General features: G+C 41.1%; 3 protein-coding genes and 1 non-coding gene across 4 annotated transcripts; 3 read left to right on the forward strand and 1 right to left on the reverse strand.

Moving 5' to 3' along the window:
• The first annotated feature begins 15,461 nt into the window (after positions 1-15,461).
• On the forward strand, positions 15,462-16,235 carry LOC134391311 (proline-rich protein 23B-like). The gene has a single exon (XM_063115326.1). The coding sequence runs from the start codon at positions 15,462-15,464 to the stop codon at positions 16,233-16,235; it is 774 nt and encodes a 257-aa protein (XP_062971396.1).
• Positions 16,236-32,165: 15,930 nt separating this feature from the next.
• LOC134391458 (U2 spliceosomal RNA) lies at positions 32,166-32,353 on the reverse strand. The gene has a single exon (XR_010024990.1). It is a non-coding gene; the product is annotated as a U2 spliceosomal RNA (small nuclear RNA).
• A 3,386-nt stretch (positions 32,354-35,739) lies between these two features.
• On the forward strand, positions 35,740-36,513 carry LOC134391340 (proline-rich protein 23B-like). The gene has a single exon (XM_063115367.1). It carries the CDS (start codon positions 35,740-35,742, stop codon positions 36,511-36,513), a length of 774 nt encoding a protein of 257 aa, XP_062971437.1.
• A 15,676-nt stretch (positions 36,514-52,189) lies between these two features.
• Positions 52,190-52,963, forward strand: LOC134391293 (proline-rich protein 23B-like). Its single transcript, XM_063115310.1, has one exon. The coding sequence runs from the start codon at positions 52,190-52,192 to the stop codon at positions 52,961-52,963; it is 774 nt and encodes a 257-aa protein (XP_062971380.1).
• The last annotated feature ends 19,126 nt before the right edge of the window (positions 52,964-72,089 follow it).

The raw sequence follows: 72,089 nt of genomic DNA on the forward strand, positions 1-72,089 counted from the left end.
TAAAAGGTGCTCTATTTCATTAGTCATCAGGGTTATGTAAATTAAAGCACAATGCAATACTACTATTTACCCACCCATCCACCACAAAATATTTTACAATTTAAAAAATAAGCACTACCAAGTATTAGTGAAGATGTGGAACAACTGGAACACCCTGTTGATGAGAATAAAAATTGTTACAACTACTTGGAAAACTGCTTGGCAGTGTCTACAAAAGCTAAACATTGCACACTCTATGACCCAATAATTCCACTCCTAGGTATACACCTAACAGAAATGCTTACAAATGTGCCTCAAGGGATATGTACAAAGAAATCTGTGGAAGTACTATTTATAATAACCCAATACTTAAAATGCAAATGTCTACCAGCAAAAGAATAAAAAACTGAATTGTGGTCTAGAGTTACAATGCAATACTATCCTACGATGAAAATAAATTAACTACTACGTCACCTAACAACATGGATGATACTCACAACATAATTTTGAGCAACATAAGCAAGACATTAAAAGAAACTATATACTTAATGATTCTATTTATATAAAATTCAAAAAAAGACAAAACCAATTACAGTGATAGAAGTTAGAATAGCAGTTATCTTTGAGGACAAGTCAGTGACTGTGAAAGGGATTTGGGGGATACTAGCAACGTTCTGGTTCTTGACATGCAGTCTGATCACACGAGTGTGTTTACAGTGCGTTTACAAATTCATCATGGAATTTTGGTTTTAGCTTTGATGCTTAAAGTGCTTGGAAGTCATCACTCCCAGCTAGCTGAACAAACTCAAAATCAATAACCCTTCATAGATCTATCAGAGAATTTGGGTCATAGGGCAAACTGCCACCTGAAAAACTGGAGAAACAGGTAAAAATAGAGAACCACAACTTACCCAGAGAAGCTCTCGGGGCCAGGAACTGTTAAGAATACTAAATGAGAATTTGGTAAGTTGCTGGAGGCCAAATGTGGACTAGCTTGACAGTTAAAAAAAAAACTCCTGGGGTGCGAGGGCGAGCAGGGTGCTCAGTCTTTGAGGAGAAAGCAGAACACTTTCCTGCTTTCTACCTACAGAAGACCCACATGAATAAAAACCTCAGAAAAATCCCTGTGCTTTCATATTGGGGAGGGGGGAGGGAGGGGATGTCAGACTAACCATTTTGAAATATGTCCAGGAGAAAAGAAGTCTTTTAGAAATACTCTGAATGTTCTGTTTTTTTCTGCATTGCAAAGGCCTGCTCTCAGGAGAAACTACACTACCAGAACCTAACCAGAATGAGGAAAGAATACCCAACTCCAGCCTGACCTAGCCTTCGTACATCACCTAAGGGGGAGATAAAAAAAACAAACTGAGAAGCACTTGTGAACATCACAGTCCAGAAGCAAAAGCCCATTAAAAGACTGAGACCTAACCATAATTATTAGTGACTACTATAAACAACTATATGCCAACAAATTTGAAAATCTGGAGGAAATGGATACATTTCTGGACAAATACAAACTACCAAAACTAAACCAAGATGATGTAGAAAATCTAAACAAACCAATAACAATAAAACAGATTGAAGCTGTTATAAGAAGGCTCCAACAAAGAGAATCCCAGGACCTGATGGGTTCACAGCAGAATTCTACCAAACATTCAAAGAGGAATTGATATCAATTTTCTACAAACTATTCCAAAAGATTGAAACAGAGGCAATTCTCCCAAACTCATTCTATGAAGCAAACATCACCCTGATACCAAAACCAGGTAAGGATACAACAACAAAAAAAAGAACACTACAGGCCAATATCCTTGATGAATATACATGCAAAAATCCTCAATAAAATACTAGCTAACAGAATACAGCAACACATACGAAAAATTATACAACATGATCAAGTGGGATTCATCCCAGGGATGCAAGGTTGGTTCAACATACGCAAATCAATAAATGTGATACACCATATTAATAAAATCAAACACAAGGACCATATGATCATCTCTATAAATGCTGAAAAAACATTTGACAAAATTCAACACTCGTTCATGATAAAGACTCTCTACAAGTTAGGTATAGACAGATAGCATCTCAACATAATTAAAGCCATATATGATAAACCCACTGCCAATAGCATCCTGAATGGGGAAAAGCTGAAAGCTCTTCCCTGAAGAACGGGAACTAGACAAGGATGCCCACTCTCACCACTCTTATTCAAAATAGTATTGGAAATACTGGCCAGAGCAATCAGAGTAGAGAAGGAAATAAAGGGCATCCAGATTGGAAAAGATGAAGTCAAACTGTCCCTGTTTGCAGATGACATAATCCTATATATTGATCGGCCTAAAGCCTCTACAAAAAAACTCTTGGAGTTGATAAATGATTTCAGCAAAGTTGCAGGATACAAAATCAACACACAAAAGTCAGTAGCATTTCTATTCTCCAATAGTGAACATGCAGAAAGAGAAATCAAGAAAGCTTGCCCATTTACAATAGACACCAAAAAAATAAAATACTTAGGAATAGAGTTAAGCAAGGATGTAAAAATCTCTGTAATGAGAACTACAAAACACAGTTGAGAGAAATTAAAGAGGACACAAGAAGATGGAAAGATATCCCATGCTCTTGGAATGGAAGAATCAACATTGTGAAAATGTCCATACTATCCAATGTGATATACAAATTCAATGCAATCCCCATCAAAATTCCAATGACATTTTTCTCAGAAATGGAAAAAATTATCCAGACATTAACATGGAATAACAAAAGACCATGCATGGCCAAAGGAATTCTGAGCAAAAATAATAAAGCTGGAGGCATAACACTACCTGACTTTAAACTATACTACAAAGCTATAATAACCAAAACAGTATGGTACAGGCATAAAAACAGACACACTGATCAATGGAATAGAATAGAGAATCCAGAAATCAACCCACACACCTACAGCCATCTGATCTTTGACAAAGGCACAAAGCCTATACACTGGGGAAGAGAGTGCCTCTTCAGCAAATGGTGCTGGCATATCTGGATATCCATATGCAGAAGAACGAAACTAGATCCATACCTCTCACTACCAAAACCAACTCAAAATGGATTAAAGAATTAACTATACACCCTGAAACAATAAAACTTCTTGGAGAAAACATAGGAGAAACACTCCAGGAAGTGGGACTGGGCACAGACTTCATGAATATGACACCAAAAGCACGGGCAACCAAAGGAAAAATAAACAAATGGGATTACATCAAACTAAAAGGTTTCTGCAAAGCAAAAGAAACAATCAACAGAGTTTAAAGACAACCAACAAAGTGGGAGAAAATATTTGCAAAATATACATCTGACAAAGGATTAATATCCAGAATATACAAGGAACTGAAACAACTTTACCACAAAAAAACAAGTAGCCCAATTAAAATGGGCAAAGGAGCTAAATAGGCATTTCTCAAAGGAAGATATACAAATAGCCAACAGACACATGAAAAAATGCTCAACATCACTCAGCATTCGGGAAATGCGAATCAAAACCAAACTGAGATACCATCTCACCCCAGTTAGGATGGCTAATATCCAAAAGACTGTGAATGATAAATGCTGGTGAGGTTGCAGAGAAAAAGGAACTCTCATACATTGTTGGTGGGACTGCAAAATGGTGCAGCCTCTATGGAAAATGGTATAGAGGTTCCTCAAACAACTGCAGATAGATCTACCATATGACCCAGCTATCCCACTGCTGGGAATATACCCAGAGGAATGGAAATCATCAAGTCGAAGATATACCTGTTCTCCAATGTTCATTGCAGCACTATTTACAATAGCTAAGAGTTGGAACCAGACCAAATGTCCATCATCAGATGACTGGATATGGGAAATGCAGTACATCTACACAATGGAATACTACTCCTCTATAAAAAAGAATGAAATACTGCCATTTGCAACAACATGGATGGACCTAGAGAAAACTATATTAAGTGAAACAAGTCAGGCACAGAAAGAGAAATATCACATGTTCTCACTTATTTGTGGGAGCTAAAAATAAATAAATAAATAAATACAAAAATAAACTGGGGGGGGTAAGAAGACACAACAATCACAATTCCTTGAAGTTGTTATGTCAAGCGAACAGATATGAAGTTGTTGAGAGGGAGTGGGGAGAGGAATTGGGGAGGTAGGTTTCATAATGGGCCACAATAATCAACCACATTGTATACTGATAAAATAAAACTAAATTTTTTTAAAAGACTATAGAATGGTTCCCTTCCTCATACTCCTTATAAGCACATCAATGGAGCTCCTTTATAATAAGAGGGAATTACAACTGAAAGAACTGCAAGGCTCAGATTCTACTTAAGAGTTTCTCAGGAAACTCAGAACAGTAGAGACAAAATTAGGACACTAGAGGAATCTGAAATGACAATAGCAAAGTTGTAGAATACAAGGTTAATATTTTTAAAAGTCAATAGCTTTCTTATATACCAGCAATAAATAAGTGGATTTTGAAACTAAAAATGGAATACCCTTTATATTAGAACCAAAAAAATAAAATTGAATTAAACAGGTATAAATCTCTTGGAAAAAATATACGAAATATACATGAAGAAAACTATAAACATCTGATGAAAGAAATCATAGATGATCTTTTAAAATGTTGAGGTAGTCCACATTCATGGATAGAAAGACTCAGTATTGTCAAAAATGTCAGTTCTTCACAACTTGATTTATTGATTCAACACAATCCAAATCAAAATCACCATAGGTTATTTAGTGGATATCAACAAACTGATTTTGAGGTTTAGATAGAAAGGCAAAAGACCATGAAAAGCCAACACAATGTGGAAGAACAGCAAAGTTAACACCATTCAACGTGACTTACTATACAACTACAGTAATCAAAGGAGTGTGGTATTAGTGAAAGGACAGGCAAATGGATCGGTGGAATAGAAAGGAGAGCCCAGCAATGGACCCACATAACGTACATTCTACTGATCTTTAACAAAGGAGCAAAAGAAATTCAGTGGCAGAAGAAGTGTCTTTTCAATAAATGGTGCTGAAATAACCAGACATCTACACACAAAAAGAGAGAAAAGAAAAGAAAAGAATCTTGACATAGACCTTACACTTTTCACAAAAAAATAAATCAAAATGGATCATATACCTAAAGGTAAAACACAAAACTATCAAGCTTCTAAAAAACAGAGCGAGAGAGAAGAAAATCTAGGAGCTTGGATTTGGTGGTAAGTTTTTAGATACAACACCAGAGGCGTGATTCATGAAAGAAAAAATAATTTAAGACTTTGCTCTGCAAAAGACACTGCTACAAAATGAAAAACAACCATAAACTGGGAGAATCCGTCAGGAAACATCAATGAATACTAAATACAGGAGGAGGAATTTGATGAAGAACAGGACACATATATTCTCAAAGTATCTATACACGAATCACTTAATTACGAAAAAAAAAAAAGGGTAGTTATACAGTGGAGAAACCAGATGACACCCTAACCAAGTGACCAAGACTAAAATCTCCAGCAGGACTTCTGGCTATGTCTGAGTAAGACTGGCAAATCTTTTCCTCTCCCCAAAAAGCAACTACAAAGTTGAACAAAATTAACATAAAAATTATTTCACTCTGGAAATCTACAGAAGGGATACAACAATCTGAGAAGTGTTCATGATTTTTAAATTGCTGAAATTTGGACAAGAACAGGGAAAATCTGTGGCATTCTGGCCAAGGGTTTCTCGCATCTCCGATTTCTAGCTCAGTTGGCACGGAGGTTCAGCCAGAGTAGCACAGGCTGGGAGGGCCAGAATCTCCTCTGCTGCAATCAAAGGGGCTCACTAGATTTGAAATGGTAGGTGATAACCTGTACCATAGCACTGGCAGCGGAAGTGATCATCTCAGAGGTGGGAAAGCAGAGAGGGCTAAAGACTCTACTTGCCTGAGGCCTCACTCTCAGTTGAAACAAGTATGTGCCAGGCTGAGGCTCCGCACATGCACAGTAGAGACTGGAGAGGGGCCAGGCTTGCCACATACTCCTGGCCGACACTGAGACCATGCACATGCTCAGGAGATGCATGAAATAGTTCAGTGGAAAGTAAACACTAGGCACTTGAAAAGAGACTGAACTTTGAATGTGCTACCCTACCCACACACAGATCCATAGGTGGAGTATGGAAGCCTTTTGGCTTGAGGTGTTTGAATACAACCTCTGTCTAAGAAGACAACTAAGCTACACAGACAGAAGGGCAACTCCTAGAAACCAAGGCTTAAAAATAAACACAAGAATATTAATTTTTTAAAAAAGAGTAGACACATCAGTAGCCACACTGCAGAGGAGAGAGATCTCGCAGTGTCTTAGTCTGTCTTTTGCTGTTATAACAGAACACCACAGACTAGGTAATTTATAATGAACAGCAATTTATTTGGCTCATGGTTCTGGAGGCTGGAAAGTCCAAAGGCATGGTGTCAGCATCTGCTCTGCATCTGTCGAGGACCTTCTTGCTGCATCATCCCATGTAAGAAGTGTAAGCAAGCACACAGGACAGAGAGAGAATGGGGGCTGATCTTTACCCTTTTGTCAGAAACCCACTCCTGTGATAACTAATCCACTCCTGCAATAACAGCATTAATCCACTCATGAGGGCACAGCCCTCATGACCTAATTATCTTTCAAAGGTTCCACCTCTTAATACCATTAAAATGGCAATTAAATTTCCACATGAGTTTTGAAGGGGATATTCAAACCACAGCACAGAGACTAATCCCAGATAAGTTACTAGATAGAAAAAAAAACAAGCATACAAAACAGCAACAATAACATCCTAGAGAAAAAAAGTCTGAATCCAAAGTTGCAACAACATATAATATAAAATATTCAGTTTTCAAAAAAAAATTGTGAGACATTCAAATAAACAGGAAAGTGTGACATGCTTACCTGTTTCTTTGAATGTCTCATAATTTTCTTCTGATAAGTAGTCCATAGAAACTGCCTTTCTGTGACCCTAGACATTGGGTGTAGAAGAAAATATTTCAAAGCAGCTATTATACATGTGTTCAAATAACAAAAAGGAAACTATGCTTAAAGAATAAAGGAAAGTGTGACAACAGTAAATTAATAAACAGTAGTTGTGAAGTTCACACCTTAGGGGCACAGGCTTGCTTGAGGACTCAGACCCAATCATAGGACTATGGAATGTTTCCCCTGCCTGCACACCTTATCACCTCATTACTAAGGTCTGTTTATGACAATTCCTTTTACCCAGTACATCATGTCCAACTTTCAATTAAAAATGGCAAAAAGGAAATAAACACAATTTGAAGAGACAGCGCAGGCATGAGAACCAGGCTCACATATGGCAGAGATGTAGAAATTGTCAGATTGGGAGTAGTTTAAAAAAATAATAATAACTATGGTTAATATGCTAAGGGCTCTAATGGAAAAAATAGACAACATGCAAAACTGATGTGTAATGCAAGCAGAGAGATGGATATTCTAAGAAATGATCAAAAAGTAATGCTAGAAACCAAAAATATTGTATCAGAAACTAAGAATGCCTTTGATAGGCTCATTAGTAGACTGGACATGGCTGAGGAAAGAATCTCTGAGCTTGAGGATATAGTTGAATTCAACAGCATAATCAATCAACTGAATATAATTGACATCTATAGACTACTTTATCCAACAACAGTAGAATACACATTCTTCTCAAGCTCACATGTAACATTCACCAAGAGAAACCACATTCTGGGCCATAAAATACACATTAACAAATTTAAATAGAAAACATACAATGTCTGCTCTCAGACCACAATGGAATTAAACTAAAAATAACATAAAGATAACTGTAAAATCCCCCAAACACTTCTAAATAACATATGGGTCAGAGACAAAAATCTCAAGATAAATTTTTAAATGTTTTGAACTAAATGAAAATGAAAATACAATTTATCAAAATTTGTATGATGCAATGAAGTGCTTAGAGGGAAATTTATAGCACCGAAGGCATATGTTAGAAAAGAAGAAAGATCTAAAATCAATAATGTAAGCTTCCACCTTAGAAAACTAGAAAAAGAACAAATTAAATCCAAAGCGAGAAGAGAAATAATAAAAACTAGGGCAGAAAATAATGAAATTAAAAACAGAAAATCAACAGTGAAAATCAACAAAACCAAAAGCACACTTTTTAAAAAGTGTAATAAAGTTGATAAGACTCTTAGCCAGGCTAAGAAATAAAGATAGAAGATAAAAATTACTAATAACAGAAATGAAAGACAGGACAACACTACAGATCCCATGAATGTTAAAAGGATAATAAAGAAATACTTTGAATAACTCTATGCCCACAAAGTTGATAACCTAGAGGAAATGGACCAATTCCTCAAAACCCACATCTGCCATAATTCAGACAAGAAACAGACAATCTGAATAGGCCTGTGCCTATTCAAGAAATCAAATAATTAATATCCTTCTAAAACAGAAAGCACTAGACCCAGATGGGTTCACCGGTAAGTTCTACTAAATATTTAAGGAAGAAATTATACCAAATCTCTACAATGTCTTCCAGAAAATAGAAGCAGAGGGAATACTTCCAAACATATTGTATAAGGACAGCATTGCCCTACTACCAAAATCAAACAAAGACATTACAGAAAAAGAATACTACAGACCAATATCTCTCATGAATACAGATGCAAAAATCTTCAACAAAAAAATAACAAATAGAATCCAATAATGTATAAAAAGAATTATATGCCATGATCAAGTGGGATTTATTCCAGGTATCCAAGGCTGGTTCAGTATTCAAGAATCAATTAATTTAATCCATCACATCAACAGGCTAAAGAAAAATCACATGACCATATCAATAGATGCAGAAAAAGCACTTGACAAAATCCAGTACCATTCATGATTTTTAAAAACTCACAGAAAACTACAAATAGAGGGAAACTTCCTCAATTGATAAAGAACACCCAGAAAAAACCTACAGCTAACATCACACATCATGATGAGAAACTAGAAGCTTTCCTGCTAAGATCAAGAACAAGGCTAGATTGTCCCCTCACCACTCCTGTTCAGCATTGTACTAGAAGTTCTAGCTAAAATGATAAGACAAGAAAAGGGAATAAAAGGTATACAGACTGAGAAAGCATAAATAAAACTGTCTTTATTCAAAGATGACATGATTGTCTATGTAGGAAAATCCCAAAGAATCAACAACAACAAAAAAATCTTGGCACTTACAAGTGATTACAGTAAGGCTTCCACATATAAGATTAATATTCAAAAGTCAATTGCTTTCCTATATTTCAGCTATAAACAACTGGAATTTGAAATTTAAAAACAATATCATTTACATTAGCACAAAAAAATGAAATACACAGTTATAAATCTAAAAAAAATGTATAAGATCTACACAAGAAAAATTTAAAAACTTTGAAAAATGAAATCAAAGAACTAAATAAATGGAGAGATATTCCATGTTTGTGGATAGAAAGACTCAATATTCTTCCCAGCTTGATCTATGGATTCAACACAATCCCAGTGAAAATCCCAGGAAGTTATTTAATGGATACCAACAAACTGATTCTAAAGCGTAAATGGAAACACAAAAAAAACAATAGCCAACATGATATTGAAAGAGAAGAACAAAGTCAGAGGACTGACACTACCTGACTTCAAGACTATAAAGCTACAGTAATCAAGACAACGTGGTATTGGAAAAACAATAGACAAATAGATAAATATAACAGAATAGAGAACTCAGAAATAGACCCACATAAATACAAGTGTAGTCAACTGATCTTTGACAAGGACACAAAGGCATACAATAGAGAAAACATAGTATTTAAACAAATGGAGCCGGAACAACTGAACATCCACAAGCAAAATTGTTCATCTAGACATGAACCTTACTCCCTTCACAAAAGTTAACTCAAAATGGATCACAGACCTAAATGTAAAACACAAAACTATAAAACTCTTTGGTGATAACATAGGAGAAAATCTAGATAACCTTGGATTTGGGAATAACTTTTTAGATATATTCTGATTGCTATTTAAATAAAATATCTACTGAAAGGCAAATTCATAGAGACAGAGGCCATCAGCAATTGCCTAGGTCTAGAGGTTTGAGCAAGGATTAAGTACAAACTGGCATGAAGGAACTTTTTGGATGATGGAAGTGTTCTAAAACCAGATTGTGGTGATGGTTGAAAAAATAAAATTAACATCACCTGTAAGGGACAAATGGCTAAGATGTGCCTCCAAAGAAGGACACAAGATCACTTATTAGTATTCCAAAAAATGCATAACTTTAATCTTATCATGAGGAAACATCAGAAAATTTAAATTAAGGAACATTCTATAAAATAACTACCTGTATTTTTCAAAAATATTAATAACCATGAAAGACAACAAAAGGCTAAGAAACCATTCCAGATAAAAGGTACCTAGAAACGTGACACCTGAAAACAATACACAATGCTGAGCTGCATCTTGTCAGCAAAAAAAAAAAAAAAAAAAAGTAGATACAGAAATAGAGATATTTAAAGGACATTATTGGTGCAGATGACAAAACTGAAATATGGCCTGGATTAAAGTACAACATCAATGTCAAATTTTTCTAAATTTGGTAATACTACAGATACATATCTGTAAATACTACAGATATGTAAGAAAATATTCTTGTTCTTAAGAAATATAAACTAAAATATTAAGCAGTTAAGGAGCCTGATGTACACAACTTACTCTCAGATGGTTCAGGGAATGGATAGATAGACGAGATCATGTGGTCTCTCTGAGAGACAAAGACAGAGAATGATAAAGCAAATGTGACAAAATGTTAAAAGTTGATAAAGGATAAATGGCAGTTCTTTGTACTATTCTTGCACCGTTTCTGTAAGTTTGGAATTATTTCAAATTAAAGCACTAAAAATTTAATAAAACAGAAAAAGACTGATGTTTCTTTAACATGACATTTCTGAGCAACAGCCAGTATCATGCTTAATGGGCAAACATGAGCAGCATTCTCACCAAAGCCTAGAACAAGAAAAAGATGCCATTTCCCCACTATTATTTCACACTGTGATGGAGGCACTAGCCAACAGAATTAGACAATAGAAAGAAACTGGAGGTATAAAACTTCAAACGGAGGGGAAAATATCACCATTGCAGACCACATGATTGTAAAACCTAGAAAAGAACTTTCAAAAATAAGAGAATTCCATAAGACATCTGAATACAAAATTAATATACAGAAATCATTGACTTTCAGATATAACAGGAAAGCTCTAAGGTTTGACTTCAGTGGAAGTATTTGGTAAAAATCTGCAATTAACCTCAGCTTCAGCCTCAGTCTTTAAAGGCCAAATAGCTAAACAACTACTTTAACATCAGTGTTGGCATCCTTAAAATAGTGAAGGATTAATGATTTTGTGATCATATAGGCCATTATTTAATCTTTGTAACAGTATTAATAATACAATGCCATTTGTCCATCTCAGTTATGTGTTCAGGAAGTAAAAATAGCATAACATAATATACAAAAATCACCAGAATTACTATGTGTTAAGCAGAAAGAAAATGGGCCACTTTTACCATTCTTTTTCAGGCAAGACAAAGGAGTTGCTGTAGAAGAGATGTTTGAAGTTGCCTTTTCCTGTACTTACACGAAATTTTCAGACAAGATATATGACAGTATTGCATGTCAGAAAAGTTCTCCTTAATAAAAGAGATAATGTACTTTGCAGATAACAATACCAAATAGCAGTAAGCTCTAACATATTGCAGAAAAATACCCACAATATGTTGCCATTCCAGGAAGAAAACAAAAACCCTACGCTATTTGTAAATACACAGTAGAGCATCTTAACACACCAACTCTGGATTGAGGATTGGGATAGCAAGTTGACAGGAGACTACAAATTTAGATACATTGTTTGAATTTTTTATTTTTTATTAATGTGTTCAGGTATTACTACCTTGCGAATAAAAATAAATATGGGTTTTATTAAGCCACTTACTCGCGCATTATGGGGAATAACAAAATGGCCCTCGCTATAGCCAATGCCAAGAGCACTGTTGGTGTCCCAAGCCTTCCCCCGGGTGTTGGAGTCTCAGACAAAGCAACAAGCATTCACGGTTCCCAAAGGTCCCACGCTGAGGAAACTCTCGAGTCCCATGCAGCCACGTCCAGCTTGCACCCAGCTTCCTGTACCCGTGTACCCGTGTTCTCTCAGCATTCTCCTAGCAGTGGGATCCTCCTGTGGCCACCTTGTAGCCTGCCCAGACCCTAAAGACATGTTCGCTAATCTAGCACTTCGTGTTTATTGGTTGAGTACACTGATTGACAACCAGGAAACCCAATGAGTGGGCCTGAAAATGCACTGGAAGGTCTTCGTGCGTTCTTAAGAGGAAGATAAAAGCAGACAGGATGAAAGATACCTGATCAGGTGTCCGGCACAGCCATTCCTGAACCGTATAGACATTGTGCCATGAAAATAACTAGAAGTTTTTTTCTGACAGGTCAAGCTCCTTTTTAAGATGATGATGATAATATTTTTTTTTACTATTCACTGAGCGCCTGCTACATGACGCTGGGGAACAGGGCTGGCACTGTCAAGTGAGAGACAAATTATAAACATAATAAACGGTAAATGGCTACTATTTACTAAGCACTTACTATGTTCCAGAAATATTGTACATACACTATCTCATGGCCACCTTGCGGAGTAGATGACACTGTCCCCATCTTACATGTAAGGAAACTGAGGCTTAGGGGACGTAAAGTGACTTGCTCACGATCACCCAATTAGAAAGTGGCAGATCGGGAGAGGAAACCGGCTGCATCTACTTCCAGAATCCCTGCTAATCGCTTCTGTTTCGGATCAGGACCGCAATCCCTCGGAAGGAGAGCTCACAATGAGAATTCTGAGCGAATAGAGAATTGGGTCAAATCGCAGGGCTCAACTCTGATGAGCTCACAGGAGAGCCCGCTGAGGTAAGGCGAGCAGCAGATACGAGCAGTCGCCCGCCGAGGACAGACGCCACCTCGCTCAGAGCTAGAGGCCTCCGGGAGCCCCGAGCCCCTTCCTGTGTGATGGCCAGCTTTGTGCTATCACATGTGCCCCTTACCCCGTGACACGTCCACCCTCTCTCCTGAATGGCATCCTCATTGTTCAAGGGTCGCAGACAGAATTCTCAAGGGCTAGAATAGGTCGCATCCTGTAAGCCCCACCCCCACCCGCGCCTTCTGTCTGGATGCCGGGCACTCATTACCTGGGAGCCCGGGCGCAGGTTCCAACGGCATCCACACGTACTCGGCAGAAGGTGCCGGTGGGTACCGCAGCTTCCCAGCAGGGCCTTCCAACGCCGCCCAGGAGCCCACGCTGGTTCCCCAGGCCGCCCCCCCACCCCCACCCCAGGGGAATTTCCTGCAGCGCGGCCAGGAACACTGGAAATCCATCCTGAAGAGCGGATCAGAAGACTAGGGGCTGCTTGTGCAGAGAAAAGCGCTGAACGCAGCCCGGGAAGTTTGAGTTCCCTCCATAACATTGACACCAATAAGCAGGACCCTGATAGAAAGCATAAATCGTCTCCTACCTGAACCCCTCAACTGTGAAATGAAAACAAGTTCAGTGATCTTGAACTTCAGCATAAAACAAAATTTTTTGGAGGTGCTTACAGAGAATTCCTAGGCCCCACACTGCAGGAATTCTAACTCAGTGTCTCTGGGATGGGACAAATACAGTAATTTGCATTTTCTAGGAACCTGCAAGGGGATGCCAATGCCGCCAAGTGACAGACCACTAACTTAAATGTCCATCAAGAGAAGCCTGATTTCAAAGTTTATACAAAGGAATGCTATACAGCCCTTAAAAAGAGTAAATTTTGTCAGGAGAGAAGGGAGATCAGTAATATGCTCGTGATTTGCTTTTAAATGTGCAAAATATTCTCGAATAATAAACTAGAAATGATAATAATGGTTACCTCCAAGGTGAGCAATAACATGGTTAGAGACAAAGATGGAAGGAAACATTTTGTTGGGCTCTGTAACCACTTGAAAATATTACGTACAGTCAGCCCTTATTATCTGCAGGTTCCGCATATGCTGATTCAACAAACGGCAGATTGAAAACATTCAGAAAAAAATTTTAAACAATATAAATTAAAAAACAATACAGTATAACTACTGTTCACCATCATTTGTATTGTATTAGGTATGATAAGTAATCTAGAGATGATTTAAAGTATATGGAGGCACTCAAGGTCAAAGGTTTGGATCCCCATACCGGCCAGTGGCCAAAAAACAAATAAAAATTTAAAAATAAAGCATATAAAAGGATGTGTTTAGGTTATATGCAAATACTACAGTATTTAATAAGAGGAACATGAACATTTCTGGAACCAATCCCCCACTATAAGGAGGGACATTTCTATTCCAAAATCAGTTTTGTGTGTTTCTTCCTATTAACACTAAATAGACGAGTTGAGCCACACCTCCCATTCTGCAGCCTTCATATACCATGCAGATGGGCCTTTAAGCTGACGATCAGATCAAAAGCGCTGAAGCTGTAACGCTGTATCATCTGAAGTGGAGTATGACGTGCCTTACCGAGCTCTACTAGTTCCGGGCTCCTGGACAAGTTGGTTAACCCTTCTCCATGACATTTTCCCCATCTATAAATTGGGCTAAAAATAGATATACTTTGGGGTTGTAGTTTAGGTCAAATTAGGTAAACTCGTACTGGCAATTACTATAGTACTGATCATGGGAATAAACAGATATTGCAGGGACTGCTATCATCGCACACGATGCTAGCTTTACTTTCTCTTCCAACGCCCCTTAGAGGATAGAGCAGTCATTTACAAGTTAGGCAAACAGAGGCGTAAGAATGTCACCCCAAATCCCCCACCACTATTTGGCCAAGAGTAGACCGCAAGGTGCTTCCGGGGTGAGGCCTGGCCTGGTCGGGATGCTGGGCTCACATCTTGGCATCGCGGTTTGGCATTCCACTTGCATGACTTGAAGCCTAATCTGTCTTCAGGTCATCGGGAGGAAGCCGAGGCCTTACCACGGAAGCCAGGCCTAGCGCTGCACAGCTGCTCTGCCCACTACAGGCCTGTGAAACCACTTCCGCACACGGACCTACCAACCACAGCCACTGCTATTGGGCAGCCCGCGCCCATCTGCCTCAGGGGCGGAGCCTCAGAAGGGGCGGGGCTTAGCCTGACATTTTGCGCCTTTGGTTCCGCCGGCGTCACTTACCACCTAATTAGCCATCCAGTGCGCATCCGGGTCAGGCGTGGATGGCAGAAGATTCCAAGCCGCGAGGTCCAGCCCAGCAGCGAGCACAGCTCCCCCAGAAGCGCCCCATCCCGCCCAGCCCGCCTCGCCTGTCCTCCACGCCTGTCGGCGCCTACAGAACCGCGCCGCCGCGTCCTCTGCCAGGCCCCGGGAGCGCCGCCCCCAGCGCCATCGAGGTCATGGGCAGCCGGCCCCGCAGCCCCAGCGCCTGCCCTGCGCCCCGGTGGGGACCGCAGCCGGGAGGACCCCGCCCTGGCAAGCGTCGCCGACTGGAGGAGCCCGCGGACCCCGAGCCCCGGGTGGCGCCCACCCCGGCAGCGCTCACCTCAGTGGTGGTCCTGGCCGCAGGCTGCGCCCTGCAACTGCCCCTGGACAACGTCGACCTGGTGCTGGAGCCCGCGCCCACGTCGGTCCTGCAAGTGTCTGTCCGAGGACACACCCTCCTCCTGGTCCCCGAGGTCCTCCTGGGCTCGGTCGACGACCGCTCACGAGGGCAGAGAGACTCGCCTGTGGACCTGGAACTGGGCGCTCTTCTGGACGCTCCCAGGGAGGATGTCGTCTGCGAGCAGGGATTCTTCTGCACATCTGTCCCAGAGATCGCCGCCCAAGAAGAGGCCTACGAGAAGGACCCTGACCCCGTGTTCCTGGCGCCCTGGATGGACCCTCCTGCCGGCTCAGCCGCTGGGTTCCAACCCTCCGCTAGAAGGGTGTCCAGCCCCAACCTGCAGGGCCCCATCCCAGAGCCCTGTCCTCTGGCCCCCACCCCTAGTCCAGAGAGACGTTCTCCTCACCCCATCTTCGACCTGGACTTCCACCTTCTGGAGCCCTTCCCGGGCTCACCACTCCAACCTCTGCCTCCCTCTCCGAGTCCAAGTCCCCGTGTGCGTCCTGAGCGTCCTGAGCGTTCTCCCCGCCCTCCGTGTAAGGCCCGGAGACGCCTGTTTCTGGAGTGAACTGCCGGTCACAATCCCTTGCCATCCTGCTGGAGTCCAGATGAGGGACTTTTTTTTTTTTTTTTTTTTTTTTTTTTTTGGTGGCTGCAAGTACAGGGATCTGAACCCTTGAGCTTGGCGCTCTAACCAAGTGAGCCAATCGGCCAGACTTCAGGTGAGGGACTTCTGACATCGTTGTGTACACTGCACAACCTACAAGGATCTCCTAAATTGGATAATGGAGAGATGCTTTTTTGATGCAGGCTGCACTGCAGAATTTTGGATCAATGATGGACTAGAACGTCTGGAAGAAAGAGCACCTCGGCAAAAAAAAAAAAAAAAAAAAAAAAAAAAAGTGCTACTTTAAATGTAGTCTACTTTCAGACCTCGAGATTGCTGGTCAGATCCTTTTCCTTATAGAAGTCACCCTTAGGCAGCTTTCATCCACTAATTTTGCTTCAAACCTCAGCTTCAGCATTTTTCTACCCCAGCACCATACCACTGCACCCTTTTTATCCCAAATTAGAGTACTTACTAAATTTCAATTATTTAATGGGCTTTGGCTCTAGTTTCTGTGCTAGTTTATGAGGACTTTCTCACCATAGACTTTTTCCTAGCCCCCTTGGGGGGGGGGGGATCTAACAAATAATTGGACGTGGACAAATGATTGCTGTTTACCAAACTAAACATCGAACTAGGAACCATGACCATGAGCCCTCCCTTTTTTTAATGGTTAAGTCAGCAAATGGTTTGACTATGTTTTGGGTTCGTGTGGTCCTCCACCCCCTCAAGAACAAGCTCTTTTCCATTCATTTCTTCTAGTTGTTTTAATATAATTCTCCTGTTCTGGAAAGTTTACTATTCTAAGATTTTATGTTTTTATAGTTCTAGGATCTCAAATACATCTTGTACATTGTTACTGCTGTATAGTAATAATTCATTTCTTATGTTGATAAGATTTCCAACAAAATTACTCAATCTCTTTAATGGTTTATTTGTAGATTCTCTTGGTTAGTTGATAAAGAAAATATCTCTAAATAATGAGAATATTATCTCTTTTCATAGGCCTCTTATATCTTGTTTTTCCTTAATTTTTTGTATTGGATATTACTTCAAGTCCAGGTTGAATAGTATGGTTGACAGGGGCATCCCTGTCTTATACCTGTGTTAATGCTTCTAATTTTTACCATAAAATATGATATTTACTGTACATGGCTGGTAGATAACCCTTATCCTATTGAAGAAGTTAGTTTTTAGTCTTTCTGATCATAAAAGGTGTTGGATTTCTGTTTTGTTTGTTTTTGGCTGAGTAACTACAAAGACTTTATCAAATTATTTTAAATGTTGGAATTTGATTGTGTGTATATATAAAATAGCTACATGGAACCTTTGGGCCACAGGAGTACATACAGAAACCTGGCAAGACAGCGAATGAGACCAGGCTTGGAGCTTCAGTGATTTTAAAAATTCACTATTTTCTGAAGACTTGAGAAGAGAAAGGTAGAAGGAAAAAGGCAGTAACTGCCGGGTCACTTTAAAGTTTTAGATATTAAATTTTAAGAAATTTTTTCTGTATGCGTTAAACGACTCTGCAGTTTCCTCTTTAATCAGTTCACGTGGTGTGCACTGATAGAACTTTTCACAACTAAGTATCTTTGCATTTCTGCTATTCCACATTATTTTATATGATTCTAATTCCACCCTAGGTTGTTTTTATTATGTTTTTGGTTTTTGTTTTCTGTTTGTGTGTTTTTTGGGTTTTTAAAACGATAGACACACCACTCCTAATTTTAAAATGTCTATTATTTTTCCAGGTTTGCCTTACATTTTTATATCAAAATAAATTATTACAATAAAGCTGAAGTTAAAAAGATACTAGTTTTTTTCTGTTGAACATTAATAATTATTATTTAGATTTACCAACACGCTTTACCAGTTCCCTTGCTCACTTTCTATTCTTGCATTCTACTCCCTCCTTCTGTCCTCATTTGTCTTCTACCAAGGTATGCTTTTTAAGAATTCTTTCAGCTATAGCCTGTGTGCTAAATCGTAGTTTTGTATGTCAGCAAATATTTTAATTACAACGTCAAACTTGTGTGATATTTTAGCTGAGTTTAAAATTCTAAAATCAAGCCTATATATACTCTCTCACTACTTTATCACTCTGTTACTTTCCCCTGTCATTCATTATGACAAGAGAAGTCTTCTGTTATTTGTATTGCCACTACTTTGAATGGGATTAGACTGTTGAGTATTTTTCTTGACTGATGTTCTAAAGTTTCAACCTGATGTCTTTAGTGGTAGAAATTTTGCCTCCTGCAACTCAGTGAGCATTCTAAATCTGGAGAACTAATTTTTTCCTAAAATCTCAAAAAAAAAAATGAGTCAATATCTCTTGGACCTTTGAACCCCTCTCCAATATCTAGAACTCCTAATAGAGACATGGTGGTACTGTTTAACCAATACTCTCCCCTATGTCTCTTAATATCCATGTTACATTTTCATACCCTTTATCATAGCACACTTTCTATCATCAAATGAACCGATTCTATCATTGTCTGTTTTCAAAATTGTGTTCATTTCAAATACTGCATTTTTCATTTTCAAGACTTCTAATTACTTGGTTTTTTATACCTACTTGCTCTTATTTCACAACTTTTGTTCAATGTCACATGAACTTTTCTTGTTTCATGGATACTATCTCCTTTATCTCTAGAAGAATTTAAACATTCTTGTTTTAGATTCTGTATTAATTAGCTTGATCATTATATTTCCTCAGGCACAAAATCTCCATTTGGTACCATTTAATGACATTGATTTCTTCTTGAGCAAATAAATTTTGGTTTGTGGACACATTTTGAATGGGAATTCATTTTCTGCTTCATATTTGAATTTTGCATTTGCCTCTTCCTGGTTACCTAAGATCCAAAACTCAGAACAAAGCATTATGGAGCTCATATAATTTGCCACTCAAAAATTACACTTCTCATCCTCAAGTAATCACACATGGCCCAATTTCCAGTTTCAATGCAATAGTGATGCTGTGGTGGACTGTCCATACTCCCACTCCATCAGGACTGCTTAGAGTATTAGCAGATAACTCGGCTTAGCTGCTGTCCAGGAACTACCTTCAGCCTCCATGGATACTACACTTTAATGACTGCTCAATTAGGGTCCAGCCCTCTCACTTCAATTCAAGACAACTCTGAAGGACCATCCCAGTTCTAGAGTTCTCAGTGAGGTGGCTGAAGCCTGTGTTGCAACTGCATCCCAGTTCAGCTCTTCTATCTGCCTGGTCATATTTTCTTTGTTCCCCTAAATTCCTGCATGCAAATCTCCATCTCAGAGTCTTCCCAAACTGATTTAAGACAGCTGATGCCAAGAGTTGTCATAAGAAGCAGCCACTAAAATTGATCTCAGAGCTGAACCATGGAGCATGAATAGCCCATGGCATGCTACAGCAAAGCGGATAAGATCTTAGTCAGTGCTGATCTTATTGGGACGCTGGTAGAAGGAAACACATTGACATTCCAGGCATTTAGAAATTTGGGGCACAGAGTAATTATAAGAAGTAATATTTATAAGTAGTGTGAAATTGAATGTTTGTTTCTAGGACAATCAAGGCATTTTAGAAAGAGAATGAAAGACTGAGGGTGATTAATTACCAATAAAACCTAAATATGAGATCTAGACAGTCTCCTTGGCAGCATATAAATAGCCTTTCATCTTCTGGAGCTAAAGGTGGGGAAACTGAGGATTTGGTCCAGGATTTATTGTAGGGATAATGGAGCACCATAAAAGGTTGAATTCTCAAAGTAGTCAAGACTATAATAGTGAAGTCATGGTCCTAATTGGGTCCTGAGACTTATGATGAAGACAACCAGGTAGATACATTTGAATATCAAATTTTTTTCTTTTTTTTTTTAATTTTATTTTGGTATGGAGGTCCCTCAAACAATTGCAGATAGACCTGCCATATGACCCAGCTATCCCACTGTTGGGAATATACCCAGAGGAATGGAAATCATCAAGTCGAAGGTATACCTGTTCCCCAATGTTCATCGCAGCACTCTTTACAATAGCCAAGAGTTGGAACCAGCCCAAATGTCCATCATTGGATGAGTGGATATGAATATCAATTTACAAGCATTCTCCCATGATGCAGGATTTAACACCCTGGCAAGGACCCCGTAAGACAGTGCTAACATTCTAACAGGTGGCTTTCGGAAGCTTGGAGGAAAGGACATCCCACACTAAGCTAGTTAAAAAAGATGTCCCACACTAAGCTTGCCATAACTGCCAAGGCAGTCTGCAGAAAAAAAGAATCAAAAGATTCAGAGAAGTGGGTATGATACACTGAATTTACTACCTAATGCTATAAAGTACAGCAGCTACTGTGATGTGTGGGAGGGCCTCGAGGAATGATGCATAACAAAGCAATAAGGAACTCACTGGAGAGGCACCAGTATCACTGAGAAGCTCAGTAAGCCAGGATGATGGGAGGAAATGACAATAGAGAGCAGGACTCCTTGCTAACCATGGGGATAAAAGGATCTGAGGGACTGAAAATATAAATGAACTATGTCCAAATCATACATGACAGTAAAACTCTGACCCACAACCTCTGCAGCAACCATCTCAGAAGCCGAGACATAACCTGTGCAATAACTGGCCCCAAAATGTTCAGAACTTGGTCAATAACTGCCAGCCTCCCTAATTTTTGTCCCCACTTCTAACTCAGGACCAACCAGAGAAAGCCAAATATGCTGTGCCTAAGACACGAGGCACACAAACCAAACCAATCACATACGGTGTCCTGCTTCTAATTAGCCCACCCCCAGCTTCCCTGTGCCACAGTTTCCTATCAGACATACTAGAGGACTTCCCACTTTTCACTGTAAACCTTTCCCACCCCTCTGTCTGCCTATAAATCTCTGTGATGGGGCTGACTCTCTTGCTATACTAAGCACTGAATACATAGCCTCTGCTTGTTTTCACATGGGCGGTCTTTGTTTATTTTCAGTTTTCCTAGAGGCCTCAGTGAAATATCGTCCACACAGCCCAGTGTGGTAAGTCAGCACCGGGTCTGAACTCTGCCTTTGCATTAAGTTCCTCATGTATTTATTGTTCTCAGTTTGGTACCTAGGTTTTGTTATCAGTTCCATTTGTTTGGCATGCTTGGTGGAATTAAGCCATTCCTCTCCGTCCCTTTTTGCTCTGTTTCGTGTTTCCATTTTCTGTTGAACCACCTAAAAGTGTTTGCCACAAGAAAGAAAACCATAGGGTAGAACACAGTCATGGGCCCTATGAGCCTGTTGTCTGAGGCAGGCTTTCAGTCTGGTTGAGTTTGCAGTTCTCACCAGACCTGCATACATTTGGACAGACTTGCTGGGGATCATCAATAAAATCAGACGAGGTTCTCCTGTTTTGATTTTTTGTCCTGAGAGTTTGGCTTTGATCCAGAAAGAGTATTCTCTCTAGTTTTCCACCTACCACAGGGTGCAGACAGGTCTGCATTCAGAGGTCGCCAGCCATCAGGTGGGGGCCTTTGACACAAGGTGCACAAGCATCACATTTTACTTACCATTGACAGCTCATATTGAGTCATCTAAGTCTCAATCCTCTCCTCTTCCAGGAACAAGCTGGCTCTCTGTACGTATTCTCATTACAATCCTAATTCTTGCACCTGTCTTTCTAAAGGGCATGATTTCACCAAGGATAATTTGGGCCTTCAGTGGTCGCTATGGGGAATATTTGACTTTGAGAGGCAGCTTAGAAAAGAAAGGTAATAAGATTTCTCAGGTTAAATGGGCAGCATTTTGTGATTGGGTACACAGAGACCACCAAACAAACTCTGAATCAAAATTTGCTTCATTAAAAGATTCTTTTGCCAAAGCTAATGAGAAATTTGGCAAACAACTAACTAGACTCACTCTTCTAGTAAACCTCTGCCCTTGTCATCCAGTTCCCTCCCTATATCCAGATCTCCCTCTGCCCCTTATCCTTTCAATTTCTCTCCTTCCATACCTCCATCTCGCTGTAATTCTCCTCCTCTAGGTCCCCTCCCTTTTCCCAACAACTCTCCCAAGAACCTAAAATGTCATTAACCCATCTCCCCATGAACCAGGTAGTCGGGCAACTGTAGAATTTGAACCTTGAACTCGAGCTGAATTACAAGCTATAAGCTTCCCTAAACCCAGACTGGACCAGCAAATATTCACAGAAAAACTTATTTTGGGTACATGGTACCCTAAATTACCTGACATATCAACTTATACACATATTGGTCAGAACCACAGATGCTAAATCCTAGATGGCAAAAGCTGATTGGACAAACCCAGAATGAGACCTGCAGAGTCACTCTTTTCATAATAAACCTGAGGGTCAAAAAAAGCCTGAAGATTAAGAAAAGTCTCCTAAAAGCCATACCCAAAACATTTTCAATAAAAATGAATACTAGAGCTACTATTTCTATATTAAATGCTGCTACCGTTGCTCATCCTCTTCCTTGAAATAACTGTACTGCACAGATTGTAGGTATTTCAAATAATACACAGATTTCCCCTATTTCCCAGCCTTTAACCCTTGGACCCTTGACTGAAAATATTCCGTCCTGCTCTGTGATAACTTACCTGCAAATCTAATAGGGAGAGACTGACTTGGCACATGGAGTTGCAATATTAAATGCATACCAAAGGGACTATTTCTTGGGTTTCTAGAGGATTCCTCTAGTCATAATCAAGTTGTGTCTATTCAAGATATACCTTTGCATTCGCTATTATATTTGATGTATTTGATGTATGCCCCAGAAAAAGATCTTGACACTATACCTGACCTTCTATGGGCTAGAAATTCCACTAACATAGGAAAAATAATGGGAGCAGAACCTATTAAAGTTCAAATAGATCCTACAAACTGTACCCAAACTTCCCCAATATTCCTTGAAGCTAAAAGAGGGGCTCAAACCTATAGTTGAAGGCCTCATATACAAAGGTCTTCTCATAGCCTGCACAACCCCTTGTAACACTCCCACTCTGCTAGTAAAGAAACAAAACAGGCAAGGATCTCGATTTGTTCAAGACCTCAAAGCCATCAACAAAATTGTTATACCTCTCTTCCTGATAGAACTTGACCCAAATACCATCCTGTCATCAATTCTGCCTGAAGCCACTTGCTTCACTGTAGTAGATCTTTGGTGGGCCTTTTTCAGTGTATTTCTAGAGCAGGATAATTAATATCTTTTGCCTTCACCTAGAAAGGACTACAATATACCTGGACAGTCAAACCCCAGGAGTTCACTGGAGCCTCCTCCAATTTTCCCAGGTCCTCAACCAAGACTTTAAAAATCTAAAATTCCCCTTGTGATTCAGTCCTGACACAATATGTAAATAGTCTTCTACCTTGTTCAGAGAACAAGGAAGCCTATAAAAAGGATTTAATTTACTTGCCCCCAACCTTAGCAGAAAAGAGACATAAACTTTCAAAAGATAAGTTACAATTTTTCCAGATCACAATCCATTATTTAAAGCATTACCTATCTGAGGAAGGAAAAACATTCTCTCTTAATATACTAAAGACTATTCAGAAATATCCTAAACCCCTCTCAAAAGACAATTGAGAGTTTTTCTGGGTTTCACTTGTTATTGCAGACAATGGGTGCCAAGTTTTTCTAAGATTAAAATCTATGAATTGACTAAATCCTCAGTAAGAGAATCTCTCCCTAGAAAACCGAGTGTGAACAGGCCTTCTATAACCTGAGGAATACTGTTTAATGGCTTTGTTCTCTAAGCTTTCCTAGCTGTCAAAAGCTCTTTTGTCTATTTCTGCATAAGCAATCTGGACAAGCCCTCAGGTTTTAACTCAACTTGATGGGAACCACCAAAAACCTATTGCTCCAAAAACTGGAACCAACCAAGATAGGTGAATAGATGAACAACTGTGGTACATCCATACAATATTATTATTCACCAATAAATAGAAATGGGCTATCAAGCCATGAAAAGATATGGAGAAGCCTTGAATTCATGTTGCTAAGTGAAAGAAGCCAGTTTGAAAATCACTGTATGATTCCAACTATATGTCGTTCTGGAAAAGGCAAAACTATAGAGAGAGTAAAACTATTCGTGGTTGCCATGGGTTTGGAGGGAGTGGGAGAGCGGAATAGGTAGAACACAGAGGATTTTTTTTAGGGTGGTGAAACCCTAAAATTCTGTATGATACTATACAAGGTATCTTCAAAAAGTTCATGGAAGGATTTGCATTCAGTACAACACTATGATGGTAGAAACAGGACATTATGCATTTGTCACAATGCATAGAACTGTACAACACAAAGAGTGAACCTTAATGTAAACTATAGACTTTAGTAACAAGTATATCATGGTAATGCAAGATGTTGATAGTAGAAGAAACTGAGCAGGGGAGGGGTGATATACAGGAAACTCTGTGCTATTTGTTCAACAGTCTATAAACCTAAAACTGTCCTAAAAAAATAAATCTATTAATTCTTTAAAGGTAAGGAAGGAAAAAAAGATCCTTTAGAGAAGTTAACATCAAGGGTAAGATATTTTAATGAGCTTACATTTAAAATCACATTGATAAAGGAAAGAGGGACCTGCTTGATGTGCAATAAATGAGGACGTTGTTAGACGTGTGTTGGAGGCAATTTCTACACATTGCTAAAATGGCCAGTTCAGTCTTTAGTGTGCCTTGTTAATGAAACCAGGAACCAGTTATCCTAGCCTGTGTCCTCTACTACCCCAACCTCTAAAAAACAAAACAAAACAAACAAAAAACATGAACATTCCTTACTATAGCCTCACCCTTGACCTAATTGAAAAGGTCTATTCTCCTTGTCTTAGGGCGATAGCTGTCCTCATAGCTGCAAAACTCACAGAAGCTTCTGCTGAACTAATTCAGCCTTGTCACATAGCTTCATGGTTCCTCGTGCAGTGCAGACATTACTACTGAGAGAACACACAACACTTTTCAACCAGCTGATTAATGTCTTATGATATTACTCACTCCCTCTCATATTACCATTCACCACTGCAGCCCTCTGAATCCTGCCTCTACCCTCAGGTAGAGATGAGAAATGGCCAGAAACCAACTCCTCCAGGGCACTTTGAACACAGTCAGGTAGATTTTATTCAGATTCTAACCTGCATGGAATTTGACTATGTTTTAGTTTTGTATGTCTATTTTCAGAACAGGTTGAATAATTTCCAAGCCAAATAATTCCAAATAATTTCCAAAGCTACATCCCTTACAGTTACTAAAGAGTTGCTTGATTCTGTGTTTCCAACCTGGAGCATACCAATTTTTACATCAAATGACCAAGGCACATGCTTTATGGAGACCATTATAAAAGAATGCTATAAGACATTATGCCTTACTCAGAAAATACACTGCCCTTAACACCCACAATCTCCTAGAAAGATTAACAGCACCATTAGCATCTTTAAATGAAATTAGCAAAACTTTCAGAAACCACTGAGCTCCCTTAGCCAAAGATACTCCTACTAGCCCCTTATGAAGTCATACATTCCACTCCCTTAGAAACACATTGGTTATCCTCCTATGAACTGGTAAATGAAAGGCCCATACATTAACAGATTTCAACTCCAATATGAGACTCTGCCCTATCGCACATAGACATGGCAAAATATTGTGAGGGACTCACGTACTAGACCTAGTCCTATCAGCAACAGGTTAAGGCCACCTTCCAACCACAGCTTCCTAGAAAGCCTCTTCATGATCTTTAGTCAGGAAATTTCATCTGTTGGAAGGAATATCAGGAACTTAAAAAATGCTCTTAAACCTCATTGGAAGGAACCTTATCAGGTACCGTTTACAATAAACTCAGCAGTGAAAACTCTAGGGAGTTGATGCACGTGTTCATGTTTCACAACTAGGACCAAATTCAGAATTCCATAAAGTTGAAAGTCAGTTCCAACAGGGGACATCAAATTGAGGATTCTCGAGATCCACTAGAAGAAGCCAATCTTTAGAAGCAGACAGTTAACCTAAGACTTTCAAAACAAGCAGATAACCTGACAGCTTCTGCCTAAGGCAGGTCAAGAGTCCTGTCTATTTCCCGTTTTGTTTTGTATCTGCTACTGATCATCACTCTCCTCTTTTTCTGTAGACCCCTGGTGTTGTCCAGCCACAATGGCTTTTTCTGTTTGCTTTCCTCTTTATTATAATTGTTAGGATCAAAACATACCCATTCTAACACCATTCTTGGCTTATCTCAAACAATAACCACTGCTCTTCATCCTACTGCTGCATGTGTCACCCATCCCAGACCCCCAGGATGCAAACCTCTGGGTGATTCCAGTCTCACCAAATGAGACCGCAGGGAATTATAGCTAGTAGCATTTCCACATGCACCAACATTGACATAACACCTTAAGCAAATAAACCCGAGACTTTGTGAGTGCTTAAAAAAAGAAACTATAAAAAAAGAAAGAAAGATACAAGATTTACAATAATTTGTTGAACTTTCAAAAAGAGAGAACAGAACTGAGACCACTAGAGGTGGGAAGGTGGGGGGGGTTAGTGAGAAACTGATAAAGGGCCACAAAAAATGATTACATTGTGTAATGTTGAATATACTAATGATCCTGACTTGAGCATCACATATTACACACAAGTATGGATATTCAACGCTATACCCCACAGATATGTATAATCCATTATGTTTTAATTTTTTTTAAAAGCTGAGACTTTGCTAATGTTCCTCTCTTCAGAAAAAGAACTTATTGTTATAATCTATTGATCAGACCTTAAGTAATTTTAAATTTGAATTCAACAACCTCTGTAGGGTGATGAGCAAATACTGTTGACTGGAAGAGACTTAAATACGTAACCCAGGCTAACGTAAGGTCTTGGTTCTGACCTCGTGTTGTAAACAACTCCTTTTTTCTTAGATCTTCATGAGACCCTGCTAGATACTACTTCCTTTTTGACCAGGATTCCTGGTCCTGTTTGTATCAGACTAACACCTCACACACTTTAGGAATATTATTCCAAGACTTGTCTATACACAGAGACCCTAATTCTATAAATCATCAAGGCCAGAAATTCTGACTCAGATGCAAGCTCCAAAATGAGGTCAACCTTGATTATTCAGGCACCCAACTTGGGAGAGTTAACTGACCAGTTTATGCAAGCAATTTCGGCAGTGTCCCCTTTGTTGGGAATCATACAAACAGAAAATCCTGTGAGAAATTTATCATTAATTCTGGCAGAAGCTATTAACCATACTGCTCCTGTTCTAAATGGAATAAAGATCAGTCTCAACTTATTGGCATGAGTAGAGACAATCACATTTCTCTAGGTTTCTTGTTTTCTAGTCATGGCATTTGTATCACTGCAAATATTTCTTGCTGTACTCAGATCAAAGAAACAGATAAGATGGAACAGGCTATACATCATTTTAAGAAAAAAGCCACTTGGCTCTCTAAGGTTGATCCTTATGTCCTATGGGGTTTGTTTTCTGGTCCTGAGTTGGGATTGGGATTCTGAAACACCTTACAGGAACTATTAATTGTCTGTTTTTGTCATAGTGGTCATGATGCTGGTCTTCTGTATTCTATCTGCAGTCTTAAATGCTTTTGCACAGCCACTCTCTCATGAGATAATAGCTATGATAATACACCAATAAAAAGATCAAAAAGATCTTTCAATACAATTAACTATGGAAATGAATGAACAATCCATAAGTGGTGAAGACCTGAGTCTATACCCTTCCCTGAATTGATCCACCTCTTGCAAGCAAAAGAATGATCGAAGGGACTGGGGGAGACTAAGAGATTTATACAAATTGACAATGACCAGATCACATATGACAAGAGAACTCTGACCCTCAACCTCTGTAGAAACCAGCCCAAGAAGCCAAACAACCTCTGCAGTAACCAGTCCATGAAGCCAAACTACAATTGGCCCAAAATGGTCAGCATTGGTTAGTGACTACCAGGCAGGGGGAAGAATTTCAGCTTCTTTGACTTATGGAGCTGAAATCTCACCTGTCACTACATGCTTTTAGATTCAGTTCCATGAATGTACCCCAGTATCAACTTAGGAGGCAACTTAAGTGTACATACAGTATAGGAATTGCATTGGAGAACCGCTGCATACATTTCAGACTCCCAAACATGACTACATCAGTAAGTGAACTAAAAACACCCCATCTTCAAAGGGAAATGGTAGGAAATTTTGTCTATCTGAATCTTGGCTCTAAATGGAGGGGGAAATAAAGACTCCTTTGCAAATGTCACAGTGAGGGCAGGGAAGAATATGTTTGGCACCCAGATGATTCACTGGTTATCAGAGGTTCATTCCCCTCAAAGATGAGGGTCTTGGCCACCACACCAGGTAAGCCACTTAGACCAATTGATGTGCAAGCCAAGGGTGGCCCTCATGTGACTTTGGTCTAGAACTCACACTGTCCTTATGGGAAAAGAAAAAATGGAAGGAAGGGGTAAAAGAAAGGAAAGAATGGGAAAGAGGTAAAAGAAGCAGCAGATGGGAGGGAAAGAGAGAGAGAGGAAGAGAGAGAGAGGTTAGTTAAAAGGGTTCACTGCTTGATTATGCTGGGAACTTCCCAAAGCAACCCCAGTCCCTTCTAAGAGAATACCCCTTAATCATAGGCCTCAAAGTCGTCTCGTCTATAAAGTTCCAAAGCAGAGACTCAGGAAACAACCCAACATAAACGAGAGAGCACTGAAAGAAGAAACAGCAAAATCAATCTTTCAAACAATGAAGATATTTACCAGATCCATAACTGTAAAGGGATATATAAATTTTTCAAAAATAAAATAAGGGTGAAATGAGGATAAGGAACCACTTTTTTAAAGAATGGTTAAAATGAACCTTTAAAGATATGCTATATAAACATTTAGATAAAAATATAATTTATGAATTCAAACAACAGATTAGAAACAGCTAAAGAAAGAATTGGATATCTGGAAAAACCATCTATAATTTATCATATAAGGGTGCAGACAAAAAATAATAAAAAGGAAATGAGAGCTATTAGAGGAAAGGAAGAAGTTCTAACATATGACTAGTTGGAGTTCCAGAGAAAGAAAATAGAGAAAATGAGGTGAAGGGCAACATTTGAAGAGATTCATAATAAATGAGGAGTGCTTATAATTGATGGAAAAATTACTTATTCATTTAACACATATTTTTAGTGTCCACTCTACAGGTAAGAATGTTCCAAAATGAGGGCGGGTATAGTAAAGAGCAAAACACTTAAAAATTGCTGCCATCATGAGCTTATAATCTGGTGAAGAGAATACAGACACTAAATAAGATAAATAAATAAAGTGCACAGCATGTTAAATACTGATAATTGCTAAGGATTAAATTAAGGCAGAGAGGGGAGATAGAAGAGTCAGGGACTGTCATTTTAAATAGCGTGCTCAGAGAAAGCCTCAGAGATGGTGCTGTTTGCATCGTGGTCTGAAAGAAGTGAGGAAACATGCAGATAGATGCGTGTAGAGTGCTCTGGGCAGAAGAAGAGCAACTGCAAATTCTGTGAGTATTCCTGTCAATTTTTAGGATAATCATAGAGGCTGGAGAGCTGTAACAGAAGCAGCAGTCTAAATAAAAATGGAGGTGGGAGGTCCCTATAGAATCCTGTAGGTCCATATAGAATCCTGTAGGCCCATAAAAACATTGGCCTTGGGCCGAGCCCGTGGCGCACTCGGGAGAGTGCGGCGCTGGGAGCGCGGCGACGCTCCCGCCGCGGGTTCGGATCCTATATAGGAATGGCCGGTGCACTCACTGGCTGAGTGCCGGTCACGAAAAAGATTAAAAAAAAAAAACATTGGCCTTTACCCCAAGTGAAACTGGAGGTGTTTGAGCAGAGTGGCATGATCTACTTATGGTTTAACAAGACCACTCTAGCTATTATGTGGGGACTCGCCTGAAGAGAAGCTAAAGAGATATGCAAGGAGACCACTTACAAGGCAGTTCTACGGTAATTCACTCAAGGGATGAAAGTGTTAGGAGGATGGTAGCAGGAGGAATGGTAAGAAGCGGTAAGATCAAGGACACCCTGATGGAATAGATGTGGAGTGTGAAAGGAAGACACTCAAGGATAATTCCAAGGTTTTAGTTTGAGCAACGAGAAGGATAGAGTTACCAATCACTATAATAGGGAACACTTTGAGAGAATCACATTTGGGGAAATATGAAGAGCTCAAATTTGGACCTAAAGTTTGAATTGCCTGTTATTAGGTTGGAATATGTCAAATGAGCAATATTCAACCATTCTGGCCTACAAAAATGAAAATTGTGTACGGTTCGGCTAAGACATCTAGGAGAAAATGTTGACAGTGCAGTGGGATGTTCATGGAAGAGGTACAAGAGGGAGACACATATTCAAGAGTCACCAATATAGGTGATACTTAAAGAAAGGGAATAAAAGTTGATAGAAAAAAAGAAGGCCAAGCACTGGGTCCTGGGATATACCAGCCTTCAGAATGAGGAGGAAACAGCTAAGGAAATAAAAAAGCCAGGGACAGATGGAGAAAGTGTGAGATCTTGGATGCCAAGGGAGGAAATGTTTAAAGGAGATAGTGATTGTGTCAAATGTTGCTCATTACTCAGGATAAGGAGTGATAATTAACTATTGGCTTTAATAATGTGGGGGCCATTGGTGACTTTAATAAGAGTGCTTACAGATGACTGGCATAGACAGAAGTCTGATTAGAGAGGGCTCAAGAGAGTGTGGGAAAATTAGGGAATGCAAGTACAGTTGACTAATTGAAGAGTTTGAATATATAAAGAAGGAGAAAAGTGGCACAGAAACTGAGGGGATTTAAGTCAAGTCAAGAGAGCTTTTGTTTGCTTTAAGATGGAAGTGGTTACCTTTCAGTTATATATTGAAGCTGTTGATTCAGTAGTTAAAATTTGATGACACAACACAGAGATGAGAGAATTGCTAGAGTGATGTTCTTGAGGAGGCAAAATGGGATGAGATCAGTTCACAAGTGGCCTTTGCAAGGAGCATAGACAATTCACTTATGGGAATACAAGAAAAGGCAGAATATATAATCACGATGCAGCTTGATGGGCAATTATGGGAATTTTGGGAAATATCTTCTGATTGCCTCTATTGTCTCAGTGAAAAGAAAGCAAGCTAACTCCAGGGGTGAAAACAAGAAATGAGGTATTGGAGGTTTGAGAAGAGAGGAGGCCACATTCATCTCAAAGAGTAAAGGAGTAAATTGACTAGAGCAAAACAGTAAGACCACTGGGCAGCATTAGGAGCCCATCTGAGGTTGGTGATCATGCATATAAACTGAGAACAGTCAATGGGGTTGAGTGTTCATCTCCAGACACGTTCAGCTGCACAAGAGCAGGCACAGAGTAGGCAGATAGATTTAACCAGCAAAGCAGGAGATGGGAAAGGGAGATGAGGATAGAAATATGACACTGATGATCATGACTTTCCATGGAATTTAAGTTTGGGGTAAGGAGGCAAGTGAAGACCTGATGGTGTCAATTTCAGTGAAAAGCTGATAAGATAAATAAATTTTTCCAGAGAAGCTGAAGGACTGACAGCATTTGTATATTTAAAGGACTGAGCTAGAAAGTTAGGAGTTCGTGCTCTGAGAATAAAATGTTTGAAATTGTGATTGCGGAGGGGTTACAACTTGGGGATAATGACAAGGTAAAGAGTATGAGTCAGTGAGGTAGGAGGGAGGACAAAATGGTTGAAGGGAAAGAACTAAGTGGCCAGGATTTGGGGAAAGGATCTATGAAAATATTAAAATCACCACAAATTACTATACCAGTAGGAGAATGGGTGAGAATAATAGTGAATCAGGTGCTAAAGTCTTCGAAGATTGTGCAAGAGTGATAAGAGACACTTGCTACACATACATCTGACAAATAACTGTTATTCAGTATACTGAAACTCAATTTTTTCCCACAAGGGGGTGCCTCATTCCTAGAGGTACTTCAAAACCAGGTCGATGCATGGAGAGGACAGAACAAGTTCCTATTCTATTTGATTCTTCCAGCTCCAAAATTCCATTTAATATACTGTCTTTGGATAGAGGATGTATCAGATATTAAACTGATAAGAACAGATACTACACTTGATCTTAGACAAAGGGTGTTGAAACCCAATTTTTAAAAAGTAAAAAAATAGAAGATAGAAACATTTCAAAGAGGCTTCCGGTCAAGATGGCAGAATAGACGGTCCCCAGCGTCACTTTCTCCCACAAATCAACCAATTTACAACTATAAACAAGCAACGACAGCCAAGCTGGGGCTGCTAGAGTTCAGAGGAAGAGGAAGAAAGACCTATGGAGTGCATGAAGGCAGAAGAAGCCACGATGAGAGAAAGAAAGGATCGCTCCCATCATTTCGAGACCCGGCTGCTTCCAAGCTGGAGCTGGTGAGCAAATGGAGCAGGAGCTGGCAAAAGCCGCAGCTGTGCCTTTTGGATGAACTTTCTTGGAGGCGGCACGGTAGAAGAGGGCCTTGGTGGCCCCCAGGCCAGCAAGATCACTAACAGAGATCCTGTGGACCCACATAGGAGTTAGGAACCATAGCAACAGAATAAAGGAGCCACTCAGAGGCTGGTGAGTCATCACAAAGGACTGGTGCATGGCCCATCCCATGGGAAGTGTTTAGAGCACAGGCAGTGCGGAGATGGGCCCATGGGGGGAACATTGGGGCACAGCAAGGACAGCTGATCTGCCCGCCAAACAGCACTCAGAGAAGACTGGTCAGGAATATAGAACTGCAGGGGATGCAGTTTGCTGAAAAGACTCGGGTCCAGACCAGAGTTTCTACACAACCCAGGTGCACTGGATCTCAGACCAGAAGTACTTACAAAGTCAACCATTAAAACCTGAGCTGCACAAAAGCCCTCTCAGGGAATCAACAGCAAAGCAATAATTTAGCTCAACCACAGGGCTCAAGTGCTGGTCGCCACAGGAAGTTCCCCCATTGTAGAAGTAAGCAAAGGACAACAAATTAGTTCCAGTGCACAGTTTAAGTGGTGGAAACAGCAAATAATCCAACACAGAACTGAAAGAAAACACAAAATACCCACAGACCAGAGATTAAGTTTGATATTAACTAGTAAAGGTCTAACACCACCAAAGAACACCTATAAAACCTAGAAGGACAAGAAGCCCCTTTGACTCCCCAGCCAGGGATAGGGGAGGGCTGGGGGCCTCAGCCATGTCCCACAACACCCGCAACCAACCCAGCAATGACCACCAAACCACCACAGGAAGCGCCCCAGACTCCTCAGCCAGGGCAGTAGGGGACTGAGGGCTTCAGCCACACTGCCCCAACATCTGCAACCAGCCCATTGATGACCACTGAACCATCACTGGAAGCCCCCTGGTCTCCTGAGCCAGGGAAGTGGGGGGCCAAGGGCTTCAGCCACACACACCCTGACATCTGCATTCAGCCCAGCAATTACCAAGCCACCACTGGAAGCTCCCAGGTCTCCCCTGCAGGAATGAGGAGGGTGCCACAGGCCTCAACAATGCCCCCCTTCCTTCCTCCTTCTCCCACCTTATTTCCTTCCCCCTTCCCCTCCCACCCAACTGCTTTGCAACAACATCTTAGAATGTAAAAATAGATGGAGCCGGGACCAACCCCTCCTCCTACAACCAGGCATGCCACTGCTACCACAGGGCCCACCCCGGGGTCCTGAGGTATGGAGCCAGAGACCGACCCATCCTCCCGCAACCAGTCAAGGAGCACACCAAAAACACCACTTCCATGTGGGTAGCCCACCACAGCCACCACAATAGCTGCTGCAAAAGCAACTAGACACCACAACCACCATGCAGATGGCCCACTAGGCACTTGAGTGCATTGTCACAAGGACGGTCACCAGCAGAGACCAAAGAAAAGAAGAGGATGTCTCTCTCCACAAAGCCCATTCCAGAGTGATAGAAGAAGGATCTAATCTATGACAATAGTGGGGGACATGAACACACCTCTGGCAGCACTGGACAGCTCATCTAGGCAACAAATCAACAGAGTAACTATTATTCTTTCAGAAGGAGAGAAGAAATCTAGGGTTATCAGAGGTGGGAGGGAGAGGGGGATAGGGAGAGATTGGATAAGGGGGCATAAAGAATAAGTACGATTTGTAATAATATATATGCTAATAATATTGATTTGATCAAGATATATCAACATTGAACCCAAAAAATATGTATAATCAATTATGATTCAATTTTTAAAAAAAGAAACATTTCAAAGAAATATATATAAGAATGGCCAATAAACTTATGGAAAAATGATCCACCTTGTTGGTAATCAGAAACGCAAAATGAAAACACAATGAGATAGCGTTTTACTACACCAGGCTGGAAAAGAACAAAAAATCTGGCAAGAAATGTTTGCAAGGATGTAGTAAAATGAAAACACTCTGCTCACAGGAATGTAAACTGGAAAAACCATTTGGGGGAAAAACGTTGGGGGGATGCATTACCTGTTAATTTGAAAAGCACACACAGTACCAATTAGCTACCTCCTCCTAGGTGTATGCCATACACATATGAGGAAAGAGTGCTTAATTTAAAACCAAATTATGTTTGCGTTTGACTCCCACATCTAACACAAACTAGGTATTTCATTTTGAAAAATGTGCCTTACCACTCTGAGACTCAACTATTGTGAAAATTGAAAAAGATCATTTTTAAAAACAATCAGCAGAATTGTGGACACATAAGTGCTCAATAAAAAAAAATTAATTGTATTAGTAGTTTTAATTTTTATGGATATCATTAATAATTTTATAAGGACTTTAACCTTCAGAAAGAAACTGCCACCGAATGCTTCACTTTAGTATTTAAAAAACCCTTCGTAAAAAGAAATCTGTATTTTCCATTTACTCCTGAAATGAGTAATTGGCCAAGCATTAAAAAAATTTCCTGAAGCATCTGCGGGTCATTTTTTTGAAGGCGGTCTTTTTGAGCGGTCTTTTGTCTAGAATCCCTGAAATCAAGGGAAACGTTAGTGCTAAAGGTGAGCCATCTTTGAACCACTATTACTTGTGTACGGTTTTCTCCCTGACAGTGGTTATCCAAGTCACTCTGCCCCCTAGAGCCCTACGAAAGTATTTCTGCACAGTCACCAACCAACCACAGACATGGCTATTGGGCAGCGCTAATACCCCGAGGGCGGAGCCTCAAAGAGGGCGGAGCTTAGCGTGACATTTTACGACTTTGGTTCCGCCGGCGTCACTTGCTAACATAATCGACCGTCCAGTGCGCATCCGGCTCTCTGCGTGGACGGCAGAACATTCCACGGCGCCAGGACGAGCACTGTGAGGGGCGCGGCTCCCTCAGAAACCTGGGCTGTGGCCCTCCCGGGAGGCGACCCCAGATCTCCGAGCCCTCTCCCCGCGAAGCGCAGTCTCCCGCCCAGCCCGCCTCGCCTGTCACCCACGCCTGTTGGCGCCTGCAGAACCGCGCCGCCGCGTCCTCTGCCAGGCCCCAGGAGCGCCGCCCCCAGCGCCATCGAGGTCATGGGCAGCCGGCCCCGCGGCCCCAGCGCCTGCCCTGCGCCCTGCTGGGGACCGCAGCCGGGAGGACCCCGCCCTGGCAAGCGTCGCCGACTGGAGGAGCCCGCGGACCCCGAGCCCCGGGAGGCGCCCACCCCGGCAGCGCTCACCTCAGTGGTGGTCCTGGCCGCAGGCTGCGCCCTGCAGCTGCCCCTGGACGACGTCGACCTGGTGCTGGAGCCCGCGCCCACGTCGGTCCTGCAAGTGTCTGTCCAAGGACACACCCTCCTCCTGGTCCCCGAGGTCCTCCTGGGCTCGGTCGACGACCGCTCACGAGGGCAGAGAGACTCGCCTGTGGACCTGGAACCGGGCGCTCTTCTGGACGCTCCCGGGGAGGATGTCGTCTGCGAGCAGGGATTCTTCTGCACATCTGTCCCAGAGATCGCCGCCGAAGAAGAGGCCTACGAGGAGGACGCGGACCCCGTGTTCCTGGCGCCCTGGATGGACCCTCCTGCCGGCTCAGCCGCTGGGTTCCAACCCTCCGCTAGAAGGGTGTCCAGCCCCAACCTGCGGGGCCCCATCCCAGAGCCCTGTCCTCTGGCCCCCACCCCTAGTCCAGAGAGACGTCCTCCTCACCCCATCTTCGACCTGGACTTCCACCTTCTGGAGCCCTTCCCCGGCTCACCACTCCAACCTCTGCCTCCCTCTCCGAGTCCAAGTCCCCGTGTGCGTCCTGAGCGTCCTGAGCGTTCTCCCCGCCCTCCGTGTAAGGCCCGGAGACGCCTGTTTCGAGAATGAACCCCCGCCCCACCAAAACACACACACAACAAACCTGACGGCCCTATGGGATTCCCAAACCCCTCGCACTGAATATCCAATAACTTGAAAATTGAGCACCTCATGTGCAAACGATTGCTTTTCCGTGCACACTACCGATAATAGGAGAGGAAGATTTTAGGAAAAGAAAGCAGATTCTAGACCTCATCTTTGAAATCGAGAATCTGCCCAGGGATACCAGAAAATGTATTTTCAGATTTCTGGGCTTCTTCACAAGATCATTCTCAGTCCCCTCCACTCCCCCTAGTTTTGCATCAGTTTTCTCTCAAAATCCACTTATGTTGTGAGTTTCCTTGTATGTTTTCCTATTAATTTATAAAGACTTTAAGCCATGGCTTTTCTCTTTCATAGTGTTTCCAGCTGCGCTCCTGGTAAACTGCCAAACAGTATGATGGTTACTATACACGATTGTATGGTGTTTGTTCACAGCAACCTCTTAACCTGCTCAAGAAGTTCTCTACCAGTCAGTTTACTTCTTATAAATGAAAAACTATGTTGAATTTTTTCAGATGTTTTCAACATGCATTGGGATATGTATATATTTTTTAAATCAGTTCATCTGGTGATTCCACCTAATAGACTGATGGAAAATGTTTTCATTCCTGCCATTCCACATTATTTTTTTCGTGAAGTCCCAGAGACAGATACACGTTATTTTATAACTTTTAAATTCCATTCTGAGTTTTTTCTCATGTAAACCAAACTTCTAACTTTTAAAACGTGAATTTATTACCATATTTGCTTCACGTTTTTATAAAGTAAGTAAATTACTACTGAAGCTGAAGTCAACAAGGTGATTCCATTTCATTTTAAAACATCAATAACTATTCAGGTGTACTACCACGCTTACCGATTCTTTCCTGCCTTTTTATTCTTATATTCCACTCTCTCGGTCTAACCTCAATTTTCTTCTTGCTGAAGAATATCCTTTAATAGTTCTTACCACTATGTCTTATGTATGGTAAATATCTTGGTTCTGTAAATCTGAACATGTTTTTGTGATAAACTTCTGAATAGTGTATATCTGAAAATGTTTTAATTGTATATTCATTCTGAATTCTAAAATGATATTTAACTACTTTAAGATGATAGTCCATTGTTTGCTATTTTTTGTTCTCATTTTGTCTTCTGCTAATCGAGTTACCCCTTTTATATGTGATTTGACTGTTCATTTTAGTATACTTTAAAATATTTATTTGCCTTTGGTGTTTTACAGTTTTACTATAATGTGTCTACAAATAGACTTTTTATTTGGCTTGATGGAATTTAACTATTAATATTGGAAATTATCTCTTGCCTGAAATCCTACAAAACTTTAGACTCTATCTCCTGGAATATCCCATACATCCCCATGTTGGAAATCCAATCAGATATATAATGGCACTACTCAATCAATCTCCCATGACTCTTAACATCTTAATGTCATATGTGTATGGTGTGTGTATACACACTTTATCAATTCCAACTTTCTTTATTCTTTAATCAAATTAACTACTCTTCATTGACTGCTTCCAATATTCTGTTTATACTTCTATAAGAAAGTTTTCATTTCGGAGATTGTATTTTTTTTCCCCAAGATTTTTACTTCTTGTTTCAAAAACTTCCCCACTTGGTATCATAAACTCCTAGGTTTGTTTCATGAATGGTATGCCATCGTTTGTGTTTTGAAGTTTTTTGAACTTCAATTAATAGCTCAATTAATTCAACTTCCTTGCAAGCAAAATCTTCCATTTTTTGTTTTTAACACATTGCGTTGCCTCATGTGCTCAGTAATTTTCATTGCGGGGCACACTTTGAATGGGACTTCTTCTTTTGTGTCCCACATTTGTAATTTTTACAGTTTACACTTCCTAGTCCTCCAAGAACCACAATTCAAAATCAGGGTTTTTGGAATTCTGTAACTTATCTCTCTGGAAAGTCACGGGTCTAATCCCTAAGCAATCGCACAGTGGCTCATTGCCAATTTCAATCTGTCTTTTCTTCATCAACCACAGGCACAACCATGAAATAGTGATCAGTCCCTCTCCAACCTCTGATCACTGGCAGTGGGCTGATTTTCAGTCCCCTCAAAGGAGTGGAAATCCCAGTTGCCACTATATATTTTAGTCTCAGTACCATGAATACACCAAAATATCAGATGGTCAGTCACAGACTGGATTTTCTACTCCATTTCTGGTCCCCGGAGGCTTGTATCTTGCTTTTGAAAGTAAAAGTCTACATTTAATACGGTTTAATGTTTTCTATCAATGCTCTCTGCCTCCAGTAGAGGGACTCCCCCATCCTACCTCTGGTCCACAATTCCCAACATATCTCAACCATACGTCCTCCCTGTAACACAGCAATTAATAAGTCACAACTCCCAACCTAATTATCTAGTCATTTTGAAGAGGGGCAATGGCCCTATTTGTAAAAGTGTGCCTTCTATTGCAAGAGCCTTATAATCTATGCTAGAAATAACTAAGGACATCCATTTTCAGCAATATTAAAGGCAAACAGTCAAAAAATCTTCAAATACAACATTCTTGAAAGTGGTGAAAATTATTTTAATGTTTTTAAGGCATAGCATGTCTTATTAAAATATAAGGGAAATCTTCTAATGCCAAAAATGGTGACAAATCACAAATCCAGAGAGGAAAGTGGGTGCTGAGGTGCCTTGGGGGAACCTAACAATCTATGCTGATCCAGAGCTTTGGTTTTAATGGTCCATTTATTAGGGGGAGAGGGGGTAAAGTTCAGTTGTCATACAGCCCTGAAAAATATCTCAGGCTTCCAAAACAATATCTCCAGAAGATAAGCTAACAAGCAAAAGAGAAAGAAAAAAAAAATCGATACAAAAGGAGATAGGACTAAAATGTATCTGTTTCAGCCTTGGCTCCAGGTAGAATAAGACTCAGTCTGCTCTAGGGGGAATAGCAGTGAGTTTAGTTTGAGACATTCCCTGGTAGACGGGAACCTGGCAAAGTAAAACACATATTCCTGAGAAGAATATACCTTACACACAGGGCTGAGTGTCTTCTTGGAGATAATGTTCTAGTGATTCTGAGCTTCTAATGCAAAATCAAAGAATACACAGGAAATAATCCACTGTATGTGAGAATAAATGAGAGATATCCAAAGCAAGAAAAAGGAGAATCAGTCCCTCAAATAGTAGAGATTGATGAATACAAGTTAAAAAATATTTTTAAAATTAATCTGAGGACAAAAAAGATGGCAACATAATCATGAGGGTACTTCAAAAAGTTTGTGGAAATATAGAATTAAAAGACAATACAAATCTTTCCATGAACTTTTTGGTCTGGAGGGGGGGGGTTGCTAGTTTGTTTTGTTTGCAGCTGGCCATACGGGGAACCAGACCCTTGACCTTGGTGTTCCAGGGCCATGCTCTAACCAACTGAGCCAACCAGCCAGCCTCCATGAACTTTTTGAAGTACCCTTGTATAGCTAAGAAAAATATGAAAAGATATGGCAGCTTTAAAAGGGAACTAAAGAAAACTTCTAGGAATTAAATATGTGAACACTGAAGTGAGAAATATAATAAATGGGTTAAACAACCAATTAGAACTGAAAACGTAAATACTGAACTAGAGAAACCATCCATAAAGCTGGGTGGAGGGGGATGAAAACATAAAATATGAAAGGAAAACAATAGTGGAGAGAAAGCAGTTCTACCACATGACTGCTAGGGATAGAGAGGGAAACAATGAGAGAAGGGAGAAGAAGCATTATTCACAGACATAATAAATGAGAATTCTCCAGATGTGATGACAGAAAAAAATATTCATTCATTCATCAAATATGCATTAAATGCCTGCTACGTTCGAGAGACCTTTCCAAACCCTGGGAATAGCCAAAAACAAAGCAGTTAAAAATCACCGGCTGGCCTGCTAGCTCAGTCGGTTAGAGCATGGTGTTATCATAACACCAAGGTCAAGGGTTCAGATCCCCATACAGGCCAGCTGCCAAAAAAAAAAATCCTTACCTTCATGGGGTGCAGTAATTCACCTAAGAAATAATGTTGCCTTAAAGTACTAGCAGGAAGAGTGACAGGAAATGGCAGGTTCTTGGACATATTTTGACGATAAGAAAAACAGGTGAGCAAGAATCAAGACTAATTCAAAGGATAACTTGAGGGTTTGGGGCTTGAACACACAAAAAAGATGGCGTTGTTATTTTCTAAGATTGGAATGACCTGGAGGGTGAAAGACTCAGAAAAAACAAAAATATTTTGGATATATGTCATTTGAGGTGCCTGTTACATATCCAGGTGGAGGTGTTGACTAGGAAGTGAGATCTGGGCATCTGGATTGCCTGGGAGTGGTGCAAGATGGAGATATATACCAATGTTTGGGAAGAACGACCTAAACGTATTTTGAAATCACCAGGAATTATGATAGGATCAAGGTGGGAGAAAGTGGCAGAAGGACAAGAGTAAAAAATATTCAAAGAGTGATGTGGAGGAGCACTAGAGTTGGAAAGAGGGTAGAGGACTGCACCAAGAAAGAAAAGTGGGTGGTATCGTCCGATGACACGGAATTCAGGAAGAATGAGGACGTGGCTGGGAAGCAGCAATGAGAAGCAAGAACAGTGAGGAACAAGAGCACCTTGCTATCAGTACTTGGACTGTGGGAGAGAAAATAGTCTCCACTGTAGAAGCTCACAGGGAAAGCAGAAGAAGCAGGTTTCAATTATAGTAGAAACCTAAAGAGAGTATCAGGGAAGTTACAGACATTTGAGTTTTGTGATTATTTACTATGAGCTCCAGAATGCAAAATGAAAAGGTGCAGAAGATGGAAAAGGGTAGGAAGTAGTGAGAAAATGTCATATACTGAGCATTGGAAGATATAATCTGGGATATGAAGTTCCTACCATGAGCAAGGATAAAAGGCATAATGAGAATAGTTTTCGTGATCCTGTGGCAGACAGAGGTTTTAGTGTCAAAGAGGAAAAAAGAGGGATAGTTCTAAGAACACACACAGTTCTGAGGCACAGGACAGTGTCCTCATTACGGAAGCATAACAATTTTTGAGAATGATAAATAAAAATAAATACATATTTAGATGAATTATTGTAAGTCAACAAAACACCAAATTCAAAGATAATTTTTATTTGCAGAAAGTGAAGACAACTACAATGAAAAGCCAATCAGACAACCGACTTCCCAGCAGCAATAATGAAAGCCAGAAGACAGTGCAATAATAGCAGCAAGGTACTACAGAAAACAACTCTTTTGACCTGGAATTTTTCACTTAATGAAACCTACAATAATTAGCAAAGGAAGACGACATACAGAATGGGAGAAAATATTTGCAAACTACACACCCAACAAGGGATTAATATCCACAATATACAAAGAGCTCAAACAACTTTACAGCAAAAAAAATCAAATAATCCAGTCAAAGAATGGGCAAAGGAGCTGAGTAGACATTTCTCAAAGGAAGACATACAAATAGCCAACAGGTATATGAAAAAAATGCTCAGCATCACTAATCGTCAGGGAAATGCTAATCAAAACGACTTTGAGATATCACCTCACCCTAATCAGACTGGCTATTATAAAAAAGACAGAGAACAACAAATGCTGGCAAGGATGTGGAGAAAGAGAAACGTTTCTGCACTGTTGGTGGGACTGTAAATTAGTGCAGCCATTATGGAGAACAGTATGGAGGTTTCTCAAACAACTCAGATAGAAATACCATACGATCCAGCAATCCCACTACTGGGGATATATCCAGAGGATTGGAAAACATCAGGTCGAATGGAGACCCGCACTCCCATGTTTATTGCAGCTCTATTTACAATAGCCAGGCTGTGGAACCAACCTAAATGTTCATCAATGGACAACTGGATAAGGAAATTGTGATATAAAAACACAATGGAATATTACTCAGCCATAAAAAAGAATGAAAGTCTACCATTTGCAGCAACATGGATGAGCCTGGAGAAAATTATCCTAAGTGAAACAACTCAGGTACAGAAAGAGAAACACCGCATGTTCTCACTCATAATCAGGAGTTGAATCCATAAATAAACAAATAAGCAATAAAGAGAGAAAGAGAGAGAGAAAGAAACAACAATTACATTCACAGCAATACGTTGAACACTTAGAGAGAGAGAAAAGAAGCATGGTTACTAGAGGTGGAAAAGGGGAGGGGAGGGGGAAAGGGAAGGGACGCTAATGAGGAATCGGTGAACAGACACAAAGAATGATGAATAAGCTAACTATCCTGATCTAACCACCACACATTGTACACAGTTATTGAAAATCAACATTGTACCCCACATGTATGTATACTAAATTATCTTAAAAACAAAAAAATTTTAAATTTTTTTTAAAATTAACAAAGGGCTGGCGGGTTAGCTCAGTTAGTTACATCGTGATGCTGATAACACCAACATCCCGGGTTTGATCCCGGTAATGGCCATCCAACAAAGAAAAATAAGCATAATACAATGATTTCACTTATATGTGGAATCTTAAAAGATCAAACTCATAGAATTAGAGAAAATAACAGGAGAATGGGGAGATGTCAGACAGGAGGAATTTTTTTAGCTCTATTGCACAGCATGATGACTATAGTTAATAATTATCTATTGCATATTTCAAAATTGCTAAAAGAGATTTTAAATGTTCTCACCACAAAAAAAAATGATTGATATGTGAGGTGGTGGATATATTAATTAGCTTAATTTAATCACTACACAATGTACATATATGAAAACACCACACTGAACCCCATAAATACATACAATTTTGTCAATTAAAAATTTTAAATTTTAAAATGAGCCATAAAACAAAGACTTTTGTAGACCAGAAAAAAACTAATTATGAAAATACACTAATTTAATTAGTTTTGTATTAACTATTATGTACTAAACTTACTGTATTAAATGCAATATATTAAAAAATTAATTGTGTAAAATTACCTCTGGTTACACAATTAGATCAATACAATAGAATAAAAGATCAAAGACATCCACATATAAACAAAAACTATGTAACACAGGAAATGATGCAGTTTAGGGGGAAAAGATGAACTTTTCAATAAAAAGTGTCAGGATAATTGGCTTTGCACATGGGGAAAAACTGAAATTGGATTGCTATCTCATGATTACAAAACAAACCATTACATCTGGTTAAAGAGCTTAAATTTTTAAACGTAAAGATTTAAATATTGAAAAGATATAGAAATGATCTTGGAACACTGAGTATTTCTTAAACAACACACAAAAATTGCAAAACAAAGAAGAAAACTGATGAACCTGAAACTATTTTAAAATTAAGAACTTCTCTCTTGTCATCTCTTAAGGGTGGACCGCTGCTGGTGGCCGGTCGTGGGGGGTGACCGCCACTTTGCCCTCGGCAGGAGAGGCTGCCTCATTTACAGGCAACAGCTTTGAAGTGTGGAGCAGGAAAAGAACTGTTTCTTAGCTGCAAAAGCGAGTCTCGAAACAGGGAACAGGGCGCCAGGGCTGCTGTGGATGCAGACAGGATCCCGGAGGCCGGGGCCGCGCTGAAGGCGGCCAGCTGCCCTATTCAGGATTCGAGGTTTCAGGCCGGCATTAAAGAAGATTCCTGGGAGCGCCCGAGCCGCGCCGCGACTGAACAGCCCAAGGCGGCAGCAGCCGAGAACGGGAAAGGCGGCAAACCAGAGACAGAGAGTGAGCACCCGACCTGGCACAACCCTGTGAGTGACCCCTGGACCAGCCCTGTGGGCGGCTGATGCCCACCCAGCTCCCGCCTGCATCACCAGGCCACTCACCGTCCCGGGGCTGCCTCCATTTTCCCAGGTCCTGGCAGCTCCGCCCGGCTAGGCCGCCACTGAGCCTTCCCACTTGCTTGGCCCGGCGCGGGGCTTTCCGGAGCCTGCGGGCCGGCCTCTCCTCCCACTCCCTCCGCGGTTCTCTGGCGGGTTGGTGGCGTGGGGCGTCCCTGGCCAGTGTCGGGAGGGCAAGGAAGTACGGGCAGGCCGACTGTCACTCCACCACACCCTGGACTCCGGCACCCGGTAAACTTCCGGTTACTGGGAGTCAGATACCATCTCTGCAGCCACCAGTTCGGAAAAAAGCCTAACCAATTTCTGGTTGGGAATAGTGTGGTAGGAGAGTTCCCAGGTCCGCTTGAACCTGCCGGAGAGCTGGCTGCAGGCGGGTGCTAGACTCGGTTTATACCGGGGGGATACAAAGGTGAACAAGTCCCAAGAAAGATCTACACAGTGCTACAAAGGCACCCAGAGCGTCCGGTCGTCTGTGCCTAGCAGAAACCTGGTAGACTTCCTGGGCGAGGCAGTGCCGAGCAGGGTCTTGAAGGCCCAGCTGATAGACGAGGGTTGTAGAAGACATGCCCCAGCCCAGCACAGTGCGCACAGAGTGGGGAGACATGCGGCCAGGGAGGCGGAGACTCGAAAGAAACCACACACCCTGTGGGGTCGCCACTGCACGATCCAACAGCCTGGGCCAGAGCACATGGAACAGGGAGAAGTCCTGCACGGGAAGTGAAAGCTCAACAGCGACCACACACCCTGTGGTACGTGATCCACCAGCCCAGCAGAGTCCAAGCTGACCAGAAAGGTGGCTCCCTGGAGAAGCCCAAGACCCGAGGCAACCACACACACAAGGCACTAGAGGCCAACTGAGCAGTCACGGCGGGAGCCATACCAAATTGGCAACCACAGCAACATCCTAGTTAGTCATTAGTCTCAAACCGGTGGACTGTGAAACCCCCTGCCACAATGAATAAACATCAAAAAAAAGATACCAGAAATACAAAAAATCAAGAAAGTACACCACCAAAAGTTAATAAATCCCAAACTCTAGATCCTATAGGACAAGAAGCCCTTGAAATGACTGACAAGGAATTTCGAGTGATAATTCTAAGGAAACTGAATGAGATACAAGAAAACTCAGCTAGACATCATGATGAAATGAGGAAAAGTATACAGGATCTGAAAGAGGAAATGTACAAAGAAATCAATGTCCTGAAAGAAAATGTAGCAGAACTTGCTGAACTGAAGAAGTTATTCAGCGAAATAAAAAACACAATGGAGAGTTTAACCAGCAGGCTTGTCGAAGTTGAAGAGAGAACCTCTGAACTTGAAGATGGGCTGTTTGAAATAACACAAGCAGACAAAAAGAAAGAAAAAAGAATCAAGGACATGGAAGAAAATCTGAGAGAGATATCAGACAACCTTAAGCAATCAAATATCCAAGTCATGGGTATTCCAGAAGGGGAGGAAAATGGAGATTCCATTGAAAACATATTCAAAAAAATAGTGGCAGAAAACTTCCCAGGTATAGGAAAAGTCACAGATCTTCAGATCCAGGAAGCTCAACGATCTCCAAACGTATTCAACCCAAAAAGGCCTTCTCCAAGACATGTCATAGTCAAACTGGCAAAACTCAGAGACAAAGAGAGAATCTTAAAAGCTGCAAGAGAGAAGCGTCAAATCACCTATAAGGGAGCCCCAATCAGGCTAACATCAGACTTTTCATCACAAACCCTAAAAGCTAGAAAGGAATGGGATGATATTTTCAAAATACTAAAAGACAAAGATTGCCAGCCAAGAATACTCTACCCTGCAAGGCTATCCTTCCAAAATGAAGGGCAAATAGTATATTTCTCAGACAAACAAAAACTGCGGGAGTTCACTACCACACAACCACCCTTACAAGATATCCTCAAGGGAGTACTGGGTTTGGTTCCTGAAAAATAACTACCACTGCCATAAAAACCCAAGAAAAATCAATACCCACTAGTATAATAAAAATGGCATTCATGAAGAGAAAACAAGCAAACAAAAACGCTATCTACAACCTAAGGAACCAACAAACACAGAAACCAAACAGTAAATCAGAAAGCAAGGAACAAAAGACACCTAAGACAACCAAACAACCAACAAAATGCTAGGAATAAATCAACACCTTTCAATAACAACTCTTAATGTAAAAGGCTTAAATTCCCCAATCAAAAGACACAGACTGGCTGACTGGATCAAAAAGGAGGACCCAACTATATGCTGCCTACAAGAGACCCACCTCACCCATAAAGATTCACACAGACTAAGAGTGAAAGGATGGAAAAAGATTTACCATGCAAACAAAAAAGAAAAATGAGCTGGAGTAGCTATTCTTATATCTGACAAAATAGACTTTAAACTAAAAACCATAAAAAGAGACAATGAGGGATACTACTTAATGATAAAAGGACTGATCCATCAAGAAGACATAACAATCATAAATATGTACGCACCCAATGTTGGAGCAGCCAGATTTATAAAACAAACTCTATAAGACCTAAAGAAGGAAATAGACACTAATACCATAATAGCAGGGGACCTTAACACCCCACTGTCAATATTAGACAGATCATCTAGGCAAAGAATCAGTAGAGAAACACAAGATCTAAACAAGACTCTAGACCAATTGGAATTGGCAGATATCTACAGAACATTCCACCCAACAACCTCAGAATATTCATTCTTCTCATCAGCACATGGATCATTCTCCAGGATAGATCACATATTAGGTCACAAATCAAGTCTCAACAAATTCAAAAAAATTGGAATTATCCCATGTATCTTCTCAGACCACAGTGGATTAAAACTAGAAATTAATAACAAACGAAACTCTGGAAACTATACAAACACATGGAAATTAAACAGCATTCTACTTAATGACATATGGGTCCAAGAAGAAATCAAGCAGGAAATCAAAAAATTTATTGAAACTAATGAAAATAATGATACATCATACCAAAACCTGTGGGATACTGCAAAAGCAGTATTGAGGGGGAAATTTATTGCATTAAACGCTCACTTCAGAAGAATGGAAAGATGGCAAGTGAACAACCTAATACTTCACCTTAAAGAACTAAAAAAACAAGAACAATCCAAACCTAAAGTTAGCAGACAGAAAGAAATCATTAAGATCAGAGCAGAACTAAATGAAATTGAAAACCAAAAAACAATTCAAAAGATCAACGAATCAAAAAGTTGGTTTTTTGAAAAGATAAATAAAATTGACAAACCATTAGCATGGCTAACAAAAAAAAGAAGAGAGGAGACTCAAATAACAAAAATTAGAAATGAAAAAGGTGATATTACAACTGATTCATCTGAAATACAAGGAATCATTCGAGACTACTATAAACAACTATACGCCAACAAATTTGAAAATCTGGAGGAAATGGATAAATTTCTGGACACACACAAGCTCCCAAAACTGAACCATGAAGACGTAGAAAATTTGAACAAACCAATAAAAATAAAGGAGATTGAAGCTGTTATCAGAAGGCTCCCAACAAAGAAAAGCCCAGGACCAGATGGATTCACAGCAGAATTTTACCAAATATTCAAAGAGGAATTGACACCAATTCATTACAGACTATTCCAAAAGATTGAAATGGACGCAAATCTCCCAAACTCATTCTATGAAGCAAACATCATCCTGATACCAAAACCAGGTAAAGATATAACCAAAAAAGAAAACTACAGGCCGATATCCTTGATGAATATAGATGCAAAAATCCTCACTAAAATACTAGCAAACAGAATACAGCAACACATACGAAAAATTATTCATCACGATCAAGTGGGATTCATCCCAGGGATGCAAGGTTGGTTCAACATACGCAAATCAATAAATGTGATACACCATATTAATAAAATCAAACACAAGGACCATATGATCATCTCTATAGATGCTGAAAAAGCATTTGATAAAGTTCAGCACTCATTCTTGACAAAGACCCTCTATAAGTTAGGTATAGAGGGAAAGTATCTCAACATAATTAAAGCCATATATGCCAAACCTACTGCCAATATCATCCTGAATGGGGAAAAGCTGAAAGCTTTTCCTTTAAGAACAAGAACTAGACAAGGATGCCCACTCTCACCACTCCTATTCAACATAGTGTTGGAAGTACTAGCCAGAGCAATCAGAGAAGAGAAGGAAATAAAGGGCATCCAGATTGGAAAAGATGAAGTCAAACAGTCCCTGTTTGCAGATGACATGATCCTATATATCGAACAGCCTAAAACCTCTACAAAAAAACTGTTGGAATTGATAAATGATTTCAGCACAGTAGCAGGATACAAAATCAACACGCAAAAATCAGTAGCATTTCTTTTCTCCAATAGTGAACATGCAGAAAGAGAAATCAAGAAAGCCTGCCCATTTACAATAGCCACCAAAAAAATAAAATACTTAGGAACTGAGTTAACCAAGGACGTGAAAAATCTCTATAATGAGAACTACAAACCACTGCTGAGAGAAATTAGAGAGGATACAAGAAGATGGAAAGATATCCCATGCTCTTGGATTGGAAGAATCAACATAGTGAAAATGTCCATCCTACCCAAAGTGATATACAAATTCAATGCAATCCCCATCAAAATTCCAAAGACATTTTTCTCAGAAATGGAAAAAACTACCCAGTCATTTATTTGGAACAATAAAAGACCATGCATAGCCAAAGCAATGCTGAGCAAAAAAAATAAAGCTGGAGGCATAACACTATCTGACTTTAAGCTATACTACCAAGCTATAATAACCAAAACAGTATGGTACTGGCATAAAAACAGACACACTGACCAATGGAATAGAATAGAGAATCCAGAAATCAACCCACACACTTACACACTTACTGCCATCTGATCTTTGACAAAGGCACCAAGCCTATTCACTGGGGAAGGGACTGCCTCTTCAGCAAATGGTGCTGGGATAACTGGATATCCATATGCAGGAGAATGAAACTAGATCCATACCTCTCACTGTATACTAAAATCAACTCAAAATGGATTAAGGATTTAAATATACACCCTGAAACAATAAAACTTCTTAAAGAAAACATAGGAGAAACACTTCAGGAAATAGGACTGGACACAGACTTCATGAATATGACCCCAAAAGCATGGGCAACCAAAGGAAAAATAAACAAATGGGATTATATCAAACTAAAAAGCTTCTGCACAGCAAAAGAAACAATTAACAGAGTTAAAAGACAACCAACAGAGTGGGAGAAAATATTTGCAAAATATACATCTGACAAAGGATTAATATCCAGAATATACAAGGAACTCAAACAACTTTAGAAGAAGAAAACAAGCAACCCAATTAAAAAATGGGCAAAAGAGCTAAGCAGGCATTTCTCTAAGGAAGATATACAAATGGCCAACAGACATATGAAAAAATGCTCAACATCACTCAGCATCCGGGAAATGCAAATCAAAACCACACTGAGATACCACCTAACCCCAGTTAGGATGGCTAAAATCCAAAAGACTGAATGATAAATGCTGGCGAGGTTGCGGAGAAAAAGGAACTCTCATACATTGTTGGTGGGACTGCAAAATGGTGCAGCCTCTATGGAAAATGGTATGGAGGTTCCTCAAACAACTGCAGATAGATTTACCATACGACCCAGCTATCCCACTGTTGGGAATATACCCAGAGGAATGGAAATCATCAAGTCGAAGGTATTCCTGTTCCCCAATGTTCATCGCAGCACTCTTTACAATAGCCAAGAGTTGGAACCAGCCCAAATGTCCATCATCAGATGAGTGGATACGGAAAATGTGGTACATCTACACAATGGAATACTACTCAGCTATAAAAACGAATGAAATACTGCCATTTGCAACAACATGGATGGACCTCGAGAGAATTCTATTAAGTGAAACAAGTCAGGCACAGAAAGAGAAATACCACATGTTCTCACTTATTGGTGGGAGCTAAAAATTAATATATAAATTCACACACACACACACACACACACAAAACCGGGGGGGGGGAGAAGATATAACAACCACAATTACTTGAAGTTGATACGACAAGCAAACAGAAAGGACATTGTTGGGGGGGGGAGGGAGAAGGGAGGGAGGTTTTGGTGATGGGGAGCAATAATCAGCCACAATGTATATCGACAAAATAAAATTTAAAAAAATAAAAAAATAATTAAGAACTTCTGTTTATCAAAAAAACCTATAAAGAATGTGAATAAAAACAAGTCACAAAATAGGAAAAGATCATTTAAACACACATAAGTAATGAAGTTCCAAAAATCAGTAATAAAAAAAATGGGTAAAATCCATAAACACTGTTACACAGATTGTTGCATGAATGGCCAACACATACGTGAAAACATAATCTACCTCGTGAATGATCAGAGAAAAACAACATAAATATATAAACATTTTACACCACCAGATTGGAAAATACTTAGAACTCGAACCATACCAGTGTTGGTAAAGATGTGGCACAAAGGGAATACTTACCCAAGTCTCACACAAACGTAAATTAGGACAACCACTTTAAAAAGCAGTTTGGCATTATCTATTATTGTTAAGGTGCCACACACAACTACCAAGAAATTCCACATCTAGGTTTTTGCCATAAGCATATAAGTTAAAAAAAATCAAAGATCCCAATTATAAGGTTAAACACGTCTTTATTTAATTCCCATATCCAACACAACCAGGTGTTTAATACTATGAAATTTCCTTCTCTGAGCTTCACTTGCGAGGATAAACAATTTTTTAAATACTCAATATAATACAGGCCAAATATTAAGTCTGAATACAAAGAAATTAACATGATAATATTTTTTCCCCCCCGCTACTATTAATAACCACAGCCTGGCTTCAGGCGAAAATCTGAAGTCACTCTCGCCTTGTTGTTTTTAAAAAGCTCTCTTACCAAAGCAATATTTGCATTTCTAATTGCTCCCATGAATGAAAGGAATTTGTAGAACCATTTATATGGGGTTTATACGGGATGCGTCGAGGAGCCATGACTGATAAAGCAGAGCTGTTTTTCATAGCCTCCTGGAAAAACTTAGAAAAAACATCAGACATTGGCTACTTCTAAAAGTAAGCAAGTAACTTATGATTTTGTGTTTTGTCTATTTTTTAAATCAAGAATAAGGGCAGTAAAGGTCATTGGGCCTCGTAAGGGCGAGTTCCCCTGCTACTGCACCACATTCATCCAATCCCCTCTAGGCCACGCCGGGCCGGAGCGGGGCTCACAAAGAGACATCCTGGCGGCTGCTGGTCACCTAAGCGCCCACGTTAGCGACCACCCCGTGCTCATCCACGTCTGCGAATGGAGGGCCGAAGATCCCAACGCGCCAGGCAAGCAACGGAGGGCGCGGCTCCCCCAGAAGCCTACTCCACTTGCATGACTTGAAGCCTAATCTGTCTTCAGGTCATCGGGAGGAAGCCGAGGCCTTACCGCGGAAGCCAGGCCTAGCGCTGCACAGCTGCTCTGCCCACTACAGGCCTGTGAAACCACTTCCGCACACGGACCTACCAACCACAGCCACTGCTATTGGGCAGCCCGCACCCATCTGCCTCAGGGGCGGAGCCTCGGAAGGGGCGGGGCTTAGCCTGACATTTTGCGCCTTTGGTTCCGCCGGCGTCACTTACCACCTAATTAGCCATCCAGTGCGCATCCGGGTCAGGCGTGGATGGCAGAAGATTCCAAGCCGCGAGGTCCAGCCCAGCAGCGAGCACAGCTCCCCCAGAAGCGCCCCATCCGGCCCAGCCCGCCTCTCCTGTCCTCCACGCCTGTCGGCGCCTGCAGAACCGCGCCGCCGCGTCCTCTGCCAGGCCCCGGGAGCGCCGCCCCCAGCGCCATCGAGGTCATGGGCAGCCGGCCCCGCAGCCCCAGCGCCTGCCCTGCGCCCCGGTGGGGACCGCAGCCGGGAGGACCCCGCCCTGGCAAGCGTCGCCGACTGGAGGAGCCCGCGGACCCCGAGCCCGGGGCGGCGCCCACCCCGGCAGCGCTCACCTCAGTGGTGGTCCTGGCCGCAGGCTGCGCCCTGCAGCTGTCCCTGGACGACGTCGACCTGGTGCTGGAGCCCGCGCCCACGTCGGTCCTGCAAGTGTCTGTCCGAGGACACACCCTCCTCCTGGTCCCCGAGGTCCTCCTGGGCTCGGTCGACGACCGCTCACGAGGGCAGAGAGACTCGCCTGTGGACCTGCAACTGGGCGCTCTTCTGGACGCTCCCGGGGAGGATGTCGTCTGCGAGCAGGGATTCTTCTGCACATCTGTCCCAGAGATCGCCGCCCAAGAAGAGGCCTACGAGGAGGACGTGGACCCCGTGTTCCTGGCGCCCTGGATGGACCCTCCTGCCGGCTCAGCCGCTGGGTTCCAACCCTCCGCTAGAAGGGTGTCCAGCCCCAACCTGCGGGGCCCCATCCCAGAGCCCTGTCCTCTGGCCCCTACCCCTAGTCCAGAGAGACGTTCTCCTCACCCCATTTTCGACCTGGACTTCCACCTTCTGGAGCCCTTCCCCGGCTCACCACTCCAACCTCTGCCTCCCTCTCCGAGTCCAAGTCCCCGTGTGCGTCCTGAGCGTCCTGAGCATTCTCCCCGCCCTCCGTGCAAGGCCCTGAGATGCCTGTTTCTGGAGTGAACTGCCTCCAACAATCTCTGACAACACAGCAGAGGGTACTAGTGGATCTGGCACAACCCGCTGTGAGCACATGCCACCACCCAGAGATGTAACATCTTCATTCGTGGGCAGCTGCATTTTTTGTTTTGGTTTGGTATGTTTGTTTGTTTGTTAGCAGAATTCCTCCCAGATGAGGGCATCAAAAATAAAAGTAGATTCTAGCAAGCATCTTTATCACGGAAAGTGGACCACAGTTACCCACAGATTGCCTCTGCTACACCAGCTCTTAAACCTCTGTTCCCTTCAGCCGACTCTATTCTTTCACTTTCACCCCTATTCTTGCTACAAACTCATCTGAAATTTCTTTCAAACTCACCCCTTCTCATTACTTCCCCATGCATCTCTCCTTTCCCTCCAATCCAGATTGTTTTACCTTCTTTCTGTAATCATGAATTTACTTGTATGATTTCCCCCAATATCCTCTGAAGTGCTTCTGATCACTGACTTTATTTTTTCCCTTTCTTCTTCCTTTCCCTGGACCTGGACAATCAAGATAAATCCATATTGAATAAATAAATGTATATATGGCCACAAATGTAATTCACTGGACCTTTTAGAGATGTTTCTAAAATTAGAATTAAAAAATTAGTGAAAGCAATATCTAATGGGGGAAGGAAGAGAAAAAGCTGTGATATTGTTTCAACCCAGAAGCAGCTTGTACAATGCCATACTCTGCCATACTTTAACAATCAATTGAGTATTCCTGAATTTCAGTTTGGGCTTCACCTCGATTTCCCCTCAGGGTGATAAAACGTGCCACTACTCAGTAAGAAACACTCAGCTTCCCAGCAAAGATATGTGGTTTAATTTATTATTGAGAATTTTTCATGCACCCGATCCCACCACCACGAATTGGCAGTTATTTGTTAGTATGATTTCCTTAAGATCTATTTTCGCTATAAGGAAAAGAAATTATTGCAGATAATGTTGTCATATCCATCGATCCCCATTTCTCTCCCCAACTTCAAGAAGACTCCCATCATAATATGAAATTGGTAGGTATCATTCCAGTCAATATATGAATGCTGGTTTCAGTCAAGACGGTGGAATAGATGGTTCCCAGAGTCACTCTCTCCCACAAATCAACCAAATTTACAACTATAAAAATGTAACATCAGCCAAGCTGGGGCCTCTGGCGCTCAGGGAAGAGGAGAAGAGACCTATGGAGTTCGTGAAGGCAGGAGAAACTACAATGAGAGAAAGAAAAAGCTGCTCTGAGCATTTCAGGCTGCAGCCACTTCAAGGCTGGAGCTGCTGAGCATGGAGCAGGAGCCGGCTGAAGCTACAGCTGTGCCCTTCAGATGGAGTTACTTGAAGACAGCAGGGGAGAAGAGGGCCTTGGTGGCCCCCAGGACAGCAAGACCACTAATAGGGTTCCCATGGACGTACGCAGGAGCGAGGAGCCAGAACGACTGAAAAAAGGGAGCCATTCAGAGGCCAGTGAGTCATCGCAAGGGACCAGTGCAGGGCCCGTCCCATAGGAAGTGTTTGGAGCATGGGCAGTGGGCAAGATGAGAACACCGGGAGAACTCTGGGACACAGCAAGGACAGCTGACCTGCCCCCCAATGGGCACAGGACCACTCAGAGGAGAATGGTCAGGAATGCAGAATTGCATGGGGTGCAGTTTGATGAAAAGACTCAGGCCCAGATCAGAGATTCTACAGAACACAGATCCACCAAGTCTCTGGAGAGCCGGAAGTACCTATAAGATCAACCATTAAACCTTGAGCTGTACAAAAAGCCTTCCCTAGGGAAACAACAGCAAAGTAGCAATTCAAACAACCACACACTCAAGTACTGGTTCCCATAGGAATTTCCCCCATGTTAGAAGCAAAGGACAAAAAATTAGTTCCGACCCAGGCACACTACCAGCAACTTGGGGCCTGCATGGGAACTGGAGGCTTGGATCTGGGGACTGAACCCCCCCTCCCACAACCAAGCACACCACACCAGTGCCTCAGGCCCTGCCCAGGGACCTGAGACATGGAGAAGGGGACCAGACACCCCTCCCACAATCATGCACACCAAGCCAGTGCCTTGGGTCCTGCCCAGGGACCTGAGGCATGGAGCCAGGAACCAGACCCTCCTCCCACAACAAGGCACACCATGCCAGCACCTCAGGGCCCACCCAGTCCAGAGGCATGCAGAAGGGGACCGGACCCTCCTCCCACAACCAGGAATATGGCGCCACTGCCTTGGGGCCCACCCAGATACCCAGGGCATAGAGAAGGGGGCCAGACTGCCCTCCCTCAACCAGGCACACAGTGTCAGCACCTCGGGGCCCACCCAGGGACCTGGGGCATGGAGAAGAGGACCGGACCCCTCTCCCACAACCAGGTACATGGCGCCAGTGCCTTGGGACCTGCCCAGGGACCAGAGGCATGGAGAAGGGGACCAAACATACCCTACAACCAGGCATATACCCAGTGTCAAGGAGTATACCAAAAACAGCACCTTCACGTGGGTGGTCCACCACAGCCACCATAATGACCATGGCTGCCGCAAAAGCGGCTAGACACCACAACCACCAGGCAAATGGTCTGATGGCCACTGGAGTGCATTCACACAAGGAGAGTCACCAGCAGAGACAAAGAAAAGAAGAGGATGTCTCTTTCCACAAAACCCATTTCAGAATGACAGAAGAAGCATCTGCTCTATGATAATATTGGGGGACGTGATCACATCTCTCAGCATTGGACAGATCATCTAGGCAACAAATTAACAGAGTAACCCATTATTCTTTCAGAAGGAGAGAAGAAATCTAGGGCAATTAGAGGGAGGAGGGGGAGGGAATGGGAGAAGGGGAGAGATTGGACAAGGAGCATAAAGAATAATTACGATTTGTAACAATATATATGCTAGTAATATTGATTTAATAAACATATCTCAATGTTCAACCCCAAAAATATATATAATCGATTTTGATTCAATAAATAAAATTTAAAATATGTATATATATATATATATATATATATATATATGAATGCTACATATACATATGAACAGATATAAATAAGCAATATTTATGTTGTTTTGTGGACAATTAAATTTATATAACTGGCATGATACTCTTCAGTTTACTCTCTTCCTCAGCTTTATTTTGAGATTATGACTTATAAATATGTATAGTTCATTTGTCCTAAAGATTTGTTTCCATCATATGAACGTGCCATAATTTATCCATTAATTTATTAATAGGTATTTGTGTTTACTGTTTTTACTATTACAAACAACACTATAATAAACATCCTCATACTTGTCTTGTACACCTGAAGAAGAGTTTCTCTAGGAGATATACCTAGAACTTGTATTGCTGGATGGCATGATATATACATTACAGTTTTATTAGATACTGCCAAATTGCTCTCTAGAGTGACTACAGCAGTTTAAACAGCTTCTAAGAGACTTTCACCACACTATATCACCATACTTTAAATTGTTTGCCAATGATATGTCATTTTTAAATTTTGCACTTTCCTAATTGCTGGAAAAATAATGCAATTTTTTATGTGTACTGGGGTTAACACTTTTAGAGATAATTTGATATATTTTCATAATTCTAAATCTTACTATCTTTCAACTTGCCACACATCAAATCTAACAGCTTTAACCTTTTCAGTGGGTAGGACAATCTACAACCTAGATTAAAGTAGTTGCCTTTTGGCCGGAAGTCACAATATGATTCTTTTAGTTCATTACTAAGCAACTATCATCAGAATCAAATTTTCTCCAGGCAGAAAAGTTGCATCTTAATTTCTTAAGTAATTTTTAAATATCAAAAGCCAAGTTTGGAGGTCCGACCATACAGTTTTAAAGAAACCACTGTGCAGAAAGGACCAAGGTGATATAACTAGGCTACACTAAAAAGAAAAAAAGGCCGCTCTTTCCCAAGAGTAGGATGTGGAAAAGAAAAGACAGAACAGAGAATGTAAGATTTCATCACTCCCATGTATCATAACCTTCAGCATCTATGGGCCAAAATCCTTAGCATTACTTGAGAAGAAGGCCAAGAAAAGAGAAGTTTTTGCCTTACTTCCCATTTAAGAATCTAGGAAAGACAATCTGGAGATGGTACTAGATCAGCAAAGCCCCTCACTATACCCAACCACCATCTTGAGAAGCAAGGGAATGAGGACGGAATCCAAACAGGCAACATTTACAGAAAAGTGCCTGTTATCTGAAGGAGAATTAGAACCAAACCTGTGTAGAACTTACTTGGAAAGTTCATAACGACCCTCGTTTGCATCCCCCACCTTCAAATCCCCCAGGCCAATGAGGTGGAGGCTGATAAGAAAGATGAAATCAATTATGTCACATAAAGAAGTTATATTGTCTTTATACATCTAAGTACAAATCTGTTTATTGACCTATTTCTGTTTATTATCAGTTAATATCCTTGACCCATTCTTTCCAGTAGACCTACTAGACTTTTTCTTATTTGTTTGACATTTTTTTATATATCTTACAAATACTTCTTCCAGTACGTTACCTGTTTCTTAACTTGTTTAATTGTACAGACTTCAAAATTCTCATGAAGTGAAATTTCACAATCTTTTCTTTCATAGTTTGTTTTGTGTCAGTTTAAGAAATCTTTTGCAAGATAGATCATAAACATACTTCCTACACTTTGGATAGTCTCAAAGTTTTGTTTTTTCTAATTTAGATATTTAATCTGTCAGGATTCTCTTTTTGTGCATAGTTTGGAGTAGAAATATAATACTTTTTCAGATGGAAAGTCATTGCCTCAATATTGGTTACTGCATAGTCTGCCCTTTCCTTATTAATTTATAATACCGATTCTATTCTACAGATTTTCCACCATATAATGGCAAACTAAAAAGATCTTCAGGTAAGCAAAAATTGAGTGAGTTTGCCACCAGTACACCCTTGCTAAAGGAAATTCTGAATGATGTATTTCAAGCAGAAGGAAAGTGATCCCAAGGTATAAGTTTTGAAGCAGGAGGGGAAATGAAAAACAAAGAGTGCTATATATGTGAGTAAGTCTAAGTGAACAATGGCTGGCTAAAACATTAATAATGTCTTCGAGGAATAAAAACAAAACAAAAATAGGATTAAAATACATGCCAACCATAGTATTTAAGCAAAAGGTTATAAAATGTTTTAAGATCTTTACATTGTCCAGGAGAAAGGTAAAGACATTGAATAACTAAAGACTTTATTTACTCTAGACTATGATATGTTAATATGTTTGCTGTAGTATATACAATAACTAATAAAAGACAGAGTGTATAAATTCCTAACTAATAGAGATAAGTTGAGATGATAAGCACTCAATTAATCCAAAGGAAGCATAAATATGGAGAAAAACAGAACATATTGAACAAAACAAATTGGTAGCATTAAAACCAAACATTTCAGTTATTATACTAAATGTAAATTGACTAAATGCTCCAATTAAAAGACAGAGATTCTGAATTGCATTTTAAAAATCAAATGTTATGCTGTTTACAAGAAATAATCTAAAAAATAAGATTATAAAAAGTTTGAATATAAATGGGTAGAAAAGACATATCATGCAATACTCACTAAAAGAAAGCTGGTGGCTAAATTAATATTAGGCAAAATAAACTGTATAGGGAAATAAGCATTACTAGGAGTAAAGAGGGTCATTTTAATGACAGAAAATTTGTCAGACTGATACAGCAATTCTAAATTTGTATACACAAAAAGACTTCAAAAAGTTTGTGGAAAAATGGAATTAAAAGATAAAAATAAAAAACATAAACATAAGGAAATGAAATCAATATATCAAAAAGACATCTGCACTCCCATGTTCATCCCAGCACTATTCACAATAGCCAAGAGATGGAATCAACTTAAATGTCCATCAACAGATAAATGGATTAAAAAACTGTGGTATATATACACAATAGAATACTGATCAGCTATTTAAAAATTATATATATATATATATATATATATATATCCTATCATTTGCAGCAACATGATAGAACTGCAAACCATCATCTTAAGTGAAGTAACTCAGGCTCAAAAAGACAAATACCACATGATATCACTCATACGTACAATCTGAAAAAAAAAGTGGTTCTCATAGAAGTAGAGGATAGAATAATGGTTACCAGAGGCTGGGGTGGGTAGGGGGTTTGGAAGAAAAAGTGGTAGACTAATGGGTGCAAAACTATGCTATCTATTCTAAGTGAATAATTGTGCAGTATATGCATGTATTGAAACAACATACTATATCCCACAAATATGTAGAAGTAAATGTTAAAATATTCTGAATAAAAAAATTTTTAAAAATACATAAACTATATTTCTCAACATAAGCTCCATCAAGTTCAACAAACTTTAGTAAGTGATAATACCAGCCATTTAGTCCATCCCTAAAGAACCAAGGATCCTGGAAATTTAACCATTTCAATGTAGTCTTTTTTACATTATTCACTGAAGAAAAATAGGCGCCATTTAAAGATTTTTTAAGATTAGAAAACAAAAATAAGTCAGAAGCAGCCAAATCAGGACTGTAAGGTGGATGCCTAATGATTTCCCATCAAAACTTTCAAAAAATTGCCCCTGTTTATTGTGAGGAATGAGCAGGAACATTGTTGTGGTGGAGAAGAACTCCCTGGTGAAGCCTTCCTGAGTGTTTTTCTGCTAAAGCTTTGGCTAATTTTCTTAAAACATTCTCATAATAAGTAGATGTTATTGTTCTTTGACCCTCCCAAAAGTCAACAACCAAACTGCCTTTAGGTCCCAAAAAAATGTTGTGACCTTTGCTCTTGACGGATCTGCTTTTGCTTTGACTGGACCACTTTCACCTCTTGGTAGCCATAGCTTTGATCATGCTTTGTCTTCAGGACTGTATTGGTAAAACCATGTTTCATCTCCTGTTACAATTCTTCAAACAAATGCTTATGAATCTTGATCCCACTTGTTTAAAATTTCCATTGAAATCTCTGCTCTTATTTGCAGCTGGTCTGGGTGCAACAGTTTTGGCATCCATCAAGCAGAAAGCTTGTTCAACAGTGATTTTTCAGCCAGAATTGTGTAAGCTGAACCAATTGAGATGTCTATGGTGTTGGCTGTTGTTTCCACTGTTAATCATTGGTCCTATTCCATTAGGGCATGAATAAGATTAATTTTTTTCTCACAAATTGATGTGGATGGTCTGTTGGTGTGGGCTTCATCTTCAATGTCATTTCTCATCCTTTCTTAAAATGAGTTATCAACTTCAAACTGCTGGTTTCTTTGGGGCACTGTCCTCATAAATTTGTCATAAAATATCAATGATTTCACCACTCTTCCACCTAAACTTCACCATAAATTTTGATATTTGTTCTTGTTTCAATTTTTTTTGTTGCTGTTGTTCTTGCTTCAATTTTAGCAGAATTCATGTTGCTCTGATAGAAACCCTTCAAATTGATGTCTAATCCTTCTTAGTGCCTCAAACTAGATCCTGTTCAGACATGTTATAACAAGTTAGCATGAGTTTATTTTGGTGCAAAAAAAAATTGAAATCCCTCTATAGTTTTTTCATTGTATGCATTTTTCACAATCTTTTTAAAGAACTCTCATATATAATAGCCTTAAAACACATAAAACAAAAATTAGCAAAACCAATAAATCACTTTAATATAACTAACCCAGTAACTAATAGAACAGGGAGTTTAAAAATTTGTAAGGATGCTGAAGATTTGCACAACACAATAGACCCAATAGATAAATTAAGAATCCTAAACCCTACATATTTTTTCAAATGCACAAAGAAAATATATAAAATGAACATACACTGGACCATAAAGCAAGTCTCAACAAATTTTAAAGGATTAAAAAACATACAGAGCATATTCTCTGACCATAATGTAATTAAGTGAGAAGTCAATAGTAAAAAAAGAAAATAATCAAATTGCCAAATGGTGGAAAATTAGGAAATATACTTCTAAATAACCAATATCTCCAAGAAAAAAGAAAAACATGAAAATTAGAAAATATTTCATTAAACAATAGCAAAAATAGTACATATCAAAACTTGTGAGATACAGTCAAAGCAGTACAAAGAGGGAAAATTATTTCTAAAAATTAATAATCTGAGAAACCATTTCAAAACATTAGAATAAATCCAATAAATTAAGTCTAGAGAAATGAGAAGAATAAAAGTGGTAAAAAAAAAAAAAAAAAGCAGAAATCAATGAAATAGAAAACAATTTTAAGCAAAAGAAGTCACAAAACAAAAAAGGTATAATATTACTTATATAAAAATCAAAAACAGTTATAACTACTTATCCAAGTTGTCTAGCCAACTAATCTGAAATGTAAGAAAAAAGCAGGTGCCTTAAAGGAGAGATGGGATAGCAGCACTGTCTTACCTGGAGCAGAGCAAAGAAGAAACATGGTCCTGTCATACAAGCTGGTAGGAAGAATTCAACTACATTTCTAAACAAATTGCTAAAGACTGAGTATGGGATGATGTGAGGGTATTAAACCCCTGAAAGTCAAAAACACAAGAGAATTTCACCCACTAATAGGCTCTTCTCCACAGATTTCTCCTGAGCTCCTAAGAAAAACTGGAAACAAGACAGAAAGTTACAGAATTGCTTCTCAGGGTACAAGCTGGAGAAGAGGAGCAGCCACAGCTGCAGAAAAAGCACCAAGTCCCACCTAATTCCCTCACCCCTATAAAGCAAAAGCCAGTGTTATGCTGATACCCAAACCAGCAAAGACATCAAGAAAAGCAAACAACAGAACCACAGAAATTCTTAGCAAGATATTAACAAATTGAATCTAATAAAATATAGAAAGGATAATCCATCATGATCCAAAGGAGTTTATCCTAGCAATGCAAGGTTGGTTCATCACTAACAAAAATCAATGTAATTTGCCACACAGATTAACAAAGAAAAGCCATACGATCATCTCAGAAGATTCAGAAAAAGCATTTGACAAGATTTAATATCCATTTATGATTTTTTTAAAGAAAAAAAAATCCTCAGAGAGCTAGAATTAAAAGGGAATCTCCTCAACCTGATGAAAAGCATCTATTAAAAACTAACAGCTAACACCCTACTTAATGGTAAAAGACTGCGTATTTCCCGCTATGAATATGAGCAAGGTGAAGATGTTATTCTCAAACCTCCTGGTCAGCATTGGACTTGGGGTTCTAGCTAGTTCAGTAAGTCAAGAAATAGAAATTAAAGGCATACATATTGAGAAAGAAGAAATAAAACACTTTCTGTTTGCAGGAGACATGATTGTCTACATGGTAAAATCCCAAAATATCTTTAGAAAGCTAGAATTAAAAAGTGAGCTAAGCAAGATCACAGGATACAAAGTCAATATGCAAAAATCAGTTGTATTTATGTATACTAGTAATGATCCCTGGAAACACAAAAATTTTTAAAGCACCATTTATACAAACACAAAAATTTAGGTACATATATGGTAAAATATATGCTAGATTTGTACATGAAAAATAGCACTGATGGAAGAAATCAATTAAATTCTGAGTAAATGAAGAGATATACCATGTCAATGGATTAGAAGACAATATTATTAAGATGTCAATTCTCCTCAAAATGACATATAGATTCGATGCAAACCCATCCAAAATATTACAAGATTTTTCTTTTAGAAATTGATACTCTGATTCTAAAATGTATATGGAAAGGCAAAGTATCTGGAATAGCTGAAGCAAAAAGCCAGACACAAAAGAGAGCATCTTAAATTATTTACATACATTTCTAGAAGGCAAATAATCTACGATGTAAGAAGTCAGAGTAGTGATTATCTTGGGGCAGTAGGACAGGTGGTGATTGGGAGGTGGCATAAGGGAGGCCCCCTGAAGTGCTGGTAATGTTCTATTTCTTGACTGAAGTGGTGGTTACGTGGGTCTTGTCAGCCTGAATTCCCTAGAAAACAGCCTAAGAGAAGGATTAAGTGCTGATGCTTTATTTGGGAGATACTATTCCAGGGCAGCAAAAATGAAGGAAAGGGGAATTTCAGCTTGGAAGAATGGGAAATAATGCAAGATAATAAATCACTGGTCACTCAGCAGGTGCATCTGCTCAACCATTTCGGACATCTCCAAACAGGCATATCAAGAAAAGCCTGCCTTGCAGCAGCCTATCAAACAAAATAAAGAGAAAGGATGTATCATCTCTCATTTGTCAAACTTTGCCCCATGGAATGTTCCCACACCTTTTGATTGCATCATCTGGCCCGTTAAGCAGCCTCTTGGGAAGACAGATCCAGTGCTCCTGGTGTGGTGTCTCATCTGAGACTGAAAGTGGCAGGAGGATCCAAAGAATCCGTATGTGAAGTTGGTTGGCCTCGGGTCAAAGAACAATGCCACAGACATTGCAGTGGTGAGGTGGAGAAAGGCATTAAGCATACAGGGGCAGAGGAGGCTGAGAGACTCTGAGGAGGTCCATAAGATAAATCCAGTACAATTATGATTGGTGTATTTTTCAGCATGATATTCTTGGGTGAACGCATTGTTTTAAAATACAAAAGAATGCAACAAGATGACAGAATAGACAATCCCCAGCGACACTCTCACCCCAAATTCAACCAGTTTACAACTATTAAAAAGCATGACAGCAAAGCTCAGGGGAAGCTGGAGCTCAGGGTAAGAGGAGGAGAGACCTATGGAGTTCATGAAGGCAGGAAAAGCCACTATGAGAGAAAGGACTGCTCCAACCATTTCGAGCCCTGGCCACTTCAAGTCTGCAGCTGGTAAGCACACAGAGCAAGAGCTTGCAAAAGCCACTGCTGTGCTCTTCATACGAAGTTTCTTGGAGGCAGCAGGGGTAAAAAGGGCCTTGGTGGCACCCACATTCAGAAAGCAGCTGGACCCTGCCAGTTCTACAGACACTTATTAATAAAAGCACTGGAGTTTCTGGAATGCTCTCAGAGCAGGACAATACAAGTTACCCTTCCCTTGCTGAATATTTTGAGATTTGGCAAAAGCCAGGGTGAGTGTGGTCTGCCTTAACAATCTATGGACTCAAAGCTCTATTTTCAGGGACATTTGTAGTCTTAGGACAAGTTGGATGCTCAAGCCTGAACTCATTTGTTTTCTCTTTGGATTATTTCTCTGGCTTCTACTTTTTGATTTGCAATTTATTTCAACAAAGACTTTGTGAGAACCAACCTAATATTAAGCCCTGCTTGAGGTACAAGGGGGTGGAGCATGGGGTGTAGGGGCAGGACGGGGGCAACGGAGAGAAGACAAGACTCAGAGGAAGCCCCATCTCTGTCATCCAGGAGGTTACAGACTTAACAGAGCAACATGAAGTAGCAAAAGAAGAATGCTGGGGCAGGGCTTTCCAAAACACGGAACTGACACCACTGGTGGTAGCAAAGAGATGATTTTAGGTTATCAGAGGGGCAAACCTAACACTTTTGTATTTTAACATGTATCAGAAAACTAGCCACATCAAATCCTTTTTTCCACATATATTATTGCTTTGGATAAGGCTAAAAAAGGCAGCACATGAAAAAGTCAATGGAACAAAATTTATCAAGTAAACACTAAATAGGCAAATATGTACAAATAATGCCTGGATATGAAAAATTGGTAAAGGTAGTTCAGGCTGGAGAGACTGAAATTTGGGGAACATTGTGCTATGGAATTGAATCAGGTGCCAGACTCATGAGTGTGTGTGCGTGTGTGTGTGTGTGTGTGTGTGTGTGTGTGTGTGTGTGTGTGTGTGTGTGTGTATACATGAATGCGTGCATTTGTGTGGATATACTGTGGAAGCTCAGGAAGGTGATGGGAAAAGGCCACTATCTTAGTCAGCTTGGGCTGCTATAACAAAATACCATAGGCTGGGTGGCCCAAACAACAGAAATTTATTTTCTCACAGTTCTGGAAGCTAAAAAAGTCCAAGATCAAGGTGCCAGCATGGGTGGTTTCTGGTGACAGTGCTCTTCCTGGCTTGTGGACAGCTGCCTTTTTGCTGTGTCTTCACATGCCTGGGAGAGAGCGAGCATGCTCTCTGGTGCATCTTCTTAGAAGGCTATGAATTCCATCATAAGGGCCTCATCCAACCAAATTATTTTCCAAAGGCCCCATCTCCAAATACCATCACTTTGGGGGTTAGTGCTTCAACATAGGAATTTGAGTGGGACACAACCCAGCCATAGCTGTCACTGTGGTCTTCAAAAGTCAGGAAAGGCCAGGGAGGGGCACTGGAGCTGAACTTACAAAGATGGTCTAGAGAGAAGGACAGGAAGGGAGGAACACTCCTGGCAAGGGGAACAGCCCAAGGGAAAGGGTATCTGTGAATGGCTCATGGGGAAAGGCAGGAATCTGTTCTGGCTGAGATTAAGGGTCTGCTCCCTGCTATGGGCTCTCTACCAAGGAGGTAAGGAATAGGTCAGTGTGAAAAAGTTCAAAGGGGGTAAATAGCCATGAGCTGGGCAGTCAGAGGGGTAAACAAAGAGGATCTGAAGTCTCAAGGATAGCCAGGATCTCACCAGAGGACAGAAACCCTGGCCAGGGAATGACAGCCAGGGTGGAGTGAAAGTAAGACTGGCCCAGGCAGGGGCAGGTGGAAGAGTTGAGCAAAGCTTTTGTGGCTCCACCTGGGTTAGTCTGGATGTCCAGAGGGCCTTGAATGCCAGCCTGAGTTGAGATATCATCCTGAATGTACCTTCCAACTTTTCCTGACATCCACAATTCCAAGGCTTGCCTCTGTCCTGGTTATTACGCAGGTGTCGGCTTTGTGTCACCAACTGGATTAAAACTCATAGAGGTCACAGGACAAGTCTAAAAGCTCCTAGCTTTTAGCCAATACCTCAATAAATGCCTCCCACATTGGTTTTCCTGAATCACGTGGTCCTAATCTGCGTTCCTGCCTCACTCCCAGGTTTCTGAAGCTGCTTTGGGGTTAGAGAGCCCCAGAGCGCAATACCAAACTGGTAAGCCTGTCCCGGCCCCCATGGTGAGCCCTGAACCACAAGAAGACAGGGAACAACCTGCATCCGACCAGATTAGATATTTATCCACCAGCACACTTCAAAAATATGAGACCAACAAATAATCCAATTAAAACATGGGCAAAGAATTTGAATAGACATTTCTCCAAAGAAGATACACAAATGACCAATAAGCTCATTAAGAGATTGTTAATTATTAGAGAAATGCAAATCTAAACCATGATGATGCACCACTTCACACCGACTAGGATGGCTAAAACTAAAAAGACAGTCAACAGCAAGCATTGGTGAGGATGCAGAGAAATTGGAACTCTCAGTCATTGCTGGTGGGGTTGTAAATAGTACAGAAGGTCTTCAAAAAATTCATAGAAAGATTTGCATTATCTTTCAGTTCCATTTTTCCACAAGCCTTTTGAAGTACCCTCATATAGCCACTTTAGAAAACAGTGTAGCAGCTCCTCAAAATATTAAACACAATTACCACATGACCCAGCAATTTCACTCCTAGGGATGTATGCAAGAGACATAAAATATAAGGCCACACAAAAACCTGTACATAAATATTCATAATGGCCAAAAAGAGGAGACAACTCAATTGTCCATCACCTGATGAATGGATAAACAAAATGTGGTATGTATATACAATGGAATATTATTCAGCAATGGAAAGGAATGAAGTACTGATACATGCTACAGCATGCGTGAACCTTGAAAACATTATGTTGAGTGAAAGAAGCCAGACACAAATGGCCAAGAGAAGTGTGTTTACATTTCTGAAATGTCCCGAATAAGCAGATCCACAGACACAGAAAATAGGTTATGGTTGCCAGGATCTGGGGAAAAAGAAGAACGGGAAATGACTGCTAATGGGTAAGAGGATCTTTCTGGGGTGATGAAAATGTTCTGCAATTAGATAATAGTAACAGGTATACAACTCTGTGAATACACTAAAAATCACTGAATTGTACACTTTAAAGGATGAGTTTTATGGTATATGAATTACAAGTCAATAAAGCCAGTATTTTTAAAAATATAAATCAGATCATCTCACTCACCAGCTTACAATCATGGCTTCTCAGTGTTTTTAGAATAAAAATCAAACTCCTTACCAAAAGCAAAAAGGACAGAAGAAAAGATGAGTCCACAAACTCAGATTCTAGTCCAAGCTGCCTTATTAACAGATTGGATATCAATCAGGGTCTCTGTGCCTTAGTTTCCCCTGCTTTAATAGGAGTTTATATGGGAGCATGCTTCTCTGGGCAGGTCCATTAGCTGGTGTGTGTGCCCAGAGAAATCCAGCCAGGGAATCGTTTGTCCCCCTGTTCCCACAGAGGCCTGGCTCTAACAGGAACTCTGTTCTGAGTTTAGTTCCTTTTAAGTCCATTCATCAAGCGGAGGCCTAGACATGTTGCTATCACAGATTCAAAGCCCTACAAGCTAAGCCTGCATGGACACAGAAGTCTTGTCCACAAATGCAGACAGGACTGAATGACTCTACCATCGGCTTCTGTCATGCTGATTAGAAGGGGCCTTCAGACACTTACTGGTGTTTTCTTCCTTTACCTGTCAAATTGGCAGGAGATTATTGCTTATTAACCTGAGGCCCTCTAATTCCATTCCATCCTCCACCTACCTGTCCATCGATCTCAGGTAGAAGGGAGAAGACCTATTTCCCCAGGGGCCTTGTTAAAGGCCTGGCCCACCAGTCTATCCTGCCCCCCACCCCCATGCTCTGGACACAGTATTCCAGAAGCTTCCATACTTCCCCTAACCACTGGCCATGACTATATATGGAGCAGGGCTTACAGAGAACTGCAATAATAGCAACTGACAATGGCACCTGCTGTGTACCAAGCACTTCTCAAACATGACTTCATTCAAGCTGCTGCTAGCCCTATTATCCTCATTTCACAGATGATAAAACTGAGGCTCACAGGATGTTAAGATGGGTGCCCCAGAACTCACAGCTCTTAACAGTGAAGCTTCACTGTCTGTTATGAAATGTTTGTATCCCCCAAAATTCATATGTTGAAAACCTAATCACCAACATGTTGGTATTAAGAGGTGTTGGTTTTGGGGAGGTGATAAGATCATGAGGCAGGAGCTCTCATGAATGGGACTAACGCCCTTACAAATGAGGCCCCAGAGAGCTGCCTTCCCCCTTCCACCATGTGAGAACAGCTAGAAGGTGGCACCTATAAAGCAGGAAATGGGCTCTCACCAAACATGGAATCTGCTGGCACCTTGATCTTGGGCTTCCCAGCCTCCAGAACTTTGAGAAATAAATTTCTGCTGTTTATAAGCCACCCAGTCTCAGGCATTTTGTTATAGAAGCCTAAACAGACTAAAACACTGTCTCTGGTGAAGCCCAAAAGGACAGCAGCCCAGAGGAGCCCTCCCTGGAGACAGTCCCCTGAGAAACCCAGTACACATCCCAGAAAGACTCCCTGAAAATTCCTCCCTGGAGACCATCAGGAAATGCCAGGTGAAAGGACAGGGAGGGGCAAGGTGGTCAGGAAGGTCCCAGAGCCCCTCTCAGAGGAGAGAACTGATAAAGCTTTCAAAAAAGCCTTTACGGCTGGGGAAGGAATAAGGCTTAGGCCCACAGACTCTGGAGCAATAGGAGTAACTAACCATCATATACCTTGAGCTGCATGACTCTGGGCAAATCCCTCCTCCTCTTGGGACCTCATCATCCCCATCTGTCAAATGGGCAGGCGTCAGACTAGAAGACCTGAAAGGGCCCTCCTTGGTCTATCTCTTGAAGCTAAAACCTAGAAACACCCATGACAGGCCAGAGCAGAGGGTGGAAAATGCACAGGAAAGAGCAAGAGAGGTAGAAATGGACAGAAGAGCAATGCACGTGGCCAGCTCATCCTCAGCCTTAGGGCTCTCCCAGGTGTCACCTCTTCCAGGGAACCTTCTCTGACCCCACCCCCATGGCCCTCTTCCGGGCTCCCCTTTAACATTCAACCAGTGCCCAGAGCAAGTCCTGGCCATGGCTGAGAGAATATGGGTGAAGGAGCAAACTTTTCAGGGAGGGAATACAGGAACAAGCCAGCAACAGCCCCTGGGGGGGCCAGTAGGTGCTGGGAAAGCTCCTGCAGAACTGGGTCAACGTCATGTGTGAATCAGTGATGGGTGCATACTCCAGCAAGCGAGTTGATGAAACAAGGACCAAGACTGGGCAGCCACCTCCCCAGAAGGGAGCTCAAGGAGAGGACAAACCAGCTGGATGGTTCTGGAGGTGGCGCCAGGGGCTGGGGCCCAGAGGCAGTTCTAGAAGTGGAATCCTGAATGCATGCCAAGTGCCCCTGAGGCCTGAGTCAGGAGCTAAAACAGTGGAAGAGTCTGCGAAGACTCCCCGGCCCCCAACTCTGCACCTTGCAAACAATACTCATCCTCCAGCAGTCAGCCTACTTGCCTCTGACTGCGGAGCTAGCTTTGTCCCCCATTAAGTACTCTCAGCACCCCAATACGGCCCCTCCCCTCCTTCCATCATAATTTTAGTTAAATGACTGTTTATTCGGTGACCGACTGCTTTCCCCACAGGGTCTGTGACAACAGGGAGAGTACACTGCTCTCCACTGAATGGCCAGCCCCAGCCCTGGTCCTGGCACATGGTAGACACTCAGGAAGTATTTGCTGAATATGAGATTGAGTGAAAGAGAACAGAGGTGGTAGTCTTCCAGACCTCCAGAGGCAAGGTGATCCTTCCTTGCAGGGCCCCGGTGGGAATCAGCCTGCTGAGGATGGGCAGGTGGGGGAGAGGTGGCCAGGGCACGTTGGCTGCACCCGCCTGCCACACTGGCCATGCAGTTTGGCCCCTGATCCACCAGAGAAAGATGGCTGAAAGACGGCTGTCCGGAACCGCTCAGCACACTCTACGCAGAGTGAATCTTTATCAATGATTCTCTGCCCTGACCTGAGGGCCACGCTGTTGTTCAAGGAAGCCTGGGAAATTGTTTCAACCAGCCTGCCTTGCCTGACATCAAGCCAGCCCTATTTTCCCGCCCTCTACTGTGGCTTAACGATTAGGGAGCTTGCCTGTGGCTCGTTCCCCATCACACAAGCCCAAATGAGCTGCATTCTTCCTCCAATTCACACATGGAACCAAAACATCCTGGGCCTGGTTTTACTTTCCCTCATAAGCTCTTATGCTTCACCAACCGAGGGTCCTTCTGAAATCCTAGAGGTTTGTTCCCAAGTGGTGTATTCCATACACAGTCTGAAGTGGGATTACAGTAGAGATAAATAAAAGATTAGTTTCCAAGTTTCAGGACTAAATAAAGGATCGGATTCTTGGTGATTGGGAGATAAAAGGAATTTGGAGGTTGTTCATGGATGAACTAATTCAGAAGCAGTTTAGGGCAATGGGTGGGACCAGCAGCTCAGTTTTCCCTGGGTCTTTTTGCGGGTCTCCGTCACTGCCCACCCTGGCCATCTGGTTTCACTTGTGAGACAGACTGCACAAGCGAGGGCAGCAGGAAGCCCAGGAAAGGAGGCTGGTTAGTCTCCAACCAGGCTAGATATTGAATAAGGATGGCTGAACACAGGAGGGTCTTCCAGATCCCACCGCAGTGTAATGTTGAGGTAACAATTTATTTCTCTGGAAGGTATTTGCACAACAATCTTAACACTCCAGAACACTGCTAACAACCTAAGAGTAAGCAAAAGTAGCCCTCTGGCACCAGATATCCTTACACTTATTTTTCATACAAGTTCAACAGCCTTACTGTCTTGCTTGTCCCTATGGCCTGATGAATTTGGTACAGCAAGTTAGAAGGAAGAGTACAGAAGATTCTCTGAAGCAGAGGGTTGAATATCTGAATAGGGAGAGGGCACCATAAAAAACAAGGAGAGAAAGAACTCAAGAAGCACTCACTGTGGGCCATGCAGTGGTCTGACAATCACCAGCTGGTGTTCTGACCCACAGACACCAAAAAAAAATTAGGCTGTGCCCATCAAGCCCTGTTTATAAAGGCAGAGAGTCCACGTGGCCTCCATCCCAGGTGGTTAAAGGTACACAAGTCTCTTCTCTTAAAGCATAAGAGCTCAGTTGGCTGAGAATTTAATGTCTGTAGGACAGATAATTCTGCATTGGTTTGGAACCATTAAGGGGTTTGCTCTCGTTGGATTTATGTTAACAGGATTGTATCTGTACTAGCAGTAGTAATAAAGAGAAATGGACATCATTTATGAGAACTTATGGCAGTATTTTGAGCCCAGTTCACATATTAACTCATTTAATCCTGATAAGAAGCCCGTGAGGTTAACAGAATTTGTTGGTCGTGGGGAAAAGGCCCAGGAGGAAAGGAAAAGAATCACAAATTTTTTAATTTGGATTTTCTTTTACTTTTTAATGAGAATTCAAAATCCAACTCTCTCTCCATTTATGAATTCAGCCCAAATGGTGAGGATGATGATGACAACAATGATGATTATGACTATGGAGTAAAATAATACCCAAAAATGTTCTTTATCAGTCATCTACATGCAAGCTGCTTATCACACACTGAAACATAACGATGAAACATTTCAATTTCCATCTAATACACTAGTGTTTGTAAAGATCTCTATGTTTAGCAACACACAGGGGGAAAAATCCCAAACATAACATTTGTTTTTCACTTTCTGCTTAATTGTTTTGGGAACCATGTAGACAGCCAAAATCATTAGAAATCTCTCTCTCTCTCTCTCTCTGTCCACACACACACACACACACACACACACGCACACGCACAGACACACGCACACACATGCGCACGCACACACACAGACACACACGCACGCACACAGACACAGACACACACACAGACACACACACACAGACACACACGCACACGCACACACACGCACACACACACAAACGCACAGACACACACACACACAGATACACACAGACACACGCACCTGCACACACACATGCACAGACACACGCACATGCACAGACACACACACACTCACACGCACACACAGACACACACGCACACACGCACACGTACACACACGCGCGCACACACAGACACACACATGCACACGCACACGCACGCACACACACACGCACACACAGACACACGCACACGCACACACACAGACACGCGCGCACACAGACACATGCGCGCACACAGACACACACGCACGCACAGGCACACACACACACAG

This window comes from Cynocephalus volans, chromosome 11, assembly GCF_027409185.1.
Source record: "Cynocephalus volans isolate mCynVol1 chromosome 11, mCynVol1.pri, whole genome shotgun sequence".
Lineage (NCBI taxonomy): Eukaryota > Metazoa > Chordata > Mammalia > Dermoptera > Cynocephalidae > Cynocephalus > Cynocephalus volans.

Coding starts and splice junctions, on each gene's coding strand:
- LOC134391311 (XM_063115326.1), top strand. CDS start 15,462: ATGGGCAGCCGGCCCCGCAGCCCCAGCGCCTGCCCTGCGCCCCGGTGG.
- LOC134391340 (XM_063115367.1), top strand. CDS start 35,740: ATGGGCAGCCGGCCCCGCGGCCCCAGCGCCTGCCCTGCGCCCTGCTGG.
- LOC134391293 (XM_063115310.1), top strand. CDS start 52,190: ATGGGCAGCCGGCCCCGCAGCCCCAGCGCCTGCCCTGCGCCCCGGTGG.